Below are 70,834 nucleotides of genomic sequence, written 5' to 3'. Positions count from 1 at the left end.
ATTTCCATTCACATAAGGCCACATTATTGTGGCTAAGTTCTCTAAAATATGAGACTTGTTTCTGAGCCTAATTCACTGGCAATTTAGAGATTACCATGTGATGAAAAGATGACAGCCTGTAAGGAGGTTCTTTGAAAATATGACACCATTAACAACGAAACTGGTAGTTCTGCACAGGAACAATTGCACCAGTGGACACTTCATAGCCATGGCTATATGCATATGCGTATATTGACATACACCCATGTCATATGAAGATCACTGACATCAATCAATTACTGGTAGGTAATACTTATATCAGCAGAACTTTCAGCAGACTAAAATGTCACTGGCTGGGATCACCTTCACACATGACAAATAACTAGCAAGACCATGCTCATGCTTTGAGATCTGCTTGGACTCCACATGATTTATGCTGCAAAAACTTACCAGCAGCAGATACCAGCAGTAGATACCAGCAAATACTGAATTAGCCAAAAAGCAACATGTTTTTCAAAGAACATGAACCATGTCTGCTGGGATCATTAATATAAATCCCCTGCGATTTGTGCACTGTGAAGATGTGAGCATCAGACTTGAGTTGTTCAGTCATGGAAAACTGTTTACAACACAAAAATATACATCCTCAAAGCTTCCAGCAGTATATACAAACAAGTAAATACAAACATTTCTAGCATGGGTTAACAAGGAGTTAACCTTGAAAAATAGAGCACATGTTATGGCATCATTTGTGTACATAGACAAATAAACTTGGGCTAAGTTAGCTCTGTAAATGTCAGGCAACATAAGAACAATTACATCAGATACAATTGCACCACAATGGTACATCTGTGGCTTTGCCTCTATGTTGCACACATGCACATAGTGCTCAGCTTGCTATCAAAATCACTCATGCAGTGGTACACTGCTCACATTTCTGGATATTCATTTCCTCACAATGCTCATATCCACCTGTTATATCTCAAAATTTCCTCATGGCTCATATGTGGACCACTAGTAATCCATGGCTACTGCTGCAATCACAGATAATGAAACCATGAGTTAGATACTTTTCTGGATGTTGTGAATGAGAAAAAAGTATTGATAACATGCAACTTATCAGACATAAAAATTTCTAGCAGCCTTCCCTCAGTGAGCAATCATTTATATATGTGGAGACCTACATAAATGTGGAGACAAAAAGGTAAGCATGCTTACCAATAAAAGTGACAGCATAAGGAAAGCCCACAAATGTAAATTCATATAGTGGAGGAGTCCAAATGAAAAGGAACATGGATTTTACTCACAAATCCTGTCCTGGCTATAATTGACATTTTACATGACAAGTAATTATATACACAAAGTATATATCTTCTGTCCAATGCAATGTTAATGCTACCTCTCTAGTACAACCTATCACTTAACAAAGAATTAAGCAAGTAAATAAAAATAAAGAATATACTGTGGAAATTCACTTTCTATTATATGAATGCAGACATTTGCTTCAAGTTTTGGTGAAAATTTTACATGACTTTCTTACAGCATTGTTGATTTAGGATACATCAATCAGTAACTCAATTATTGTTAATATTCCCTTTGGTTTTTACCTAACCTTTATAATGATATATATTTGCCACCAGCCCTGTCTGCAAAAAAAAATCATCCACTGTGCGGGATGCACATGTGAGATCAGTGCACTATGCCTTGCTCCACACCTCCCATTCATGCCTAACTCGGGTCAACCTAAATAACATTGCAGTTTCAAGAGCTTTCCCATGACAATTTTGTAGACAGTTTGCATCTAAAAATAATTCAGTGGCATCACAAATCCTTCAAACATTGACACTGCTAAAATTGGAGCTGACCACCCACCTAACTCTAGCAGCTCACATGTCCTGAAATTGTGGTTTTGATGTTGCTTGAACACCACACAAGTGTAACATGAATTTTTGTGTAATCTGGCCACCAACACTGCATTATGTTATGACCTATTAGCAGGGTAGGAAGAGGACCTCATGTATAAAGCAGTATGGAGCTCTTAATCCCCAATGCACGAGTATTGTTCTCTGACCATGTTGGATTTATGTCTGCCAACAATTTGTGTGGACCCACATTGCACAATTATTCCAATATACTTCCACACAACAAATCACACAATGCAACTATTGCCATCTGGAGAATATCTAAAGCCTGACTGGAGTCCTCAAAATGCACATATTTGGGGCATCAAATATGAGGCATCGACTCCAATCACATTTCGAGCAGACTGACAGTGTCATGCTCCAGGGCTTGCAAGACTTGCAGCAACAGGCTGGGCTCCGCACAGCACCTATATGTTTGTACATAATTTATGTAAATGTTTCGTAATGTATGCCTTCGGCTATCAAGCGCGATGCAGGCGGCATTCACACACCTTGAAACGATCCGAAGAGGTGCCTATCCCGTTAAGGCGACTTTTCCCTCTCAGCTGCGATCAACGCGGCACCCACTCACTGGCCTTGCACTCAATACCCTCACCCAGCTGCGATTTGCAGTGTCGCTCTGCGCTTGCTCTCCGCAGTCTGCTCGAAGCAACGCTCAACAAAGCTCATCTTTCTAAATCTTACTATCAATTTGCGGTAACTTGCTAGACCTGCACATACTAGCAAGATAAGCAGGTACAATACTTTGCGAATACGGCGCGCTTACACGAGCATTTGCCGCCTTTTTTAACGTGTGAAATTGACACTGCATCTCGCGTTGGTAGGACCTTGGCACTGGTGGTGTTCGTCGCCGTTGGTCACCGCGATTTTTCATTCTCTTGGGTCTATTGGGAAAACAGGTGATTACTCGCGGTAGTGATTTTTCTTGTTCTAACACATCAGGTGAATTTTCGAAAGAAGACTGGGATAGGTACACAGGTGGCACCTATGCACCTATCTGGTGCAGCTGCATATACAATTTGTATTGATTACGTAGTGGTATCTTTTCGTAAAGATGGATGGTGGTATTTATGATGCTTTTGTACAGTAAATAATGATATGAAATACCTATGCATGTTTCAAGAAAAGGGCTAGTGCTGATAATGGAAGGTGGCTGAAAGACAAAAGTGCAGCTGTCTATATATATATATATATATATATATATATATATATATATGTTTATACCATATAGTCTGTCTATACTGTCTAAAGTCTGTTTTTTTCTACCCCAAAAATGCAATGATTGCAGTTTATATTGTTTGATTACACCATTTTAATGTTGGCTATGCATTTGATGTTTTTCCTTAGGTCAATTTTAGAGGTTACACAAAGGCTCTGAATTAATGCAATAGATTTACATGAAGAGGCTACCTCTTGAGTGAGTTCACTTGATCTTGATGCTGCAAACTTAGTGATGAACCCACTTTGTGTCCTGCAGGGTCTCACTTTCAATTTGGAGTGAGGCCATGTGTGCCAATCATTCTGCCTGTCATTGGTGCTTATGGCTGTGGGACAGCAAAACCTTTATGTGGAATAAAATACAGAAGTAGTTCTAAAAAAGAAGCATTTTCAACTTTCATAGCAGGTATTTAAAATAGCATTCATATCACTGATATTTGTGGTCCTTTTATTGCAGTTTACATGAAGCTCAAGAGAGGCACTCCTCAAATAGCCATGATCACCACCTGAGACCGCAAAGCTGTTGACGCATCAACTTGATTCACAGGCAGCATATAGCAAGAATGCTTCATGAGCTGCTTCTTGCCCTAGAAGGCTGCACTGGTAGCCTTTTCACACTCAAGAATGACAAGATTTCGCTTGATGCGTCGCTACCATTCTTCCACCCTTGTGAACGAAGTGTTCTGAACGAGCTTTGTTCGCTGGGCACGTGGTATCGCCGCGTGCGTACTTTCGTCGACGTTGGCCAGGCGGCTGGTGAGCTAGACGTGGGAAAGTACCGGCGCGCGCTGTGCCGGTCGCTGGACCAGGCCACGGCCGGCTACGAGGCTTGCCTGCAGCGGCTCGAGGAGGACCTGCTGGAGGACCCGGACCTGGGCGTGGCGTACGTCTTCCAGGCGGTGCAGCCGCACAGCTCGCTGCTGCGCGCCCTCTGCCGGCTGCTGGCCGACGCCGAGCGGCCGGACGCCGCAGGCTGCCGGCTGCTGGACGTGCTGCACCGTCACGTGGCCTCCGCAGTTGGCGACAACCGGTGGCAGCTGCAGCTGGTGCTGCAGCGTTGCTACCGCGTGCTGCTGGCGCAGCTGTCCGCGTGGCTGCTGCACGGCCTGCTACCAGACGCTGGACGCGAGTTCTTCGTGCGCGAGCGAGAGTACTCGGAGCCGGACGGCGCCGTGTTCGGGAAGACAGCGAGCGCGGCGGACCGCAAGCCTCCGGCGCTGATCGAGTTCGAGCTCGACCCGGACCTGCTGCCGTCGTACCTGCCGCTGCGGCTCTGCCAGAGCATCCTGTTCGTCGGCAACTCGATCCAGATGTGCCGGCAGCGCGTGGAGCAGCGCGACGGCGACGCGCCCGCCCTGGACATCGTCGGCGGACGCGAGCGCGAGTTTGCCGACGAGTTCGACGCGCTGGCCGCCGAGACGACCCTCTCTCCGTTCAAGCTCGAGCAGCTGGTGAACAAGATCAAGGCGTTGGTCGCCAAGCACTTGTGGAGGGTAATCGTGGTGGATGCGGGACTCGGCCAGCACCTGGTCGTCATGAAGACGTTCTTCTTGTTGGGGCGCGGATCGCTCTTCCAGGAGCTGTTCGCCGAGTGTGATCACATCCTGCGCGTGCCGCCCAAGGCCAAGTTGGAGGCGGACATTAACGAGGCGTTCCTGGTGGCGTGCGGCCGGGTGGGCCTGGAGGAAGAGGCCGTGCTGGACAGCGTGTACTTGAGTCTGGCGCCAGCACCCAGCGACGGCCAGCGCGCCTCCGGCTGGGATCGGCTGCGAATGAACTATCTCGTCCCCTGGCCGCTGCACTTGCTGTACACACCGGCCGTGCTGGTCAGCTACAACGAGATCTTCTCGTTTCTACTATTGGTGAAGCGTACGCAGATAATGCTGCAGCGGCTGTGGGCCGAACAGATGCGGCAGAAGACTCGCCGCTCGGGCGGCGACGTGGCCGCCCACCAGCTGCGCGCGCACATGGCGTTCCTCGTCAACAACCTGCAGTACTATCTGCACGTGGACGTGCTGGAGTCGGAGCACAGCCGGCTGCAGGCTGCCGTCGCCGCCGCGGAGGACTACGAGCAGCTGCGGCACGCGCACGACTGCTTCCTGAGTGCCGTCAGCAGCCAGTGCTTCCTGCAGTCGCGGCCGGTGATCGAGTGCCTGCGCGACCTGCTGTCCAGCTGCCAGGAGCTGTGTGGCGCTGCGCAGGCCGACGCGGACGTGACGCCGCTGCAGCAGCGGCTCCAGCGCAAGTCGCAGCTGCTCTTCAGGTGCGCAGCGCGCCGGCTAGCGTTGGCGTTCGGGTGATAGGCATGGAGCTCGGGTGCTAGGGTGATGGAAGGGTGGGTGTGGGCTGTTACGCGACAGGAAATGTGGGCCAGATGCTGCGACGAGGGGATATGAGCCGGGCGGTTTGTGACAGGGACACGGGAGTCGGTCGCTATGTGACGGGGGGGGATGGGGGCCTGTTTTTCTTTGATGGGATATGGGTCGGACGCAACCCGACAGGGGAGGGTTCGGTTATTGTTTGGCAGGAAGATGGGAGTCGGGGCCTGTGTACCAAGGGATGAGGTCGGACGCCGTGTCAAGATAAGGGAGTTATACTCTATGAGATCAGGATGTGGCGACGCTGAGAGACCCAGATTTTCGACAAGTGGTTACAAGGGGACAAGGGTGGCGGACAGACATGCAGTGTTTGCGTGAAAAGGTTTTCGCTGGGACTTTCAGGTGGCGTGGGCGGTGGGTAGGACTCTGTGTTCGGATGCTGCAACGGCGTCACCGGCAGGTTAATGGGTCGGGTCAGCCTGCGACGGGTTTGACAGTTTAGACTGTGCTTCACCAGTTCCAGCAGCGTGGCTGTGCATGCATTTCCTTAGAAGATGCTCAGGAATTAAGGAACCCAAGGGGTTGGGGCCAGGCAAAGACGTTCGAGTGCAGTCACATCGGTTTCGCAATTGTTCCTGTGTTTTTGTTGGCAGGGCGTCAGCACGACAGCCTGCGCTGAGCGGCAGGTGTTCGGCTCCCCTCGCGTAGCAACATGCACTGAAACGAATCGATAAATGGATCGAATCGATCGAGCGTACTGACATTGTCAGAAGCTTTCTGGTATTCGAGTTTGTGGCTGCAAGGAATGGAGATGGAAATATACAAAAATCAAAACGCGAGGCTTCCTCACTCTACCAAAACCTGTATTTACGCATTTCTCCGTTCCAGGATCATGAGCAGCTTGAAGGACCAGCGTGCTGGAAGTCACCTGTCCCGCCTGCTGCTGCGCATCGACTTTAACGAGTTCATCAGCCACAACCTTTAGCGGGACATCCACAGTGTGGGCTGCTTCTGCGCGCATCTCCTAAGCTCCGCTCCCGCTCGTCCTCGCTGTGATACGGTGTACTGAGACGCCGCATTGTGCGGACGGAAGGTTTGTTAAACCCGTGAGTGGTGCGTTTCGCTGCTGCGTGACTAGAGAAAGTGCACGGAAGGCAGTGGCGCGCGCTGCTTGGAAAGCGGATGCCCATTTGTGTAACAGTTGATTTCGCCGGGGTTGTTGGAACTGCCGCTGCCACCTTGCATACGCGAATATGTCGCACCATTAACATGCGAAGCATATTGCCGATGCCTTTCCAATGTATGTGTCGTGGACATTTGCGATGCCTGTTCTTGTAATGCCAAGGAAAGGCGCTGCGCGTTAAACGATTCCATTTCATAAACCACTGGTGTTATTCGTGCTCGCAGTGTTTTAGTTGACCACTCAGCTGATAGCACTCAGGAGCTGTGCCGAAGTTTTTGGGTTGCTCAGATGCGTCGTTAACGCAGAGCTGTGATCAAAATGAGGTTATCGATTTGTGTTCACATCAGCCCGTTCTGGTCTGAGACTGTTACATTTGTTCGGAATTGAGAAGTGGAAGAATTAGATAGCACAGTTTTGGCCGTGCACACTTGCAAGTCTAACAACAAAGCCCCGACACCCGGCGTTGCATTACCTGAAGGTCGCGCTGCGTCGGTCCCGCGTCTAACATTAGGCGGCGGACAACGGCCGGACGAAAACAACGTTTCTGAAGAAAGTAGCTGAATGTTTTAGAATATCAATTGATGCGCTTGAAGGTGCTCCAGGAGTATGTTTCAGCTTTGCGATTTTAATATATTGGAAACTGACAGCATTCATACGACTGCGAACCGGCACTGTAATTTGATGGTAGAACTACATAAGTTTTCGTGTTGCTGCCGCTGTTCATCTTTTCAAAGAACAGCCTCGACATTCTACCAGCAAAATATATGCCGCAGTCCACTTTCTGAACGATATGAAGTGACGTAATCTCACGACGGCTATTCTCGGGCTTCAGGCACCCACCACCCGATGCTAGCTGCAGTGGCATAGGCGGATCCTGGGGGGGGGGGGGGCACAGGGCCATGGCTCCCCCCCAAAAAAAATATCTTAGAGTATGTTTTGCCCCCCCCCCCCCAGCATTCCCAGAACTTCATAAAAGTTTCGTCTACTTACCGTCTGTTTTAACTTTAACTGTTTTAACTGTTTTGCTTTAACTTCTGTTTAAGATTCAAAAGCATTTCGGTGCTTCTTTTCGGTTTTGAATGTTGTCCCTACCAGGTACTCGCGAGAGGCACCATGCACTGGACCTCGGATCGCACACCAGCCAGCTGGCGACGAACGGTTGTCCTCCCAAAAAACTCCAGGCTAGATCCGCCCCTGTACAGTGGCCAACGCCGCTCGGTCTTATCGAAATTGCAACCCCGGCCATCGGTGTCCTTGTCCCTACGATTGTGAGCACGAAGAATCAAAACTGTCTATGAAATTTACTTCACATGTTGATCCTGAACAAGGATGAGCACCGCGTTTGAGTTGGCTTTTTCATTTCTTACCTCGCTGTGATCCGCCTTATTGAACACTGAGGAAACGCTCATCTTTCCCGGGCAAGAGACCCATTGGGTAGAACAATGGGGGCGCATTATACTCCCGGTCAGGGGCTTCAGGGACCATTCTCTTACAGCATGCGGTGTTTGCCGACCGTTATGCCTGTGATACAGGGGCGGGATCCCCTGATGGATAAGGAGACCTTTAGGCGACCAATGTATGATGCATTCCTCATACACTGGTCGCGTACCTGGCGCCGGAGGCCCCTGACCCGGTGATTTGGCCCCAGATAGGACGCAGGGGCCCTCGCCGACAAAAATATTTCTTATCGTTGCAGGTGTCCGATAATTGGCACAGTGACTACAGTTCGGGATAGCGGGTAGGGATGTTCGGTACCGGAGATCTGCCTGACAGATGGCCTTCCATCGTCGCATCGTGAACTCTCATCGCAAACTTCACATCCGCTTCATTGCCAGAGCGCCTCGACCAACGCAATAGGTCCGTGAGGTTCGTGGTCCCGTCCCTGTCCCTGTTCAGCAAATCTTGCCCTGGCCGACTCGAGGCCCCCTGTCAACACTGGGCTCTATTAGACACTATGGCCATAAAGAAGCCTTCTTTTCTTCAGGGTCCCGATCATAACGAGTTGCGGGTTCCGGCCTTGCCCCTGTGTGGGAAATGGGGCGCTCAGGGTTCAGACCGACACTAAGCCGGCTGAGCAGTGTTGATGTCTATGACCGTAAGAGACCCGCATCGTCTCACGGTATCCCCAATCGGTGCAAGAGCCCCTCGCACTGGCATTTGAGGGCTCGGCCCTGCGGGCCGTGATCCTTAAGGTGACTTACAGTACCTACTGTCCTATGCTGACCCTGGACTTCTTGTCATTTCAGAACCCCTGTTAGGCACTGTAGTCTCCTGACCGACACAGAGGCCTCTCATTGACTTAAGGGCCCCGGCCAATTTAAACCGCGGCTCCCGATGCCTGTCCATACTTAGGGAATGGGTCCTGAGTTCCAGACCTGACGCTATAGTATAACCTGGTGACGAATATTTCGCGTGGACGGTCGTATGGTGGCTTCGCCGGGACGATGTAGTTTCGCAAAATAAGATTGGTGGGGCCGAGCGGAAAAATCTAGCACCAAATACACTAAAAGCCAAATACTTACAGGATTTGGGCCGATTTTCTATCAACGCTATGGAGTTGAAGTCTTCTCCCCCCCCCCTCCAACAGAAAAGGAAACTGCAGCCGTGGTCTAATGCGATTGCTTGCTCTGCCTCGGCGAATGATTGTCGTTAGATATAATTATAATTTTGTTTGGCGTCGATCGTCGAAACCGGGTTTCGGTAATCGACGTAGAGTCGATGTTATGTGGCTCCAGACGTTGTTACGCTCTTTGTTCCCGAACCCGTACGCGTCCAAGTTGAGTTGCGCGACTTTTAACACGCGCCCGGATGACCGATTGGATGCCCTTCGCTTAGGTGTGGGGGGGGGGGGGCAATTTGACTCCCCTGAGATCTCAGGAACTGAGAAAGCTAGAGACACCAAATCCACAGGGTATGTTGACCCAAACGTGAACTCACTTAGGCCGCATTTTGAGGTTTTCAGTCATGATCTTTGGGTCAAATAAGTTCAAGCAAGGTTAAATTTCAGGTTGGTCTCCAAGGAACCACTAAAGTCTAGATACCTGTTCTAAGCAAAAAATCACGTGCTCATTTAAGGTCAGCGACTTTGTTTGAAATTTTGAAGGTTATGGTGACCAAAATCATACAAGACCGCTTTGAGTTTTGCAATTGAATAGGCGACAAAGATTACGCTAGGTAGTATGTTTCTAAAAACAAAATATTGAAAGAAGTTCATGGAAGGCGCATAATGCAGTTCCTACTATCAATAAATTCGGAATGAGCACCTGAAAATACCCCATTCAGCAATCCCTAGAGTACTAAAACGTGCTTATTTTGACTTTGGTCCAACCTTCATACCTGACCTTAGGTGGTTGTAATTTGTTCGTTCAATTGCTCCGTTTCTTAAGAAAGTATCTCAAAGGTGTATGGCCTCGTCTGACACTCCGTTGTTGGATCAGATTGAGCTATTCCTTGGAAATTGCATTTGCTGAAACCATGGCGTGACTTTAACTTGTCATAGATCAGCGACCTTACAATGCTCATCCTAAATGTTTGATGCCATACGATCCGCTATTAGATTGTCTACAGCTATGCAGAATTTGGCGCGGATATGTTGCATCGTTCTGAAACTATTCCGGGAAACCTTTGGGGTTGGGGTCAATTTGACCCCTCACCCGGCCCCGTGTTAATGTCTGCAACGAAAATCCTAGCTGGTTGTCACGAGGTGAAGTGCAGGCTGCGACGCAGCACTCGTGTTAAGCATGTCCAACACGGCTGGTGCGGGGGTCATGGTCGGACGAGTGCCGCTACCGGTTCAGTCGGCTGATGTCGATTGTTTTGTTGGTCGATCGGTGTTGATTGTTGCAGCCAGTTCATCGAATGTTCACGTCGAAGGAAAGGCTCATGCGTTTCAAGAATTCTTCGCAAGGTAGACGGCTATAGCTTGGTCACATTTTTGCTTACAAATATTCATCCGGTTTGTTTTCATTTTTCGTAAGAGGTTGCGACAAAATAAGGAAAATTGCAGCAGTCTATAATTTGAAACATTGCTGATTGGTGCCAAAACATTTCATCAAAAGCACCAAACTAGACTCAACAAGAGACATAGATCGTGTAGTGAAAAAACGCAGCATGCAGGAAAAAACAAACAGAAAACTCGAGTACCAGAATGCCGAGCTTTAAAAGTGTGAAAAGCTCAGTCAAGTGCGCTTAACTGGATATGGCATCGCAGTTTTTTGCCTCTTTCACCCGTGAAACAAATAATAAAAGCCGTTTTTAGATTTGGCATACTTTCGAGCTCTTTTTTGTGATGTTCTACATGTTCTTGAGCTCCAGAAGTTTGTTAAGGGGACAAACTCGCCGTTAGAGGGTCATATTGGACATGGGGGGGGGGGGGGGGGCAATTGGCCGACCCTAAAAAACAAACTGACATCCGTGTTTAATTGTGCGTCTTGTTCCAGAAAGCTCTTAAACAAATCGAATCATGAAAAAAGGCTCGGGGAACAGCGTCCCACCCAACGGCCGGGAAGAAGTCGAGATCCAGGTGACTGGCGACCGAAAGTGAGCCTGGATCATACTGTCCCAGTGGCTTCTTTCCCAGTTATAATCGAGCAAGTGATCCATCGAGCCATGCTGAGCGAGGACGACCAAATGAATGTAAAAACGAATGAGTGCTGAACTAAGTGTGGCACACACACAGGGTCCTAGCATCGCCACACATCAGAAGAATACCGCAATAAGAGTAAGATGGCAGCCAGGTGGAAGCCTGAGCTCGGCATTCAGCTGGAAAACACCGTGTTACCACCTCGTCCCCTCATTTGGGTGGTTCTCGGGGAGAAGGCAGCTTTCTAAACAGTATCGTGGACTGCGACGAAACCCAGGCTCGTGTGTTGGAGGCACAAAACGTCAGGGCGGGGAGTACACAGGGACCGATTAACCCCACTCAGTTGGCTTGATAAGCAAGTGGGACCTGTCGGCCGTTGCCAATTTGAGTCACTAGTCACGATGAGTCCTCTGAGAAAGCTTGAATCCGACCGTGGGTTATGTCCTAATTGTCTGAATACGTTGGACTGTCGTACTTTGGATCTACTACGGCGGCTGGTAGTAGATTTGCGGGAGCTAAGGTGTGGCTGACCGTTCTGATCTTACCCTCTCGGCACTTGACACAGCAATTTCTTTTGGACGCAGGGGAGACGATGGTGAATGTTGCGGTGTGGCAGCTGTGGCGAAGGCGACGGCGCTTCTAAACGACAGAAACTGACGAGGTTTTTGCGAATTGAAAGGGGTAATTGCAAGGTGTATAAACGATACGCCACGCGATAATCGTCGCCAGGTACATTCGGGCGGGTCAGGGCGCCCACAACAGACCGTCTGCATATGACGTTCGTCAAACCCCAGGAAACTCGCAATAGCACTCCAATGCTATGGACATAGCTGCCAAGCAAATATCTGTCTTGTAACGTTTATCCGACGGCGACGGTGGCTCATTTGAACGCTGGATCATCATAACACATGTCCGTCATCCGGTTCTCTGCAGGCTACATCGTAATGCATTACTGAAACATGGACGTGACACAACTATTAAATTACCCGACAGCTGCGCCGACCTAAGCCCTCAGAAAGGCTACAGTCTGTTTCACTCGGCGTTGACGCATAAAACGTGCCCACCATCATGGGACCCACGTGTGGATTTCCCACAAATCAGGTGCTTTTTATCAGCCATCAATCTCGTCATCAAAATGAGTTGTGAAACATCACCAGAACATAAAGCAAATGGCGAGGACACATACCGCGGATAATATCATCCAAAGCCGCAGTAAAAAACGGCAGGTAACCAAACAGGAACCCCCACGACCCCCGTGCAGCTACCGCCGAGTAATTAGCTTTCTTCAAGGACACGGGCCATAAACCAAAGTTTTTAATTCTTTCATGCATCTGCTACCAAACACGTGCTGATGTGGTGAAGTATGCGTGCGTAAGCAAACTTTGTCCATGTCCGTGTACAGCGGCTTTAGAGCAGCACTGTACCACATTGCGTCACTCTTACTCGTCCGCATAAAAGTCCGAATTCGGCTGTGGCCAGGGATGTCAATTTTTGTAAATTATTGGGGGGAGGGGGGCGGGCGAACCGAAGGCCCGACAACCTGCCCCTCCCCCTCATTTTCTCACAGGATTTAGCCCACCTTATTTCGATAAAAGGCAACAGTTGTTAATAATATTTGCATAATTTATAGAAGTCTTTAATTTAGGCAGTATAGAAGTCATGCAGGGTTGGATCCAGGGAGCATGCATTGGACGCACGCGTCTCTTCTGATTGTCGCGTGAAGGCGGGGCGGCACCTTTAGAGGCCGGGGCCGGTGGCGCTCTTCTATGGCGGTCAGGGGAGGCGGCACGCATTTTGGTCGTGGGGGACAGGGACGGGTTATCCATGAAGGACTTAGGTCATCCCCATATTCCAGAGCATTTCACTTTAGCCTCACAGATCATTGTGCGTCTTATGGTGCTCGGTATGTGAAGTTCATTGCATCGTTTATCCGCTCAGCTGCTACAATTTGTATCTTGTGGTGGGAGCAATCATGACTTCTTGTTATGTGAGTGGTACGGGACGTCACTACGCTGAAATATCAAAGAAGAAAGTCTTTGTGTTATGATAATCTTTTACCCAAGTTCTTGCAGCATTCCAGCCAAAAACATTGGGAAGGGGAAAAGCGCAAGCCAACAATGGGGGGGGGGGGGGTGCCAACTCAACATTGGGGGGCCAGGCCCTCACAAAAAAAATGCAAATCGACACCCATGGCTGCGGTATCCTCTATCGGGTAATATGGAAACCAATAGATGCAATATGTATCAGCGTATGGTAAATCTGTTAAAATACTTGCAAGGCTCCCCAGCCTTTGGACGTCATGAACGCTGGATGTTATAAACTTCGGATGTTACGGTTTCGCATGATGCGAGCTTGGGTGTCTGATATCAGTCATCTGGCCATCAGGCAGACAGGGTAAAATATATGACAGTCTTTAAAAGCGCAAATGTTACAAATACGACGCGGCTGTTTCATACTGTGATGTTTTGACTGACAGGATGTGTGGGGCAGATTACTTCTGGGGATGGCTTTAAACGGCTCGAGTTGTTTACGATTTCATATCATCTAAAGACTAGTGCCACCATCATCTCAGAAATAGCCTTTGTTCTTTTGCATAAATGAAATAAAAGCCATGGCACTAAAGCAGGATACACTTTTGAAGACTTTGGACGTTCAGAAAGAACAGCTGTCTCGATATGAATCGAAAATGAAAGGTAAACATTGCTTTGTAGTGGCTGCACTTGAATGAAAGCAAACATTTGCGTATTATGTATATACGGTTTGTTGTATGTTTTGATACCCTGCTATATGATTCCAATAGTTTTTGCTTCAGCTATATTTTTAAGGCTTGGGTATATTCTAACATGTTTTCCTTATGTTTGCAAACATGAGGCAAGTGCTTACATTCTTAGAAATGTAAAGGGTGATAAGTGAAGGAGCTGTATGGTGTTTTGCTATTCAGTGTGAAATTTAAATGCCACAATGACTTCATGATGTGATTTGGCCCACCCACTTTACACACATTCCTTTTCTTTACAAAAGATAACATGAAGGACAACCATTGATGTCATATGATACTTTGTCTGTACTGATGCTGGTTAGCAAATGCTTTATGGTATGTTTAACTCAGCTGGTCTTCCTGTTTTTTTTTAATAATTGCCCTCTGAATCCTTCAAATGTCCCCACATTTCAGATTTGGTGAGAGCATACAAAAGTCTCAATAAGGAAAAAGAGGCCCTGGAGGCAAGTCTAAAAGCATTGACATCAAACAAGCCTAAGAAAGGTCATCAACCTCCAAATAAACCAAAAGGTGGAAATGATGGAGAAGCTGAATCTGATATGGTAAGTCAAGTCAGGTTATGCCTGGGCAGATGAAGGGCATGTGCATATCACAATGCACAAGATTACAGAAACAAGGGGGCAGTGGGGCAGCTTGCCCCCCCCCCCCCCAACTTGAAAGCCTTTAGGGACAATGTCCTTCAACTTGAAAGGCCTGTGGAGGACCCATTCTGATATGTTAAGGGCATACTCTGAACTCATACAGGACTATGTGAGCCTGATAAAACTTCTGACCAATCAAGAACTCATTCTGGCCCATACAGGGCCAGAAAAGACCTTTCATCTAAAAGAGAGCAATTTTGTCTGTAAAGGGCCCATTGTGACATTAAAAAGCTGATGCCATCCTGCAGGGGCCATTCCAATTTATAGACATCCTATAATTCACTGATGAGTGTGTACAGAGAACAATTTTGCACTCAAGATATCTATAAAGATTCTATTTTTGCTTGTGGGGGCCTGTCATCTGGTCTTGAATGGCCCATTTTTCCATTATTGATTATGCTTCTCTCCCAGCAGGAACATAGTTCCATCACTCTTGACAATGCATCTTGGTAATATTGGTTAATTAACTATCATGATTAAGTTTATATTCCTGTAGCTTAGATGAACACAGAGAATCAAGCGATTGGGTCCTGTCAATATATTTAGGCTAAGCTGGTGAGTGTATGGTATTAACATGATGGTAAGGTGTGTTTTCAGGACAAAGAGGATAGTGTGCAGAGACAGCTGGCCACAGTCACAGCCTCCATGCAGACACTGCTGGAAGAAAAGTCAAGGATGGAAACTAACTTCATGGCTGACAGAAAAACAATGAAGGCTGACCTGGATAAGGTGAGCCAAAATAATATGCATTAGCCACTACCTTATCAACTACATTTGATTTTTTCTTAAATTTTTGATAGCTGTGATCATGCAATAGCATCCTGCTGGATTTTGCCATCCATCTTGAGTGCTACAGCTGTCTGCTGATTCACAGACACAGACAGAACTTCGGGAGGCCAACAGGACGCTGGCAGACCTCCAAGAGCGGCTGTCAAGGTCACAACAAGAGAGGGAGGAAGAAATCAAGAACTACACTGAGATGATCCGGTATTTATCCACCATGGGTGGCTTTCGATGTGGGCATTGACAGCAGCCTGGCTGTGTCATCAGTAAGCGTCACTGGATGTGGGGGCACAATAGCCAAGTCAAAGGGTGCCTTGTCAGTTTAGGTCAGTGACCTATCCTGGGCTGTCAGAAGTCCATGGAAGATGTGTGATAAAGTTCCTGTTATCAATTAACTATCTAAAACTGTTATCTAAAGAAACTATCTCAGAGATGTGTGGCTCTCTCTGATGTTGCATCAGATTGAATGATTTGCTAGAAATGGTCTTTGCTGGTTCCTCGGCCTGACTTTGACTTGCCATCCATTGGTCAAAGTTTTCGATACCAAATGATCCGCCATTCACTTGTCTACAGGTACAGAAAATTTGGCGCGACTACGTCGCGTCGTTTGGAAACCACTCCGGAAAAAACCTGGGGGGGGGGGGGTGGGGTCAGACTGATGCCGCATCGGAGTGCATGTGAGGTGATGACAATTACATTCACTTCTGCTGTTTCTCCTAGACGCCCACACAGCTCACGTCCGCCATCAGAGCCCCAGTGTCTCTCGACAGATGCCCACCCCAGCGGTGCTCTCCGTCTATGGACTTTCCCCGGCCTGGCCGGTGCCTGCCTGACCCCTCGAGCCCAGCTCTGCCCTCTGTCTGTGGACTGCTCCCAGCCTGACCGGTGCCTGCCTGACCCATTGAGCCCAGCTCTGCCCTCTGTCTATGGACTGTCTCGGTCTGGCCGGTGCCTGCCTGACCCCTCGGCCCACCCCAGCTCTGCTCTCTGTCTATGGACTTGCTCGGCCTGGCCGGTGCCTGCCTGACCCCTCGGCCCACCCCAGCTGTGCTCTCTGTCTGTGGACTGTCCCTGACCTGGCCGGCGCCTGCCTGACACCTCGGCCCACCGGCAGCGAGGCGCAGGACCTGCTCTGTCGGGAGCGGGACACGGTCAGCCAGCTGCAGGGCCGCGGCGCCGAGCTGGAGGCAGAGCTCAACCACCGCCTGGCCGGTGACGGCGCCGCCCGCGACCTGCGCGAAAACGCCGACAGGTGGCAGGCGCTCGTCGCCGAATTACAGGAGGTCGGTGGGCTCGCCGCTCGTCTGCGTGACCTTGTCCCAGCTTCCCGTGTGTGAGGCTGTGAGCGTATGCACTTCGTGTCGAGGCATCCCAAGTGCATGTTTGTTATGGATACACACTGTATCTTTTGGGCCCCTTCCGACATGATGTCTCCTTCCAGAGCGCGCTGATTCTCTACGTCCGTCATTCGTCCCCGCGCCACTACACAGCGCGAATCATGTACTCGGCCCCTGCTGTCGACTGAGCATGTCCTCAGTGATGTAATGCATAGGCGTTTCTAGCACTCTGTAGTTAACCATTCAGGAGCATGATGTGGAGCGCCAAAGGTCAGCCCAGGTAATGGGAGATGACATTCATTGAGAAAACGTAAACGTGAGCAGAATACCACCACTTTTATACGAAATTTGCATCTTTGATGGCCTGTCCAGATTGTTCGCATTCTGTACTATCAGCTCGCGAAGGGTTGTCCACAAAGTGGGGCTAGCGCGAGAGCAGAGTCCCACTTAGCGTGAGCCCGACCTCTGCTACATCCTGGCTGGCGCTGCACTAAAGCCGCCCACACGAGCGCTCTGCAGCGCCGCGATTCGGCGTGGCCTGACGCGCGCCGTCGCCGCCGGCCGCCGGCAGACGCTGGCGGAGCGCGAGGCGCGCACGTGCAGCCTGGAGAGCCACATCGCCGAACTGTCAGCGTCGCTGGGGCAGCGCCAGCAGCGCGCGGTCGCCGACCTGGCCACCATCGGCCGGCTCAAGGTACGGCTCAGCACTCTGGGACGCGGTGGAACCGAACGAATGCTTTCTTCTCTAACGCTTGTGTTTTGGTTCTTCGCGGGGGTCCTGCCAGTGTCGTCGCCCGTCTTGTTCCATGCGCTTAGGTGTTGTAGCACCAAGGCTTTACTTGTGCCAGTCTTTAAGGACGCCTTTGTCATGGTGATGGTTTGTGTAAACATCCTCGTCGTGTTGTGATGCTTGTGTTGTGTCAGAACGGTTCCGCTGTGCCCTATCACGGCCATGCGTTGGTCTGTCTGTCGGTGTGGCCGGTCTGCCCGTCTATCAGAACAGTCATGCCATTAGTTATACGGGCATGCAATTCATATGTCAGGACTGTCACGTTGTCTGGTCCGACTGTAAAGATAGTCTTTATGGTGTTCACTCCAGCTGTTCAGTGCATTGGCGAGGAACGTTATGCACATAGATAAGATAATAGTAATAGCCTTACTCCTCGGGGAAAACCAAGAGAATGGAGATATAAACAGGTCTATGTGTCCGGTGTGGGCCATCTATATCTCCATTCTCCTGGTCTTCCTCTAACGAATAAGGCTATTACTACTGTCTAACACATGTTCACTCCAGCCCTTTGCCGGCACACCTCCCGCACGGCCTGTGTGTCTGTCTGTCTGTCAGGTCAGTCCGCCCACGTCAGAGTCCTACGTGTGCCCGTCCAACAGGACCAGGTGGCCCGGCTGGAGGAGGAGGCGCGCCAGGGGGCCGTCCGGCCGCCCGCGGACCCGCACCACGCACTCATCTCCAACGACCCGACCGTCGACTCAGACCTCTCCAAGACCGTGCGCCAGCTGGCGGCGCGACTCAAGGACCAGCAGACGGACCCGGACCTGCTGGCGCCTCTGCTAGGTCAGTGTGGTTCGCCGATGAGGATCCGTGGTGTCGTGATTGTCCCCTGCAGGGTTAGCAGGCTCCGTTGTTGGAAGGAATGATCCGTTAGACGGTGCGCGAATGTGTTAAGTTGCTGTGAAGGGTGATCATTATGGGATGGGTAGAATATCTGTGCGAACAAGGAAAATACGCACCATCTACGGAGATCGGGGTATGTGTTGCAGATTCCTTATGAGATCGATAGCGCTTGCATGATACGTGTGGGGTCGCTGGAGCCGGTTGATAGCGGGAACGATCCGGGGAAGATCACAACACTCTCTGGGGTCGCTGGAGCCTGCTGATACGTGAAACGATCCTGGGACGTATCCGTGTGGTCGACACTGCACACGACGCTGGCTGGCTCCAGTTGAAGTCTGTGCTCATGTTTTGGGACACTGTCATGTGTGTTATTTATAAAAGCGTTTGGTGGTGGCTTGATTTGACCCACGTGTAGCTCATCATCGCATTTGTTGCCGAATTTCATAACATGGGCTACCACTGAAGCTTCTTCCTTTTTTTGTTCCCCCTCCAGTAAGTTTGTTTTCTCAGCGACCGAACTCTCTTACCAGCCCACCGTTTTCACGTACTGTCTGCCGCACACGCGTGGCCAAGGCTTCGATGGACGCTGGAGTCCAATGTAAAATAGACGGCTCTGCTGTCGAGGTCTGGCAAGCGGTGCGACTGACCATGTTGCAGAAATACTGCAGGACGGCGACGACATCGACTGGAAGCAGGAGTACCGGCAGCTGAAGGAGGAGTTTGAGAAGTACAAGGTCCGGGTCATGGCCGCCAGGAAGAAGGACCCGTACGTACCGCCCCGCTGCTGTCCGCCGTCCTTCCGAGCACCTTCGGAGTCTTGGCCACCGCCCTCAATCACTGACCGTGGCTCCTCTGCTCATGGTGTTACGTAAATGTTTGTAGTGCGAATCTGTTTGTGTTTTTTTTCTGTGCGTTGGTTTTACTTCAACCGCGGTCAAACAGCTGTCCCGACTGCAGAACTGACCAAATATTTTGCTTAGCTTGCCATGTCCTGTCTAGGCTCGCCCTGAACATGTTAAGTCTTCAAACAAGAATCAGCGTGAGCACCGCAGATATTTCTGGAATGATGGCTCGGAACGCAGGCTTCCCGCACGTTTGCAATGTTTTCAGCGCGTGTTGCGTGTGCGCTGTGGCTGCTCGCCCTCCTGCAGCTCCGCCTGCCGTTACCCCCGGCCTGCCTTCTACCCTCCTGCAGCTCCGCCTGCCGTTACCCCCGGCCTGCGTCCCGCCCTCCTGCAGCTCCGCCTGCCTTTACCTTTGGCCTGCCTCCCGTCCTCTTGCAGCTCCGCCTGCCGTTACCCCTGGCCCGCCTCCCGCCCTCCTGCCGCTCCGCCTGCCGTTACCTTTGGTCTGCCTCCCGTCCTCTTGCAGCTCCGCCTGCCGTTACCTCCGGCCTACCTCCCGCCCTCCTGCAGCTCCGCCTGCCGTTACCTTTGGCCTGCCTCCCGTCCTCCTGCAGCTCCGCCTGCCGTTGCCCCTGGCCCGCCTCCCGCCCTCCTGCAGCTCCGCCTGCCGTTACCCCGGCCCGCCCCCTCCCCCCGCCCTCCTGCAGCTCCGGCTGCCATTACCCCCGACCTGCCTTCCGTCCTCCTGCAGTTCCGCCTGCTGTTACCCCTGGCCCGCCCCCCGCCCTCCTGCAGCTCCGGCCGCCGTTTCCCCCAGTCTGCCTCCCGCCGTCCTGCAGCTCCGCCTGACGTTACCCCCGGCTCGCCTCCCGCCCTCCTTTAGCTTCGCCTGCCGTTACCTCTGGCCCGCCTCCCGTCCTCTTGCAGCTCCGCCTGCCGTTACCCCCGGCCTGCCTCCCGCCCTCCTGTAGCTCCGCCTGCCGTTACCCCCGGCCCGCCTCCCGTCCTCTTGCAGCTCCGCCTGTCGTTACCCCCGGCCTGCCTCCCGCCCTCCTGTAGCTCCGCCTGCCGTTACCCCCCCGTTTCGCCTCCCGCCCTCCTGCAGCTCCGCCTGCCGTTACCCCCGGCCCGCCTCCCGTCCTCTTGCAGCTCCGCCTGCCGTTACCCCGGCCCGCCCCCCCCCCCCCCCCGCCCTCCTGCAGCTCCGGCTGCCATTGCCCCCGACCTGCCTTCCGCCCTCCTGCAGTTCCGCCTGCCGTTACCCCCGGCCTGCCTCCCGCCCTCCTCCAGTTCCGCCTGCCGTTAACCCCGGCCTGCCTCCCGCCCTCCTCCAGTTCCGCCTGCCGTTACCCCCGGCCTGCCTCCCGCCGTCCTGCAGCTCCGCCGTTACCTCGAGCCTGCCTCCCGCTGTGGCGCGCTTCCTCTGACGCGGCCCGCGCTCCGCCAGAAATCAGACGTGCCCGTCCGTCACCACGGAGCTGGACGCGCTGAGGAAGCAGACGGAGGAGCTGCGCCTGCGTCTGCGCAGGACCTGTGAGGAGCGGGACGACCTGGAGCGCACCCTCCGCTCTCAAGTCAGCCGGCTGGAGCAGGTGAGTGGTCGGCTGACCGGGCGCGCGAGCCCGGTACACAGCTGCGCGCAGCCGGCTTGTCGGCTTGTCCAGAGCGGGGTCTCGTTAGCACGGCAGAGGCAGTCACGGGGTGGTGTTCCATGTAGTTCCGTGGAGATTGGTGTTCCATGTAGTTACGTGTAGGCGTGCCGGGTTCGGTCGCTCTGAACTGGGCTCTTGGATGCCCTGGACCGGATCGTAGACTCTTCCGTGTTTTATTTTTACTGGTGTTTGGTCAACCAGGATGATGATTAGATTAGGATGACTAGGTTGAATTAGGTTGATTAGGATGAAAGAAGCATATTTCGCGGTAGTGGGTCTGCTCATTGGTAGGAGCTTGTTGGGCCGCCTTTACTTGAATTCGAGAGAAGTTCAGAATTTAGCTGCTTGCTCACTTGAAGCCCTCATGTTATTGGTGTGCAGCTTGCCTGTCACTCTGAGCCAACCGTGGTAGCACCAGGTGGTTGCCAGTCGGTCATGATCTGTGTTCTGACGCCCCGTTTTTTCACCGCCGCTCGGCTGATCTGTGCCACTGGTTTGCCAGAGCGCGGCCGACCTGCGGATGACACACCGTTCGGAGCTGGCGGCGCTGGAGTCGGCGCAGCGGCTGCGGCTCGCCGAGCTGGACCAGCAGCTGGCTGGCCAGCGGCTGCGCACCACGGCGCTGCTGGAGGAGCGCGAGGCCGAGCTGAGCGCGCTGCGCGAGGCGCAGGCCGGCGCGCCGCCCGACCCCGGCGCCGTGTCCGCCTCGCTCTCCCAGCTGGGCTTCAGCAGACACGAGGGCCAGATGCTGCACTACATGCAGGTGGGCGCGTCTGGGAAACCAGAGGTACGGGGCTCGATTCCCCGCGGTACCCGCCCTTCTTGCCAGGGTGAGAGGCAGGCGGCGCCATATAGCCTCAGCAGCTGAGTGCGTCGTAAAGCCGCAATGGCACACACACACACACACATGCAGGTGGGCGTGGTGCGGCCTGATGCGGCGGCGTGGTGCGCGGCCGCGCTGGTTGCGCTGGTGGCGGTCATGTTTGAACCGCGGCGGGCCCGAGTCCGGGGCTTGATGTCGACCCTGCTGACGTCTATGGATATGGAAGACGTCTCCGCCGTACGTTAGGGTGACCATGTGGCAGTTTATTGCCATAACGCATTGGCTGCGGCGGGAAACGGTTTCGAACATTGGCTTGTATGAGCCGTGTTCCGGGAACATGGCCGTGGTCGTGGGCGGGTAAGGTGAACTGTTATTACAGACAGGGTGGATAGGTTAACCAATGGCTGGCTCATCTCCTGTCATGCTGGCGCCACTCAGTGGGTTGGCGCCAGAGCCTGGGCTAGGGGCTCACAACATGGTCTGAGCCGGATCCTTTGCGACTCGCGTGGACCGCGGGCATCGCGTGGTGCCGCATATACCCCTTGACCACTAGATCATGCGGTCAGCTGTGATATGCCTCAATGTAACTGTCGGTAACGCTAGCGATTCAGCAGTATTTTGCTTACTGTTGCCTCAGGAGGTGGCGCGGAAGGACAAGGAGATCAGTAACCTGCGGCGGTCCAAGCATCAACTGGAGTCAACCATGCGGCAGCTGCAGAACAAGATGCTGGAACGGGAGGAGCATCTGCAGGACGAGGCCGAAGTGTTGCGTGACAAGATCCGCCGGTGAGATGGAAATCCGTGACCAGATCTGGTGACGAGATGGAGATCTGGGACTTCATACCGCGATAAGATGTTGATCCTTGATGATCCGATGAGGATGTGGAGATCCATAATCGGCCCTACAGGTGACATGGGTGTGCGGGGCCAGATCTGATGATGAGATGGAGATCCTTTGTCGGTCCCGCTAATGGGATGGGGATGCGGGACCAGATCCGATGGTATAGGCGCTGCATGACCTACAGCAGTCGATGCGCCCTAAAACCCCAAATCATCATCATCATCATCATCATCCGATGGTGAGATGGAGATCTGTAGTCGGTTCCGCTGGTGAGATGGGTTACGGAACCAGATCCGGTGGTGAGATGGAGGTCCGTGGCTGGAACAGCTGGTGAGAAAGAGATCCTTGGTGGGTCCCGCTAGTGATATGGGGATGCTGGACTAGGTCAGATGATGACGTATAGATCCACTGGAAAGTAAGGCAATGATGCGAATGGAATGTTACACGAGTTGGCTTACACATCTGTGAGCAAGCTGAACACGTGCGTCGCAAGTCTATCATCACCAGTTTTGGAAGACATCAGGCCGTGTCCGACTTAAAGGTGTGGCCAGAATTCTGTTTTGATCGCCGCTGGGAGGGGGGGGGGGGGGACCGCGAAATACGTGAAAGGTGTTGATTGTTTTCATGTGTCACGTGGCATGGGTCTGGTGAAGGCATTTTTGTGTTGGCTGATGTCTGGTAATTATTGTACATGCGAATGTAAACAAGAACGTGGGTTCACAGTATTGTTTACATTTACATTTATGGTGCAGTCGACAATGAAATGAATGAAGGGTCGGTCGTTTGCTCATATCACATAATTCCTTTTCTTCTCGTTTTGAATGTTTTGTCGCGGATTTTATCAAAATATCAAAAGATTTGTGTGCGGACTTGCACCACGTATGGGTCTGATTCGTTTTGGGTGAGGCTTAAAGCCTGATTACGAGTGAGACAGGCATAGAGATGTGTAAAGCATGCATGCCTGACAATACTTTGTCAATAACAACGCTGATGTCAGCTTAATTTTTTACATATTATCATATGTCACCTTACATTTGAACTTGATTTGTGTGATCCAAGCGTGTTTCGAATCGATGTCGAGGATTTATATAAATAATCCTTCACAACAAAAACAAAAAGCATATAGGCATAGTGTATCAGTGTGCTGTTTGCGTACGGGCGAGAAACGTGTATTATACACTGTGCGCTGATATGTATAGCGATGAAGACCAGTGGTGGCGAGTAATCTACTGTCGGCTCCTTCGAACCAGGCCGACATCAGGTGTGTCCACTTACACCATCTGCGGGCGCACGTGTCAGACCGGTAACGAGGGACGATTGCGGCCGACCCGCCGACCGCATGCCTCGCAAGTGTGACCAGCCCATTACCCGGGGGTATAAAGTCGGCCCGCGGCGGTGCGGGGTGGCATTCTGACCGCTCCCGGTGGGCCAGCGACAGCCGACCGCGCCTGAGCCATGAAGCTGTTTGTGGCCGCTTGTCTGGTGGCGCTGGCCGCGGCCGTGCCGCTCGACTCCCGCGTCGAGGACCAGGACGAGCTGGAGATGCACGAGATGTGGGCGCCCACCTACCAGGAGGTGCAGGAGAAGGCCGGTCTGGGCGCCGACCGCGCCACCACGCTCTCCCGCTCCGGACAGGTGCTGGACCAGACCTTCTGGAAGGACATCGCCCAGGACATCCTGCGCACCAAGCTGGCCGACCCCGTGTACGATTACCAGGCTAAGAATGCCGTGCTCTTCATCGGCGACGGCATGTCGATCCCGACGCTGGCCGCCGCCAGGAAGCGCAAGGGTCTGCAGCACGGCGCCGACGTGCCCGAGCACACCATGCTCTCCTGGGAGACCTTCCCCTACCTGGGCCTGTCCAAGACCTACAACTGCGACCGCTGGACGGCCGACTCGGCTTCCACCGCCACTGCCTACCTGACCGGCGCCAAGGGTAACTTCCTCACGGTCGGCGTGGACTGTTCCGTGCTCATCTGGAACTGCGACGCCGTCAACGAGGCGTCCTCGCCCAAGTCGATCCTCCGCTACGGAGTTGAGGCCGGTAAGTGGGTCGGCCTGGTGTCCACCGCCCGTATCACGCACGCCTCTCCCGCCGCCACCTTCGGCCACACCGCCTACCGTACCTGGGAGTCGGACGCCGACTTCGCCGCCATGGAGTGGATGACCGGTCCCGTCAAGGACTCGTGCAAGAACGTCATGAAGGACCTGTCCACCCAGTTCGTTGAGCGTGAGGGCATCGACATCAACGTTGCCTTCGGCGGCGGCTGGGGCAAGTTCACGCCCAAGGAGGTCGAGGGCGGCTCCCGCCTGGACGGCCGCGACCTGATCCAGGAGTGGAAGGACAAGCAGGAGTCCCTGGGGCGCAGCCACGCCTACATCAGCACCAAGGCCGAGCTGAACAGCTTCGACGCCTCCTCTGCCGACTACGTTCTGGGTCTGTTCAGCCGCAGCCACATGCAGTACCGCGCCTTCCAAACCGCTGACGATGTCAACCTGACCGAGATGGTGAAGAAGGCTCTGGAGATCCTGAAGCGCGGACCCAACGGCTTCGTCATGTTCGTGGAGGGCGCTAAGATCGATCACGGCCACCACTACGGCAACGCCTACACGGCCATCGACGAGACTGTGGAGCTGGAGGAGGTCGTCCAGTACGTCATGGACAACACCGACGAGACGGACACCCTGATCGTCGTCTCTTCCGACCACTCCCACACCTTCTCCATCAACGGCTACCCGGAGCGCGGCCTGGACATGTTCGGCCCGGCCTCCTTCCTGGCCGGCGGCATGCAGAAGGGCGGCCCGCCGCCCAAGCTGCCCTACCCGATCATGCAGTACGCCAACGGTCCGGGTGGCTCCGAGGACTGGTCCGAGTTCGAGGCCAAGCGGGCTCGCCTCGCTGACATGTCGCCGGAGGCCGAGTGGCGCGACCCGCACTACAAGCAGGTGGCCGGCATCTATCTGCCGAAGGAGACGCACGGCGGTGAGGACGTGGGCATCTTCGCGCGCGGCCCCGGCGCCCACCTGCTGCGTGGCAGCCTGGAGGAGAACGTGATCCATCACGTTATCAACTACGCCCTCTGCCAGGGTGATTACGCCACCATCTGCGACAAGAAGTAGGCACACTTCTCGCCGCCATCACCAAGACTTGTCCAGCGTGTTCGGCAATACTCCTGTGTTTCACCCTATATTGGATCGTGTGATGTGCATGTCCACGTGCAATTTAAATAAACCTGCTAGTCAACTCGCTTTCGTGTGAGTTTTTTTTTGCGCATTTCGTAGCTAAACTGGACACCAATTTCCAAAATGTTTTCGTCAGATGAAATACTTGTCCGGGATTGGGAATCTGTATTTGGAGAGTGAAATGGCTTGGAAAGATCACGCGCCAACACTTTTCATCGACCGCGGACCGCATTAACCTGTATATTATGGCTTCATTTGTATTTCATCATTACATATATGATCATCACATAAGACCGGATGAGAAATCCAAACAACGTTGCTGTGATTGCTTTGGGTGTAAAGCATAACCACGTTTAGAGATTGTCGGATCGGGTTTAAGATTTTATTAACAGAAACTGATTGCGGTGAGTCGATCAGCCGGGTGTTGATTGTCGACAAAAATGTAATGATTTTCCCTCATGTTTCATTTGTATGTTCTCTGTTAACTTGGGAAGAAAGTTTGGTGCATTGATGCTTGATTTCATGACTTCCTTTGCTTGCTGAATTGGACCAATTGTCTTCGATTTGGGAACAAAATTAAATGTGGGCGGATGTCGTGGGAAGACGGTAGATATGATTTGACTGGATCCCCAAAATAGCGACTTTTACGATGCCCAATTCCAAGTTGTGTTTGTAATCCTTTGCTAATGACATTGTAGTACGTTATCGTTACTTTTTCACAGGACAATGCAAATCGTTCACCTGCTCACCCAATGCATCATTGTGTAAAGCCGAAGAATACGTGTTGGGACTTACTGACAGGACGCAAAACATGCGACGCTTCTTTCTTCCGGGCTCGTGGTGCCCTTCCCTTCGGTGCTGCCGGCGTTCAGTTCAGAAAAGCTACGCTGCTCGTGCGCATTGGACGCAAAGAAAGCATTCCGGGTGGAATACGAAGCGCTAACTATCCGCGCCTGACGTCACCGCCAGCCTCGGCTGTTTGATCACCTGCCGCAGTGACTTCTGCCGATGCCACGCCTGGGGTGCCGGGACACGTTCACAAATTACGTGTGCAGCGGCGCGCACCTGCCGGCCTTTGCATCGTTGACCTTGGCATTCCAGCGGAGCATCCTTGCATCCCTGCCGGCCCCGCCGTCATCGGGTGTTCCTGCCAACAGGCTGGAGCTGAACTCGTCGCGGGAAGGCGCCAACCTCGAGTACATCAAGAACGTGGTGGTGCGGTACCTGCTGTCGACGGACGCCGCGCAAAAGGCGCACATCCTCAACGCCATCTCGACGGCGCTGCAGTTCTCCTCGGACGAGCTGCGCCGTGTCAGGCACTGCCAAACCGCCACCTGGTGGCCGGCCTCGTCACAGCGATGACGTCGCCGTCTGGCTAGCCGGCGTCGTGCGCACGCCCAGTGGCCGGCGTTGTCAGAGTGGTGACGTCATGGTGACGTCAGACGGATCCGCGTGCACCCGCTGCGATATGATGTGAAGGTAATAACGATTTGTTCCAGTTTTGTTTTGCTCGGTCTGTAATGCGTAGCCCAAGCTGGTCTTCATCCCATGCCGTACCGAACATGGGATGAAATATACAACGGTTCTTCATTAACAACTGATTAGAGACTTCCTTTACCATCAAACATTTAATTCATTTCATTCCAAAAAAAGCTCACCGCCGGGCTGAACAAGCAGCTGTCAAGCCGCCACTGTGACCAAGTAGTTCACAGTCGCGGCAGGCGAAGCGAGACACATTTATTTTTATGCAGGTGTGATATTCAGCTGTTTGTTTCCTGTAATACCTGGCCTACCGTGCGTTTGAGGTGTGCACATTAGGGGTACTGCCAAGAGCTGCGCGCGGAGTGCGGGGTTTTCCGTCGCACTGTTTGCTTCCACCCATATCAAGCGGACGTTTTGCAAGTCTGTGAGTGCAGTGCATGTTGGGCACTTGATCGCACTGGTCACCATTCTTCCAGTCATTGTTTAGAGCGCGGTACCGTTGCTCTGACGTTGGGCGGGAACGATGCTTCAGGTAGTGTGGCGGCCTTGTGCGAAGTGGTTTTCGTGAGTATGTTGATAAAGTGCATGTAACGAGTTGTTTGGCTATAAGCTGTGATATGCTGGTGTGTGTGTGTGTGTGTGTGTGTGCGCGCGTACGAGCGTGCGTGCGTGTGTGTTGTAGCACGTTACTGAAGTGAAGGAACAAATATATCTGATGATGGGACCGCTTTGTCCTGCGTGGCAGCCCTTCAGCCTGCTCTGCCAACCGTCTTACGTCGGCCACGCCAGCTCACTTCAACCAACTTGTAAACTAGCAATTGCTTAAGGTCGTGAAGTACAATCCGGTAGTGTACAACATTCTGTCCGGTAAGCATAGTGATCATTTGACAATAGAAAGCATATCCTTTCTAAAAACCTTTTTGTGAGACAGTAGAATTAACACATTTAGACACGGGGTGCCATAAACAACTGCAATACGGTTTTTATATCGCAACTGTACGAAATCATTGCGTCGTCAAACAGTAAAAAACAGCTTGACGAAACCAATATGGTTTTGTATCCCTGCTGATCACCTGCATCTACAGTACTGGGCCAGTCCGAGCTGAGGATTCGGATTCGCAAGATATAAATACATTCAAACCTCGGGAATCATCGGATCCTGAAAACGAGGACTCCAATCCTTTAAATCGGGATTCAGATTATAAAATCACTAATCGAAGTCTTGACAGTTGCCGGTTGAATATCCTAGTACATTCACTGCACTATCTCAGTCCGCACCCTGCCGGCGGTCTGGGACAACCGTGGCCGGGGGCGAGGGGGGAGGGGGTTGATCTCCCGTGGGATCTCTAACTTCCAGATGCCGTGTAAGAAAAGGAAAGATGCGACTTCGAAGTTCTCGTCAGTTAATGACGAAAACACCAGTTCGTTTACCCCAGGCCAGATGTGAGATTATCAAAGGCCACAAAATGTCGAAAATGGTATTTCCGGTGGATGTAGTTAAACCTATCTTAAAACATCAAAACAGACATTGAGGACACGGGGAAAACGTTTAGACTGTGGGGAGTCCATTCCGACCAGTTCTACTCCCCCATACGGACCAGGTCAGATCAGGTCACAGCCCAAAATTAGTCTACCAGTAACCTACAAGAACGATACTTTTCTTCACGATGTGCTTCGGACAAAGTTTATTCTATTAAATGTGGCTGCGGAACAAAACTATTCCAAACATAAAACTACCATTTTAGGGTGGCACAGCTTATCTTAGGTCAAGCTGGGTCGAATTCATAAGCCATTCAAGCGAAAAAAAATAAGGCGCTGACCGGGTCCATGTGACCAGTACAATGTTTTTCTGGGGGTCAGAAACAGTGTATTGTACATCTACGGATTCTCAAGGTCGCCTAGTTGTCGTCTTCATGTCTACATGTTGTTATACATAGCTCCTTCAATGTTTGGCGATGCATTTGTAACAGCCTGATAACAGGTACGTCGGTACGCGAAATTAGACGCCATCAGCTCCACAAACACAACAAGAAGGTAGTTTCACGCGTCGCACTGGTTTATCTTGCCCCTCCACTACTGACAACATAGGTCATTGTCATTGGAAAACGTAAGATGACATTGCATGTCCTCACATAACCTGCTGTGACCTCATTATGCCTCAGAATGACACCACATGTTTTCAGTTGAGCATTCGATTTCGGCATCCAAAATTACCCAAAAAATCAGCCTGCTTTGAGCTCAGCATGCGTTTTGCAAAAGCTACAAATAGAGATAAATCATGACCTGGGCCAAAGTCATCTCCTCCGTGGTCATACGATAGTTGTGCATGTACGTTATTACCCTGTTCATCGCATTTAAACACCAAAACTACACAAGAGACTGCAAATTTGCATAATTTACAAAAATGCCAAAAAATTACCTTGCTTCAGGTCACGGACCTTACCTTTTCTAAAATGTTAGAAATATACAAATTTTAGGTACCATTGCTTTCTATCGGTATAAAAAATTCGAACAATGGGAAATAACTCGCAAACAAGTTGTGTTCAAAGTCTTTTATAAGTTGGCTTCTTTTGACCTGACCCAGATAACTGATCTTCGCAGATACAAACTTCAAATCCCGACAAAGGATGCTAATTTAACAGATGAACAGATAAGAGAGTTTCGCTGCGCTGCGTACGCCCGTTTTTTTTTTACCTGTGCTCGAAAAACTATTGGGGAGATGTCAACTGGGTGCGGGTTATAGGGAGTGTTCCACATTTCCTGTGGGGTTTCTAACCGAAATAGCCTCTTGAAGACGTTTTGGTGCTGCTCATAATCCTGCTCCTCTTAATACCTAAGCCCCTATAGTTCCTGAGCTATACGCCCGCGGAAATGGGGAAAGATATATCGGGGTGAGTATTTAAAAGTCACCTTGGCATTCACAACGATATTGTGACGTCATTCAAATCTTGCCATTCCATAAGCCATGCGGCGATCAAGGCGAACAGAGATAACTGTCGAGGCGTTCATATCTAGCGTACGTGAGCGTGATTCCCAGATAACGGCCGTCAGGCTGCAAGGAAGTTTCCCGCAGCGGCCTCTCGCTGGGCACCGCGTCATGGTACATACAAGTAAACACTGAAACACGCTGCTTATGAAAAACGACGTAAAATACTATGGAATTCGTGTAAAGTATAATGCACACGAGAAGCGAACAGATCAAAGCAAAAAGCGTTGCCGAAAAGTCGATGAAGACGCCCTTGTTTCCTGGTAACAATTAGGATTTGTTGGAAATTTGTGGTGCCTCTAGAATTTGACGTCACATTAAAAGAACGTTTTGGGACTGTCACGTGATGCTTCATGTTAAGTGTACATCACCCACAATTTGGTAGCCAGTTCCCCACGTCGCTTTTGTTCCTTGGCGCAATTCCGTTGGACTCCGTTGCGCAGCTCAAAATACAGACGCCACGTATGAAATGTTGTGTGTGTGATCCAGAACTGAGAAGGTTTGAATCAACTAATAACAAGACGGGGACCTCTTGTGGTACCACCCCACAATTGACTGCTTCTTAAAAGTGCAGGTTGTGGTGCATGAAATGATGGTTTTGGGCGTTTCTTTGCCAAATGGGCCAAGCTAACATTTCGGCAGAGAAGAAGGCACAAAAGTTGTGTTGCTTCTGACTTCGGTGGCTCTTTAAAACAAAGATGTTGTCATCCTTCAAATGACCCGTTTGAACTCGGTACTTCTCTAAAGTAAATGTTATGGTGCCCAGAATGAGACTTTTGGTAACCCATCGCCGCGTGGGTTGATTCATGATTTCGTCAATGGGATGGGGAAGCACGTACATTGTGGTGTCCCCTGGACTTTGCTGTCATTGAAAATTAACGTTTTGGGGCCGTTTGCGATACCCCTGGAATCGGACGCCGATTAAAATAAGGTCACGATGCTGCGCGAGAAGATGATTTGGTACTTCTTCACCGCTGAATGAGCCAGTATTTCTCCAGTGAGGTGGCACAGGCAGTGCAAATTCCCTTGCGATTTGTTGTCTCTTAAAGATCCAGCAAGGACCAAGATTCAGCCTGTAGTTATGTCGAAAGATCCAACGAGAACCGATATCCAGTGTAACATGATGTCAATAGAACCAGCAAGAACTAAGACATAGCTCAGGATTAAGCTGAGATCCAGCGAGAACCAAGCTCTAGTCTGAAGTGCTGCCAATGTAAGCAGCAATAGCCAGAGTCATACCCGAGGATCCTATCAACCCTGATTTTCCAGGTTTATTTAAGTGTTACTCAGAAAAGTTTAGTTTAGTTAAGTGTTACTCAGTACAATCTTTTAAAACAGTTCGAGAGGCTGACCTGACGTGGGGTCATTTGGCTGCAGCCTTAAGTTAGCCATGGGACGGGCACCACGCAGCCTACCGGGGCTGCAACACCGGACGTCAATGTTTTTTTTTTCTCTATGACGTGGGAGCGTGCATCTTAAATGCTGTGTTGCACAATTGTTTCATATGTTGGAAAATATCAATAAGCTAGGGCATCGTAACTGCTAAAAAGATAATATTCAAACCAGCACCCTCTGGACACAGGTCATTGCATCCCGTGGGAGGAGGGGAAATTTTAGATTATGAGACAAACTGGAGAAAAAGAAAGTTTAAGGAGGATATTCCCATCGCTAGAACGCACAGCGACGCACTTCTGGATACAAAACTAGGGGTACCAATAGCGAGTGTAAGTCGAATTTCGAAATGGGAAGGCTGCCCTCACGGAGACGTCTGTAATATGGGATACGATAGCGGGCTTCGGGTTAAGACATTTGAACGCGTCTGCGTTATTTTGTTTTATAATTGAGATATGCCGTATGCGTCACCATTAAATTGATTCTGAAATGCGGAGAAACTATGTACATGTTTAAGAAATATGCGCGATGTCAGTTGTCATGGGAAATGGTCACATTCAGAAGAAATGCACTGTAATCGTATCAGAGCCTTAAGTGTATTGGATGTGTTCTTTGTCAACGGTTTGCATTATTTATCTGCGGCGAAGATAAAAACAGTCTACTTTCGTTGCCTTAGAGGGATAAGCATGCTAGATTACATGTGGCTTTTTAGTTTGTTCTTAATACGTGCCTAATTCTGTTTTCATGCATATACTCTGACCAAGCCTGAAGAGGGGGCAGGGATTATCCAGAAAGCTCCCGTCGAATGCAAGCAAGCTGGTTGGAATATTATCTTTTTTGCATTTACGCTATTTGTTTTTGCCAATCGAATCTGCACGAAAACTAAACCTTCCTAAACAAGCATACGCTGGCCATGCTAATACAAATCCATGACTCAGTTCGAGCTACACTTCACGTTCATGGAGTCCTCAACATCTCTGTAGAACCCATACAAATTCTGGTTGGGCCTCTGAGCCCTGTCGGTTTAGAAAACAGTTTGGTGAACTATTGTAAAACGAACAGCGGCGGTGGCTTATCCCACGCAGCAATTTAACACCGCTTTCTTCAGCTTATTTGTTTGGAAGTACAAGGATAAATGAATCTTGCGATAGCTCTTGGGACATACTCCAGTTACAGGCCGTAAAAACAAATATGAAACGAAGAAACTCTTGCCCCTTGAAATCAAATAGGCCTTGTCCGGTGCCTTCGTGTTGTTACAACTGGGAATCTGCTTCGAGGACATATTTCAAGCATTATAGGGGCGCAAAATACGTCCCAGTCTGATCCGTGAACGCTGCAAATTGGTTTAGCAAGCGTTCCGGAAGCATCTTCCATGACCGTCCTTATTTCGTGCGCCCGACGCCCGCCTGGTCTAATCTGCTGCTGCTCACGTCCTTCGGTCTTATTTAAATTTCAACGCGGGCCAAGGCTGCTCTTGCTCCAAAGACTGCAAGCGTGCATGTTAAAAGCTTACCATGTTATTGGTTTTGCGGGCTGCTATGTCGTGTGCCGCCCGCCTCCGCGCCTGATAGGGCGGCTCGTGGTGGGTTACGCCAATTGGCCAGGCGGAGGTCACGTGGGCATAACCTGCGGCGCCAGGCCAACGATGACGCCGGGCGGGCGCGGTGCGAGCGACAAAGGGTCCGGACTTTTTTCTTTGGATTCTGGATTTGAAGATAAAAGAGCAAGTGTGGGACATGATGAAACAGGATCACTTCTTACTATTGGCACACTTAAGTAGAAAAGAATGTTCTAGACAGCACAATTATCTGTTTAGCAAATATGTTCCCCAGTGTGCCATGGTTTGATTACGTCATCGTACCTTGCACAACATTGATTGGGAGCCATTTGGCGCCCGCTATATCTGGAAATCGCGCTCACGAAAGCCAGATATGAAACACCTCGACATTTATATATTTTTATATTGATCGCCGCATGGCTTATGGAATGGCAAGACTTGAATGAGGTTATTTTGGCGTTATGGATGTCAAGGTGACCCTGAAATAGTCTCCCCGAAAAAGTCTGCACATTTTCGCGGACGTGTGGCGCAGGATCTAGAAGAGTTTGTATCTCAAGAAGGGCAGAAATGCGAACTGAACTACTTGATCTTCAAAATAGCTATTTCTATTCAAAACCACACATGGGCCTGTGTAATTGAAGCCTCCTGTCGATCCACTCTGTTGAGCACTAATGACACCCCTTACCTTTCTCAGGAAGTGTTCGCTACTCACGCGCATGCTCGTGCCAAGTCATGAGCCTCAAACAAGTTTATTTTTCACGCATAACATTGTGATCACCCTGCACACCGCGCGTATGAAAGCGAAGCGCTTAGACAGGATCATGTTGCCTGCTGCTAAAGCACGCATGTAGAGCTACGGTTGCTATCTGTTACATGCGCACGACGTGGGTACATGCTGCCAGGGGTACTACATGACACTACTGCCTCTGCACATTTTCAAACAGCTCTTCGCTCACGACACACCGGCCGGCGACATTAAAGACGCGCCTTCGTCACATCACATGACTAACGCTCCGCCAGCTGCGGCTATTCCTGCCTGGGTCCGGCCGCCCCGCTGCTGAAACCTGCGCTGGTCAGAGCGGGCTCGCCGGCACGCCAACTCAGTCCTGATGCTTCAGCTCCGTCTGGAAGCTGAGGTCAGTGCCCTGCAGGCGTTCCTGGATCCAGACGTCCATCCGCGCGTTCATCTCCGGCGTGAAGTAGTTCTTCCAGTCGCCCGTCTTACCTGGAAGAAAGACAGTGGTCGTTTTGTGATCAGGAAGCCCATGGGCTCTGCGTAACTGGGTGTCAGCATGAGACGTGAAGGAGGGGGATCTGTATGAGCACGCCAGGTACTGGTTCAATCTAGCCGCGGGTGTAATCCACGCGGCAACACACATACGTAAAGCCTATAAAAACAACAGAACAAAACATAGAGGAGAAAAAAAATTACCTGAAACTTACGTGGGTTCGGTTATTTGGCCATTTAGATTAGAGCCCTTTCGAGCAGGAATGATCATTTCAGGGCCATTGGATGAAGGAGAATGCATAATAGTGCGCAGGACTGCATGCGCCAGGTGGCCAACCGCCGAGCCTTAGCCAGCGCAAGGACCTGTCTGCGGAGTGGGTGCTGGGCGCCCAGTCGGGGCCGCCCTCCCGGGGGCCTCTGGGCCCGCTCGTGGCTGACGCATGCAGCCTGCCCCGTACAAGCCGGGCGTCACAAAAGTGGATGATGAAGCAGGAAAGAGGATGAGAGGGTCGGATGGAAACTTCGGTGGAGTTATCACCGGTGTAGTTAGCTGCATACCCGTGAGGTGCGTGACGCACATTTTGTGCACGATCATTTTATATTCCGTCATTTTGGAAACCGACTTACATGAAGAAGCATACGGTTGCGCATCGTTACAAAGGAACCAATGCGCACGACAGCTCCATTCTTCATCGATTTTTGCGGTCACCTACCTTTCCGGACGAAGCTCTCCTGTTCTGACAGCATTCCAACTTCCTTGAACATATCGAAGTTAACGTAAGGATTTTTCTTGAAATTGTCAAACTTCAAGTGCTCGCACAGCATCTCCATCTGGTCCGCCGACAGTTTTTTCCCCAGGAAGTCACTCACTCGCCTAATGACACCTTTCAGGTCGACCTTCATCTCCTCAAAGAAGATGAAGAGAAGGTTGGGATGCCCCCTCTTCTTCCAGGCCTCTCTTACGTGCGGCATGAAGGGCGCCTGTATGACCTTGTCTTCCAAGAATAGGTCAAAGAACTCCGCAAACGACCCTTCGAAGTCTAGCATCTTAATGAGTTTGTGATGATGATAGTACGACACAAGCGCATCCTTGGGGTTCCGCGCCACGTACACCACCTTACACGTGTCTAGGAGCTTCGGGGGCAGCATCGAGAACGGCATGTGGCTCTTGATGAACCGGGGAGGCGCATACGAGCGTGGCCACGCCATCATCATTCCTAGCCACAGAAGACGAAAGGCCTTCAAAGGATTGGCTTTCAGTCCCTCCCAGAGCATACTCTTCGCCCGGTTGTCCGATCCCAGAACGCGGTACGACATCTCCAAGAAATTCCAACGGTCCGGCATCAGGTTGCACTGGGCGCCCTTGAAGTCGCAGTCGTTGGCGATGAGCCAGACCATCTCCTGCGTCCACGTAGTGCCGCACTTGGGCATGGTCACCACCCAGATGTCTCGCGGGTCCACGGGGTAGTTGTACATGCTATGGAACGGCTTCTCCGGCAGCTTGGGGTAGAAGTAGCGATCCTCTCCGACCGTCATCGCGCCATCCTGCAGTCCGGGCACCAGCCGCTTCACGCGGGCGTTGGTTTCGTCGTCGACGTCTTCGAACCGGTGCGGGTACGGTAGTGAAGTCATGGTGTTCCGTCTGCAGGACAGCAATCAAGTTAGTGTGCTCGCGGCCGGGTAGTGGGACACTAATGACATTTGAATGGTGGCAGGCGTTGAATCGAGTGAAATCATGACATGAACGCTATGGGGTCAACCAGGAGCTCACGGTGGATGGTATGCGTTGGTGACCAAGCACCCGGACCGACACGTTCCTGGTTTCTAATGCTAGGTTTTGGTTCCCATCGGCTTATTTGTGAAATAGAGGAGTTTTTTTAGAGAGGAGAGGAGAGGACATTCCATGATTTCTAGCTTACATTCTTTATTTTACACACAACAAATCCTGTTCCTGGCTCCCGTCTTCTATTTCGCAAAACATCCGGATTCTTGTTTCCCATTGATTCGTCGCAACTGTTGAATCCTGGTGCCTGGTCAAGGCTGGTTCACTCACAGAACATGACATTCGCGTTTTTGGTCCGCGTTGACTTGTTCACAGGGATATGAGTGAATTTCTATGCATTAGTTTAGCATGCATCTCACCTCATTCCGAAAAAGATAAATCTTAAGTTAATTTCGCAAAGGATCCTGCACTAGTTTTGTTACGGACGTTTTGCTATTTCTTTTCTCGCTCTTCACGCGCTCCACGCTGCCTACGCTGCGCAAAAAGCTTCTCATGCCTGGCTATGCCGTGTTAAACGTAGCGCCCCCCAAAAAGTCGAGTTTATTTGACCCATAACTAAGCTACAGGTGCGAAACAAAGATGGGCAGGTTGTTCGTCATGGGCAGAGATCTAGGGTATCCGGCTTTCGTAAATTAACAAAATTAATACATAATAAATTATTACAAAATTAACATAATTTAACATCATTAACATTAAAACGTTAAGGGTGATTTGCACCCACATCCCAGGGTGGCGTAGCGCTGTACATTTACTTCATCTCTCGCTTTCTCTGGTTATATTTTACTATAAAATCCAGCTCTATCAAAAACCATCTGTCTCCATGCATGACAAAATGTGTGGACGAACCCAAATGCATGTTTGTGCTTTTGCACATTCAGGCAAGGTTTGTGGTATTCAGTTTTTCATTACAGTCAAAATCTTTTCAGGACAAGGGAAAACGTTTGGAGCAGCCCATGATGACAATGGAAGAAATTTAAACCTGCTGGCCTGATAGTGATAAACATTGGTCAAATGTTGATACAATGCACACGTGCACATGAATACTGTTTTGCATTTGGTTTTGAATTGGTTCCATCTATCATAAGAAGTGACGGCCAAGTACTGGGTTGAAAGAGAAATATCCCTGGTTGTATGCGCATCTCGCTTCGTAATGCCACACAGGCTTGATTTTATCTTTGTTCCGTTCGAGGGCAGGTGGACTGGAATTTAAGTTGTTGCGTCCAACATGGACTTGGCACTATGGTGCTGCTCACCACGGAGCAAAATGCAACATATATCAATGTATTGCGGTCAACGAAACCCGGTATGACCAAGCCATGGCAGTTCGAGCTTGCTTTGAAATCCGCTGCTCTCCTTAAAAAAAAAACAATATTGCGCCCGCGGGAGAAACTTCTGACGGATGGATTTAAACTAAACGAAAAAAAATACTGGACAAGGCTGGTGGCTGTGGTAAAGAACACATGTGCATCCCGAACGTAAGGTCTGTCACCATTAAGGTCCCGTCAAAATCCATCGAAAAGACTATTCAGGAGGTTGATGTTAGTCACATAACCTTCTGGCTGGTCCTAAGAAATTATCTCAAGCTGTGTCCCTGCGACATGACTGTTCTCCAGTAGCTGCCAGCGGCAGACAGACGAGAGAAGATGACATTTGCCAGCCGGCTGGAGACGAAGGCTGGGGCCGATCCTGGACTTAAACCGTATCTAGTTTATCGGCAAGACCCACGTCCACCTGCACTGGGTAGCAAACGTCCAATCTGCCGGCTTTGTGCCTCTCAGCCGCCAGAGCCCGTGCTTGAGAGGTCGCGCATAGTCCAAAGGTGACGGCGTGGTGCACCATGAGGTCCAGCGACTTATTGGGTCCTTCTCCTCCAAGGTGCAGATCGCCGAGCGGCCGCGGCCACCAGGGAACGGCACGCTAGCATGCTGGAGGGTCTCTGGATGCGGCTGGAGCAAGGCCCCGAGGTCAAATAGAGAGCGTCTTGGCAGGGTTTGGCAACAAGGGGGGGGGGGCAGGGTCGACAAAGGGCTCGTTAATGGTGAGAGAGACCCACAAAAAGCACTAGATTTGGCCCCCTTGATTTCGAGGTGGCACAAAATTCCTCGTTTTACTTTTGCTCTCAACTTCTTCAATTCGAACAAAAGCTAGAACAGCTACCGAAAGGTCCAATTCTCTTTGTATTTTGAAGTCAATAAACTGAAGGAATGGCCACTAAGTGACTGCATGGAATCAAGAGCCAGTGCTTTTCATTTTGCAATGGTTAAGTGAATCCTTTCTCAACAGATAAAACATGGAGGCTTTGTCAAAATTTGCTGGGTTCTACGGATAATTTGAAGCCCATAAACGTTGACTGTAGATTGACATAGAATAAAACATTCATATAAACATGTGCAAAGCCAACCTATGCCCGCTTGGGAATGTTCAACGTTCAGTCGGAGCCTACTGATGACAAAATTATGTCACGTAGTCTTGAGTGTCCGCGCTCGCAAGTCTTAGAAATAAAAATCCCGGCGTCGCAGTTTCCTTAGGCCGCACGGTGTCGGCCCCGCGGCTAACACCAGTCGGCGGCCAATGGGCGGACGGAAATATTGAATAACTGAATGAAGTGCCTTTGTACGCCTTAGTAGATCAATTAGTCGCTTGTAATGCAGTCCTAGGAGATCTTTACCTAATGCCATTTGTACATTGATGATAGCAGCGGATTTGCACTTACATGCAATGCGAACTGGTGCTGGAGGTGTATGGTTGGACTGGAAGAGTAAAGGTTGAATCCATATTTTTCCGACTGTTGTGTTAAGTCACCCTCGAAATTTCACCATTCCCAATCGAACCACCCGTCAATCGAAAGGTCTAAAACGCACCGAGTCCAATCTCTGAAGGCACGAATTTGTTTTGAAAGACTTTGGTAAGCGTTATGTCACACCAGTCGTCTTGTGCGCTCGGCGCCCGCCGCCTGATGTTGTCTGCAGCGGCCAGCATCGCTACGCTTTACGGAAACTATAGCCCTGGCCATGGCTGTTCTTGCTCTTAAGGCTGCTAGCGCGTGGGATCAACACTTTTTGCATACTTCGTTTCACTAGCCGCTTCTAAAAAAATGACGATGTTCTCAGGCAAGCATCGGATGGCCTTCTTGACTTTGACCTCATTTGATCCGCTCTATTGTACACTAATAAGACCCCGTACCCTTTTCAGACCCATGGTCTCGTGGGTAGAATAGCAGGAGGCAAATTGTCGTTCCCGACCAAGGATTCAGGGGCCATTCCATCCTAGCGCAGCGTGCCTGCCGGCTGTCATTCTGGCAGCACGGGAGCGAGGTCCCCCGGTCGATCCGGAGACCCTTAGAGGGAAACATCATACGTTGACTTCTTCCCCGGTGCGAAAAGTCCTTTGACCCGGGCAGCTGCCCCCGGATCGATGCAGGAGCCCTCGTTGACGCAACACGATCCCTTATTGTTGCAGGTGGTTCTATAGTGATCTTTGGCCACAATATGGGCGCTCGTTGTCCCAGGGGTCTCCTACGGGTGTAAGAGGCCCACTGACCGACACTTGAGGTCCTATTGTATTTGATATTTGAGGACAGTTTGGTGTTGGTGGTCCCTGTTAGCTGACTGACATAGAGGCCCTCGATGTCCCATTGGGCTTTGGATCGGCGCTAGAGGCCATCTGCCCGATATTTTAAGGCCCGGCCTTCAGACTGGGCTGGGAGCCTCCAGCGAAGCTCCTGACCATCGGCCTCGAGGAACTCAAAGGACCCCTTAGAACATTTGCAGGCCCCAGCCTTGTCTTTGCTTGGGAAAGGAGAACCCACGGTCCAGGCCAGCATCTCGAAGTAGGCGTGTTTTCAAAATAAAGGCCATGATGCCCTGGAATGAATGTTTTTCCTATGACTTCCAGGGAAGGTAAGGAAGTTTGGGCGTTGCTGGAGTTCGGTGCCTCGTGAAAATGGGGGTTTTGAGATCCTTTAAAAGGACCGCTTTCGATAAAGACTCTCCTGAAAATACAGATTTTGGTGTTCCTACATGTAAGATGTGGTGCCACTTGCCGAATGGGCCGATTCAAGATCTCGTCAATGGAAGGCACGACCATTGCTGTGCTCCTGGAATATGCTATATTAAAAGTTTTGGCGGCGCTTTGCTTTGCTTTGCCAAGTACTTTTCGGTGCCCCCTGCGCTTGGGTGTCAAATAGAAATAAAATATAGTGTGCCCAAAAGAGAGTTTTTTAGCACTCCTGTGCCGAAGTGGCTGATCACAGACTTTTTTCATAATGGAAGGCAAATAATTTAAGGTGCCCATGGATCTTGATGCTCCTTGAAAACGAAGGCATTAGGACACTTCGAATAGATTTTACTTAGATTTGGTTGCTCTACAAAATAATGGTCATAGAGCACCGAAATGAAGATGTTGGTACTGGCTGGCCCAATGGGCCGATCCAGGATTTCGCCAGTGGTAAGGCATGGAAATTACAGGACAACCTGGAATACATTGCCTCTCAAAGGGAACGGTTGCTGGGCCCTTTGAAGCGCCCCCTGAAATTGACTGGCCCTTGATAACAAAGGTTACGCACACTTGTGTGCGGCTCAATTTTTTGGAGCCGGCTCAGACGTGGCTCACAAATTTTGGGATCCAACTCAGCTCATAACCCGTAGCCGTGCAAAAATTTTTGGATTAACCTGAGTCCAGACTCCTTGCTTACGTTGAATCATTTGGCTTATGACTCACGCGGCTTGCAAAATCTAAGATCCGACTCATCCATGGCCCACCACCCTATGACTCATTCATATATATACATGCATATCATACTATAAAAAATTGGTACACAAAGACTAGCAGCAAGCTTGCAGTTTGAACCCAGCAAATGCATTGCAGCAAACAATGCCTTTTCTGTAAACCGTCACCAACCAGCTCTCTCAAGTCTTGGCTCTTTGGCTAGCACATTACACCTGGCACCTGCGACCCAGACCCATTAGTTTTATAGCATGCAGTGCGGACTAGGCTGTACTTAATTAAATAGTTCGCAGTCTGCGGCTGCCAGATGCCAGGTGAGAACATTCACATGTACGTCACCATTTTTCCACCAGCCAGTGCAGGCCGTGCTTTGCAATGGCATGTCAGCAATTATCGTAGGATTTCAGGTGTTGCAATAGGGATTAGTTAGCTAGGATTTTATAGATAGCAGACAATCTTTCACTGGTTTTGGTAAATGATATATGAATGCAGGATGTCTGTACCACGCAGGATGTCTGTACCTCTTGTTCCTAGCTTGGATTTGACATGCTTAAATCAGGGTCAACAAAATTGTATTTTCTGTTGGTTCATTGCAATAATAAACTTGGTGCCAATTGCGTCAAAATATTTGTTACTAATGCTATATGCTATTCATTTTAACACTCTGAGATGGCCTGTTGATTTGCATGGAGTGTGCTGTGCTTCCTCATATTATTATTATAGTTTGAACCATATGGCGCACTACCACGACGCTGTTAGAAATGATCGGTATACGATTCAGCTCATACAATTTGTGAAGAATGTGATCCAGCTCATGCCTCAAAGCAGCACTTTTTCCAAACAAGCCGGCTTAGCTCTCGGCTCACCCCAAAACTATACTCGTGAGCCGATTTACGATTCACCTCGAGCCGAACACAAGTCTGGCTGTGATGTGAAGTGAAGTTTTCGGTGTTCCTCGCCCAGGGGTCCGATCCAGGATTTCGTCAGTATGCCTCGAAATGAAGGTTCTGGTGGCGCCCCCCCCCCCCCATCACCATGAAAGGTTGCTGCTGAGAAAGGGCACCAAAACCCCATGGAGGCCCATGGGGAAGCATGGCCATAGGCTGTACCACTGGGTCCCGTGCTGCGGGCCCCTAACCAATACAAGGGTCCCGTATTGACTCAGGGACCCGACCAAAGTAAATGGTAGGCCCCACCCTTGTCTCTTCTTGGGAAATGGGCCCTCAGGTCCAGCCAGGCACGAAACCGATTATTCGGTACTCGTGGTGCCTTGCCGACATAGGCTCTCATCGATTCAGCAGGCCCTAATCGATGCCAAGCGCCCTAGTGCCGGTATTTGAGTCCCCCCCCCCCCCCCCATCGGATCGGAGCTCCTAATGCGGTCTCCCGCCAGACTTTTGGTACCTTTAGGCCATTTGGTACCTTTAGGCCCCCCCAATCGGGCGCTTCTCATCGGTACCGAGTCATCCGAACGGTCCCCGGGACCTAAGGGGGAAGGTGCCCCGTTCCCCCGCCCTTGCCTGCGCCACTGCATCTTGGACCCATACGTGTCTGCGTTTAGATGGCACATATCCCGTCTACGTTATGAGCGTCATAAGCTAATCACCGATTCCATAATGTTGTTTATGCTGCCCATACCTCATTATCTTACTTAACTGTTTTGCATTTGTGTTCGGGGCGATTATTATACTGACATTGTGTATTCACCAAACGCTAATTTGGGTCGCCCAAAATTGTTTGTAGATCCAGTTTCTGTTAACTGCAGCCCGCAGGAAACATTGCATTCCCAGATCTGCTTAAGCACAGCACGCGAATGGGCACTGCCTCCTCACATGAATTTCATGTAAAACCCTGATTCTTGCTACCTCTCTTGACATCACATCTTCTGAATAATGGTTCTTGCTGGTTCCTGAGCATTAGTAAAGCCTGGATGTTGAATCTTGCTGGGGCCCAGGCCATCTTCTAGGCTAATCATGCGCCTTCCTGAATTTCTGCGGGGTTCCAAGCTAGTTTCCTAGTTTTTCTGGATATCTCTAATTTCTGCCGCATTTCTGGAGTGATTCTAAAATAGTTGCTGCGTTCTCCTTGGTCCCGGAACTAAGAATCGGTTCTCCGGAGGAAACCTTGGCAACAGACACATGTCTGCTCTCACGAGCCATTCCATATGCGCCGCGGCAGTAATACGCATTTGTCTTTGAGCTGCAGTCTCAGCCTGCTCATGGATTCAGAAAAATTGCCGCTCTTGGTGCAAACACCGGGATAATCGCGTGAATTCGTGTTATGTTCTCTGCACTAACTCCAACAATCCGGCTGGCCGGTGCCTTCTCCCGCCCGCCCCCCCCCCCCCCCCCCCAATGAATACGCTCTATTTGCGGGTTAAAGCCACTTCCATGCTTCTAGCTGTGGCCAATAACCGCCGTCTGTAAGCCAAATACCATAAGGAGTGGAAAGCGACACGCACCCATACACGTGAGGAAAACTCTAAGAGACATGCACGTTAGATCACATGTTTGATCATGTGATCATGATCACATGTTCACACGTCACCACATGTTCACAGGAATGAGTTTTCGTTTCTTTGCATACGTTCTAGTGTGGGGGGATACGGCATTCAGGATTGACTGCGAATCACATGCTAATGCCGTGCTGGCCGCTAACCGCCGTCACCCGCGGAGATGCGCATGGCAACACATGAACGTGCCGCGCATGAGCGCACCTCGAGCTGCGCACCTCATTGTGGAGTGGGGTGATCATGTCTGGATAGGGCTCCTCAGCGAACGGCGAGCGCTATGCTGACCTCTCACCTGCGTGCGGGCCTGACGCCGTCTCCGTGCGTACCACCTAGAGGCGCAACTGTCGCACACTGGTCACATGCAGAGCCTGTCGAGTGATGCAACACGGCCGCGGGCCCACTAGCCACACAGGCACGCCATGGCCTTGGCGCTGATAGGCCTCGCCGAGCGCGGCAGATAGCGACCGGTGTACCGCCGCCGCCGCCGCCGCCGCCGCTTGCGGCCCCGGCCCTGACCGTGAGTCGGAGACGCCGTCCTGCGGCCCGGCACCAGCGCGGTTACCGCTCGTGTCCCGTTGTGCAACGCCCACAGTGTACGTACGCGGGTGCACGGACCGGACCCAGCCCGCCAACGGTCAGATGGATGGGAGGGTGTACCCAGAACGTGGGCCATTACGTACGCCGTTGACACCTTAAAGGTTGGATCCAGGAGTTCCGATCTCGGAGAACACATTCCCCCGAGACGCATCATACGTATCAGCGCGTTTCTGTGTTATGAGCGTAAGAAAGGTCCTTCGCGATTGGTGCTCTTTCACAAAGATACGATCTTTTAAACGTATACGCAATAGATATCATTTGGATCAATCATAATGAGCGGTTAGCTCCCAGAGCTCTCATTCCTTGCATTGCATTCTACGGGCACTGGAACATAACATGCTGAGCTTCGGCCCGTCAGAATGCCAGGAATTAGGTCTGAAGGTTTTTTTTACTTGCTGGCTGATATATATATATATATATATATATATATATATATATGTATATATATGTATATATATATATGTATATATATTATATATCCCTCTCCCTCTTTCCCTCTCTCTCTCTTCTCCCCCCTCCTCTCTCTCTCTCTCTCGTGTGTGTATGCGTGTGTCGGCTGCGAAGAAGGACCCGGACGGGCCCACCGAAACCGATGATCAAAAGCCCGGCAAGAGGCCTCGAGACGGAGTATTGTTTGAGGGGGTCCGAAGAAGGGTCGAAGGGTCTCTCGAGACCAAAGATCAAGGGCCTGACGGGATGGCTGAAAGGTCCCGAAGGGCTGGCTGTAGGTCACATTAAGGACCCCTGCTCATAGGGCCGTGATCTTAAATGTGAGTAAGATGATCTCTTGCACCGATAGGGACCTCTGAAACAGAGCGTTCCTCTATTTCAGCTAGAGATCACGAACGCAACGAACAGTCGGCTTCGTGTTGGTCTGACCTCTGGGAGCCCATTTCCCAAGCAGAAACAAGGCCGGGTCCGCGATTTACATTGATCGGGCTCCTGTATCGTTCAGGGGCCTACAGCGCCTAGCAGTGAATAACATTCTGTGTCATCAACGGGCTTCGATTCGGTCCGGGGAAGGTTTGCTCAGCAGGGATGGGGACGGGGGTCCGAATGGCAGAGGGTTTCTTGCGTTGGTCGAGGCCCTCTGACAATTAAAGGAAACATTAGAATTTAGGATGAGTGCTCACATTGAGGTAATAGGAAGAGTCCTGTGCCAGTCAGGGCTCCCAGTTCCGAATGTTGGACCTTCCAACCGTGCTCCGGCATGGTCTCGTTAAGCCCACTTGCCCACGGGGGACTGCGCCAATTATTTGACCACTTGCAGTGAGCAGGGATGTTGTTGCGTTAAAGACGGTCCGTGGCGCGATCTGGGTCAGCTGCAGGGGTGAGAAGGTCTCTCTCTTCAGGAAACGGACCAATGAAATGAGATGTATCTGTCTAAGAGCCTCCGGATCGGCCAGGAGATGCCGCCCGGTGCTGCCAGAATGACGGCCGAAAAACATACCGCGGTGGGACAGATGGCCCTCCAGGCCTTGACCGGGAACGACAATATGCCCCGTAGTGTTATACTCAGGGCGCCCCTTTGGATGTAGTTGGTCAAAATGAATTCAAAATGCACAAGGCCATCTCATGTTTTCCTGAGAATGTTCTTTATTTTGCAGAATCGACTAGTGAAGCAATTATTATCAAAAGGTTTGAGCATGAACGCTGGGTGCCTCTAGTGCAGTGTTAAAGCGCCTAGGTTAACCGCTGCACGTCTGGGAAACTACAGGTACGGGGCTCGATGTCCCCACGGTCCCCGCGCTTCCCATTAGGATGAGAGGCTGGCGGCGCCACATAGCCCCAACAGTTGAGTGCGCCATAAGGCCCAAATGATGCGCCTATAATCTCGGGGAGCGAGGAAAGCGATGGCCTGGGTTTTTACAAAACCGAACGGCTTTAGCCAGATCAAGTAGCGGCAGGGGGCGAGCGCAGTGCGCGCAGCAATGACATCGTAAAAAAGTGTTCGTAAATGTCTTTCAAATTAATTCGCTCAGTCCAAAAAATACACCGGTCAATTTTGTACAGCCTTGAGGTTGTCTTCTGGACAGACTAACAGCTACAGCAGTACGGAAAATGGAGATTTTATCCTACTTTTCCAGTTCATCCACCAGATTCCAGCACTACTTCGCGGTGCTGTTAAGACCAATACGTTACGGTCATCAGTCTAAAACTGCACAGTGGAAATATGCGCCCGGAATGTCTCTAGAAGTACGATTTAGTGTCGAAAGTCGTTCAAAGTTACTTCTTTCAGATGCGTCACCCTTTTTGTTCACCTGCTGGCCACGGGCTAGTGCTAGCTGCGGGGCCGACGCCGCTCGGCCTAAGGAGACTGCAACGTCTGGCGTTGGGTTTTCCGTTACAAATACATGCGAGCATATATGGATTATATGCATACGTATGTGAGCAAACTCAAAGCAGCCTTGCATGATTTTGGTCACTGCGATATTAAAAGCGCGTTAACAAGGTCATTGGCCTTAAATGAACATGTGACTGTAGTGCTCGTCACAAGCAGTTCACTCGTGACAGCGGTGTCCAAAACAGGGCAGACAAAGATTCCGGAAGACTATATTTCTCATAGTGCTGAGGACGGTGGTGTACCATAGTGGTGAACTAATACTATGGAAAGGTCAGTGTTACGAAATCACCGCTGGTGCATTCGCGTACACTACAGTGACCTTTTGCTGAGAACAATTATCTAGCTTTGCGGGCACTTTAAAGACCAACCTGGTATTTGACCTTGTTTGACCCTATTTGAGCCCAAGGTCATGACCTGAAAATCTCAAACTTTGACCTACATGCCCTCAACAACAAATAAGTAATATCCGGTGACTTTTTTCTTGGTGGGGCCCTTATACTATCAGGGGGCCCTTTGTCAGCTCTGTGCCCCCTCCCCTGGCAAGGTTGCCATTTACATTCTAAATTGGGAATACTTCAAAACCCGATACATGTTGGAATGCAGCTATCGGGGTGCTGGCATGCTGCAAATTGAACGGAGAGTGGTGGACTTACTGTTATATTTTGACATCCCTACGCATTTTCCTGCGTCAAATTGTAAAATTCACCTAATAGAGACAGACGCTGTTCACATACTAGAAAACAGAACAAGTCATCAACTTAAAGAAGACGCCGTGCCTATCCCAATCACAAAGCAAACTATTAGGTTATTGATGCTATTCAAAATATACCTGTGCGAAGAATCAAACGTTTCAGCGGAAAGGCCAGTTTGTGTGGGCTTGATTATAGGATGTGAAATTTGTATAAAAGTGACATCGTTTGTCATAAATCCCAGATAAATGTATAGATATGCTAAATGTTTCATAGGTTAATGCACCAATGTTTACTTTGGCGTTTAGATGGGAGCATTGACTTCCAATTTCGACATGAAATTGCGCAGCTTTGCGCGTAAAAAAACGTTATCGAGTTACGTCAACCATGTTTTGGTGGCTTACCATTAAGCTAAGAGTGCAGTAATTACGCTGGCAGCTAAGCATGCCCCTGGAAGCTTGAAAGGCACAGAAAGCTTGCTTTTGTGAGCTTAAAAAAACAGCCTGTGATAGAACTGATGGCTTCCCAAGTATATAAATGACTAAATCCCGATTGGTATTGAAGTATATGCTGCCTATGAAAGCCAACATTTAAACGAACGACACTGATGAGACACCCGGCCACTGTCCTTCCCCGAGGTCGACGTGGTGGCGGGTATTGCTCGCCGGGTGTGGGCGATATAGTTGCCAGGCCGGGCTGCCGTCCCGCGCCGACGGCCGGCTCCGGTGCCCGTGGTCGTGAGGCGCACGCCTGACCCGTCCCCACGCACGGATAGAGCTGCCAGTCGCAGACCTTGAGCGTCAGCTCCGGGACGGGAGGTTGGCGGCACCTCCGACCTCCGACGGCGGCCGGCGCAAACCTTGGGCGTCAGCTGGCGCCCGGGCGGAGTGACGCCGCGGCCGTTCAGTTGAGTAAAAAAACTGCCATGATAAGTCTGCTGGAAGCTCATATTCTTCACAACAGCGCGGATTTCAGCGTCTGACTGATTCGAAAAAGGCGCCTCCATATCATCGTGGCAAACGCGGCAACGCTCCCTGATCTGAGTGCACGCGCGAAATCGCTGCCAATCGTGCGCCTTGCTGTAAGGCAACCGGAAGGTAACATGACCGCGCAATTCGCGGGCAGGGAAATGAGCCGCAGATGTTGAATGATCCCCGGCCGACTACGACTCCGGCAACACAGGAAGGGATCGTCACCCACACGGCACAACAAGAAAGAGAAAGTGTGTGTGTGGGGGGGGGGGGGTGGAGGGGGAGGGGTGTCGGTGTGGTTGCGAGTGTGTGTGTGTGTGTGTGTGTGTGTGTGTGTGTGTGTGTGTGTGTGTGTGTGTGTGTGTGTGTGTGTGTGTGGGTGGGTGGGTGGGTGTCGGTGTGGGTGTCGGTGTCGGTGTCGGTGTCGGTTTGGTTGCGGGTGTGGGTGTGGGTGTGGGTGTATGGGTGGGTGTGGGTATGTGTGCTACTGTTTAGGCGTTGGTTTATCCTTGAGTGTTGTGAGTGCTTCGTTTTGCTTTTTCTGGCCGGCGCGGCACGTTTCCACTTATTTTAGCATCCTTCTTTGATCTGAAAATACATGCTATGTCGTATGCCAACGTTTTAACCAGAAAACCAGCTGGGTGTCGAACCACCCAGAGCGTATGACTTAGGGACTAAGCAGAAGGCTTGGCGGACAACGGGATGGTACAGGGAACAATTCCAACATTGCAACGGTAGGAAAGGTGAAAACCTACTTCGAAGGCCTTGGTGTAAGTGTTACAAAGTTGGAGCAATGCACACAGTTGCCTAAAACGTCTACAACAAAGTTGAAGTAAAGATGGGTGGAATCGAACAGGCGCACTGCGAGGTTTCTATCGGAAAACCAAGAGTGGCTGGAGGCAGAAGTATTGTCGGAGGAGCCCTCAGTTTCATCCACCCGTGGTCGGCGCGCTCCAAGTCTCGGTGAAAAGGGCGCTAGCGCTCAAAGGCAGGCGATAAGTCGCTTACCAGGCACACAGCAGATGAACTCCTTTATGCGGCCAGACAACGAGCTGTACGTGATGGAGGAAACGACCTGGCTTGCGTTATTCAACGGTCAGTCGAGGTGCCAACCAGGTCAACAAAATTCCAACGTCTGTTCTTAAACCAAGCCAGTCTCGCCAGCCGAGGAAGTACAGTGATTGTGAATCTCTGGCTGTTTTCATCAAGGGACATTTCACCAAATGAACGTGACAGTTAACACGGCTCTCAGGAAAACAGCAAGGTGCGGGAAATTATCCCACGTACAATGTCATTCCGTCGGCAAAAGCAAAGTGTCACCCAGCTGACGTCATCCAGCTGACGTCACCCAGCTGACGTCATTGTGAGACCCGCCCGTGCTGAGATGCTGAGGTGCCGCTGCATGGCATCACCGACGAACCGAGCACCCACTGGTCACCAGTGACCCTGTGATCAGCCCGTCGGCGGTCAGTGTGCGTAGACCGGCCGGTGAGCTCAACTTGACCTTGAAAAGGGTCATTTATGTGACATTTACGATAAAAATGGAGTGCAGACTCAGACCTTCCATCGGAAACTGGTCAGGGACGTATATCTTTAGCAATCCATCTTCACTTACTGAACTAATCCAACTGTTGAAGCCGATCTCGCCCACCGTGGGCTGATAAGATTAGTCGGACTTGCCGCGTCTGTCACCGCCGCCGGGAACATCAACCACGACCGCGACCGACAAGGAGAACCACGTGACACTGACTCCTCATACTTTACACGATGCTATTGCTACGCAACATTTATGCTTCAACAACATGTGCCCTTCATTTCTTCCACTGCAAAAACTGTGCATTACTTTTATACGGCACTGCTCCTACTGAAAATGCTTATATGAAACAAGTGCTACGGGAAAAGATCATGCTTCAAAAATGCATACGCTTCATTACCTCTATTTTGAAAATTTAATCAACCCAGGCATGCGCCTGCTTCTCGAGATTTCTTCCCGGGAACCGGTTCCTGGTTGCTGGTTCCGGAACCAGGAAGAACCCAGGAACCAGTCTGGCATTAGCACGAGGCCGGGTTGCCGATCGGATGACCTTCACTCGGGTGGGAATCAATTTGACCCCCTGAGGTCTGAAAACCTAGGGAAGCTAGAGACACCAAACTGACTGGGTGTGTCGGCCTGTACGTGAACTCACTTTTGTCGAAATTTGAGGCTACGTTGAGATTGTTAGGTCATAACCTTCGGGCCAAATAAGACAAAACAAAGTCGTACTCCAGGTTGGTGTCAAAAGTGCGCCCAGAAACTAGATACCTGCTCTGAGCAAAAGGTCACTGATACTGTTTTCAGGTTAGTGACCCTTTTTGGCCTATCAAAGGTCATGTTAACAAAGATCAACAACACTTCTTTGCGTTTTGCATTTGAATAAGCGTAAAGAATACGCCAGCCCATATTTTCCCAAAAACAAATTGTTGACCCCGGTCATTTTAAATCAGTGGCCAATGCTGATGTTTAGGAATTCCATGGAATATGTATAATGCGGTTCCTGTTATCAATAAATTCGAAATGAACACCAGAAGCTACACCATGCAGCAAGATCTGGAATAAGGCAACCGGTTGGTTTTGACCTAGGTCTGACTTTCATACCTGACATTAGGTCAATGGAATTTTTGCATTTAATCGTTGTGCTGTCGCCTAACAAATCGCCTAAGAAATTATCTCTGAGATGCATGGCTTCACCTAACACTACAAAAAGTTGTATTGATCTAGAGTCAGATATGGTCAGACCAAAGTAATATTAGCCTATTTTTTACTCAAGGATTTCCCAAGGGGTCTTTAAGGAACTTTTTGGTGTTCATTTTTGTTTCCGTCAGGTTTTGCGATTCCTTAGGCATGGCCTTCGCGGAATGCATGGCCTGACTTTGACCTGCCGTAGGTCGGCGACCTTACAAAGCACATCTAAATTGTTGGTACGAGCCGATCTGCTATTCAATTGTCTACAGCTATGTGAGATTTGGTGCAGCTACACTGTGCTGTTCAGAAACCACTTCAGAAGAACCTTCGGGTGGGTCAAATTGACTCCCAACCAAGCGCGTGCTAATACGTGCGTGGGTGAGGGTCAATTTGATCCTTTCCGGAGCCTTTCCAGGATGATTATCGAAGGCGTAACTTAGCACGGCGTAAGGTAGCCGCGTTTGTCGCGGCTATGCCATTGGCGCCACGGGGAAGCCATTTCTAAGGAATCACTCAATCTGATACGACATTTCTAAGGAATCGCTCGATCTGATGCGACGACAGAGTGTTGGACGAGGCCATACATCTCTGAGATCGTGATGTGGACAATAAAACAATTAAATTTAGAGTTACAAGTTGCATTGACCTAGGGCCAGGTATGAAGGTCAGACCAAAGCAACAATTAACCAAGTTTTCAAGCAAGGTTTTCCTTTATGAGATAGCTTTTGGTGTTCACTTCGAGTGTCTTAACAACAGAGACTGCAAAAGACACACTCCAAAAACCCCATGAAGGCCACCCCACCCCCTGTCGCTCATAAACAACCAGCCATTCGCAACCGATTACACAGAAGCGCCTGCTTTCATTTCGTACGTGCATACACTACCGATCCAATTGCAATACAATTCAGTAGACACAACTCAGCAAAATATATGTTTGTCTGTCACCTTCTCTCAGGACATTCGCATTCCGCGACGAAGTCCGCTATTCTGAGTACCAACGAACCCAACTTTGTAAGAAGGTCATTACGTCTCAGCTTGTCAGCTGTGATCAGATGTGCCCACTCGCCATGACTCGTCAACAGCCGGCCGCACGCGGGCTGTGGCAGAGTGGGTTGGGAGGTCCAGTCTCGTGCTGGCCCGGCTGCTCTGCAGCGAAACGTCGCGTCACGTCCGGCCGCTATCGTCAGGGGACTATCGTGCCGAGGACGCGCCACCGCAGGTGCGGAGGGCGTCTCCCTGGCTGGGGTCGGGTCGGCAGGTCACGTCCGGCCGCTATCGTCGGGGGTACTACCGTGCCGAGGACGCGCCACCGCAGGTGCGGAGGGCGTCTCCCTGGAGGGGGTCGGACCGGCAGGTCACGTCCGGCCGCTATCGTCGAGGGACTATCGTGCTGAGGACGCGCCACCGCAGGTGTGAAGGGCGTCTCCTGGCTGGGGTCGGGCGGCAGATCACGTCCGGCCACTATCGTCGGGGGACTACCGTGCCGAGGACGCGCCACCGCAGGTGTGGAGGACGTCTCCCTGGCTGGGGTCGGGTCGGCAGGTCACGTCCGGCCGCTATCGTCGGGGGACTACCGTGCCGAGGACGCGCCACCGTAGGTGTGAGGGGCGTCTCCCTGGAGGGGGTCGGACCGGCAGGTCACGTCCGGCAGCGTACCCGGCCGTCATGGTCGGGGGACTATCGTGCCGAGGACGCGCCACCGCAGGTGCGGAGGGCGTCTCCCTGGCTGGGGTCGGGTCGGCAGGTCACGTCCGGCCGCTATCGTCGGGGGACTACCGTGCCGAGGACGCGCCACTGCAGGTGCGGAGGGCGCCTCCCTGACTGGAGCCGGCGGAGGCAGTGACCGGGGCTGGCCGGTGCTCCATCACGCGATAGCAATCTCGGGTAGACGTTGGCAACTCAGTTTAGTTCTGTCGCAGCCTGCGCTGATAGTCACACCTACTTTCATGACGAGAAATATCTGTAGCAGCTTCGAATGAATTTCTATAGGATTTCAGCGTACTCAGGTAACTGAATGTGTTTTTTTTGCGCTGAGGAAAACAGTTTCCAATTTTGGGGGGCTTGCAGTCTTCGGCGGTTTTCGCCGTGGGTCACTGAGCCTCGTTCGATCTGTTGTCAGCACGATTGTCAGCTGGAATGCGTGACGTCATGTCTGCTGACGGAGCGTTTGCTGTGGGCTGACAAGAAAATTTCGAACCTAACCTTGCTTTTTCCTCAACCTCCTAACTACTTCAGACCACGCACCAATTCTGGCTTACCGTCGACCATGACACACTATCTATAAAGTGGTGTTTGGGATTGTGACTGCTTAGTCCGGTATTGTCACCATCTACCCCATCCGTACGTTGAATGCTTCTTTCCATTGTCATCTCAGTTTGAATTTCGTCACCTCTCATTTTAAGTGTTCACTGAATTTTTCTGTAAAAGGTCTATCACAACTTCGCTGCTACTTGCGCTGGCATAAAGCCCATTCGTTCATTAAACTCCCACTTGTTTTGACAATGCCCATATTCGAGACGCGAGGCGTTTCGTTCCTGTTCTCCATCTTTTACGATCACTCTAACGTTATTAATTCAGTGGGGAACGCAATCACAAACCACACTATCACGCTGTCACGTTTTCACGACTCCTCCTGCTAGTTCAATTCCCTTCTTATCTATTACGTTGCATTCCACCCAAAATAGAGACAACCGCCTAACTTTTAACCTAACCCAACCCTACCCAACTTACTCGCGAACGCAAGAGCCACCAAACCAAACTCCCGCTTCTTTATCAGAGTGATTTTCATCTGGTAGCGCTCTCTCTCTCTCTCTCTCTCTCTCTCTCTCTCTCTCTCTCTCTCTCTCTCTCTCTCTCTCTCTCTCTCTCTCTCTTTATATTGACAGGCTGAAAAATATCGTGGAAGTAAGATAAGATAAGATATCACGATAACTGGAAATTTCGCAAATGTGAGAGAGTACGTTCTGCGTATGTGTGTCTGCGTGTGTACGTGTTTGCGCGAGCCTCCCTGACCTACAGTGTTTTATTTCCATGACACGGGCTCTGTAATAGCCACATTCTGAGTGGTGGAGTGGGCTTATGACGTGTAATAAATAAATAAATGAATAAAGTAAAAAATTGTCTTTTGCGGACCCTTCACGAATCTGTGGCACGGTATCCTAAAGCGGTAGTGACCCGCCAAACAACGGGCTTACCCACCTGACGCATATTTCATAAACGCATCGTAATCGCACAGGCACCCTTCCGCTCAACACAGCATTGCAAGTTTCAAGGCTCAAAAATACCACGTCTGCCTGCATTCCATGACTGCTCGTCCACGGCAACCAATGAGCGTTTAATGACAGCCACGCTACATCCGTCAAGAAATCAGTTTCGAGTTAAGATACCTCTACTTCGTAGAAATGCTCATTATGGTAGCGAGGCCGCTGTTCCGAATGCGCCCACACTGTCAAAATGCAATAGCCTGGCAAGAAATTGCACTAAGTGACCACGTTTTTACGTCTTCAGATATAGTGCTGGTTGTATGATATCGCACAACAGCGATTACGCCCAGTGTACCGCTGCTCATCAGACCATTGTGCCTGTTAGGGCGCCGACAGAGAAGAAGAAGCGCCGGCAGGGCCCTGAGCCCACGGCACCGACGCATCGGCCGCCTCCTCTTTGACCGTCGCCGCCCACCTAGCCGGAGACGACAGCGTCGTGGCCGGGCAACCCAACATCGCCGGTCCCGCCGTCCCCGACGTCCACACCCCTGCCGACAGCGGAGGCGGCAGGATCTCCGGCGCCATCGTACGACGTTGAATGGGCGTCAGGCACCGCAAGGGTTCGCAGTCCCACGGCTGTGACCGATTTCTTGGTTGCAATCGGCGTGTTGTTTGTGATCCTGACGATGTACTGACGACGGGTGTAAACATGCTTACGAGGAGCTCGGAAGACATACAGAAATATCTGAGTGGTGGATCATTTCCAGAATATCGTGGTCTGTGTAGCTTTGAGTCTGAGAGTTGCTTGTATGAGTTTGAGTCGTGATCTCAGGTGTGTGGAGTACGAGTGTCTGCTCTGGATCTCAGTGCAAGCCGACTGAGCTTTGCGCTGCTGTGCTGTAGTGTGTGTTACAGTTGTGTTCCCGTCATGGGCCGTCAAAATACCCGGCGTCTCCCTGTGCATTGACGCTCTCAGTCTTCCGCCATGTGGTTCGGATGCTTACCGTATTTGAAAAAAGATGGTGTTGTTAGTCTTGTAAGGCAAGGAATCTTTCATTTCAGAATGTCCATTTAGTAAAATACAAAGTGATGTCTTGTATGAACTTTTCATGTTCGGCTAAATATGTGCTGGAATACATAATTTAGTACATGACCAATCCGCAAGCATAACCACGAGGTGTAATTCAGTAAATGCCGTTCAAGGACAATTCATAAGATAATTGATGTCGGTGCAAAAAAAAACAACATATTCCTAGGCACTGCATGATCCTGTTTGCTTAATGGCGAAATCTCTAGGGCTTTGTCGATACCTACCACGGTTCTCCAGCTGGTGTTCCAATTCGCACTGTTTGACCAGCATAGTTGACATACCCCGAATTTGGCAGCTTCCTCATCGGGCCAGCATCCATCTGGAGCGGAATATTTTTCCTTTTTTACCTCTTAAGGTACGGGGCTTGTGGCCCCACCCAAAATTTGGCGAAGACATTCGCAATCCGCGTTGTGTTGACAGTGGATTTGTGAGCAAAAAGCTGTCCAAAAGTTAACAAGCACTCAACTTTGTGTGTCATTTTGCCCCCCCCCCCTTACCAAATAGTTTTTCTAAAACAGTTTCCGAATGGCGCTGCGCAGCAGCGCCAATTTTATAGCAGCTGTAGAAAATTCAGTAGCCAATATGCTGGCACACAGAACATTAATAACTTCTAAGATCGCTGAGCTATGAAGAGTTTAAGTCACGCCATGGATGTCAGCAAAGGCAATTCCTAGGGAATCGTTCAATATCATGCCATGACATAGTGTTTGACAAAGTCGTACAACTCTGAGATGGCTTCTTAGACAGTTTGACTATTGAAGTAAATCTATAAATGCACTGACGTCGGGTAAGGTATGAAGGTTAGATAAGGGCCAAAACTATACCTCTTTAATGCCGGAAAATGTGCGTAATTGAGTGGTCTTGATATGACTTCATGAACGTCAGGGGGGAGGTTCTGACTTAAAATGGCTTCGCTCAAGCTTTTGCTTTCAAGAGCATGCCACCTGGTGTAGAGTAGTACAGTACACCGATTGTAACTCATATGTATGCAAGATTTTGAAGGTTTTGCTCATTTAACTTTGCAAGGTCAAATAATGTACCTGAACTGATAGGAAAGCCTGTAACACTTTGTTCAGCGGACGCGGCATCTACACTGGGGCTGACCGGCTGTTTACGGAGCCCTGAGTGCACTTTTTGCATGCCAATCTGGAGTTTAACGTTTTCTCACCTTGATTGACATGAAGCTTACAGGCTTTGTACCGTGAAATTTCACACAAGTGAGGCTGGATGGATCCTTACCTATGCTTCTAATTCGGCGTCTCTAAATCCCTTCAGTGGGTCCAAATTATCGTCTACTCTGAGCGCGGTGCATTCAACGAGCCAGCAGAGTGCATGGTAAAGTTCGCTTTTTCGGGACTCTCCTTTGTCATTGCAGTTGACTTAACACATAGCTGTGGTCATGACTATCGTAATTTCATGCATATTAAAATGACGAATAGCAACCCAGCGTTCTGATTTTGAAGTCACTTCAGCGGCTCTGTAGCCCCATTCGGTTACTATGACCGAACCATTTTTCCAAATGCGCCTTGCCATCAATGGGAAGATCGGTCCGGTCTCTTTAAAAACAAAAAAGTAACCAGCGGACCATGAAATATTCCGTAAAGACAGCAAAGTTATCAGAAGACCGTGAACTATTCAGTGACCAACAGTGAAAAATTAGAACGAAGGGTTTTACAAATGCGGCTGACAGCTGCCTGCTGTGTTCCGGTTTCATATGGTATTTTGGTTTTAAGAGGCGCGTCGACCGCAGCGGCCATTTTGCGGCCGCTGCTTGGTCAGACGGTCTTCATTTCATCGACGCGTACGTATAGTGCGCTATGCGGTCTATGTCGCCAAGCCTGAGTCAGGCATCCCAAAGTTAGCGTCACGCAGTCAGGGCCATTAAAGGGGAGAGTAGATGATCTTAAAACCAGTATGCTTCATGAAATTTAAAACGATCCTGGTGTAAAAGATCGGTTCCTCTCCAGTGAAGGAGCGCAGAGACAGTCTCCGTCGCGTGCAGGGGTCGAAGTAATGCTGACGCTCAGATTCCAGGTGGCGGCACTGCACGAGCACATGAGCAACGAACAGTGGATGGTCGCACCTGGGGCACAATGGCGCTTGACATCCGGACAGAAGAAAACCGTGCGTTCTGTGGGTGTGGCTGATGCGGAGGTGACAGAGAATGACTTAATTCTGCCTGCTATTGCAGAGTTAGGCCACTTAGCCACAGCCAGCCACTCGCTCTTCCTTTCACCGCCCTAAACCTATTTCTCGCGTAGCCATGGGTATCTGTACTCACCTGCTCCCAAGATGTCGCCATTTTTCTTTCAGGCGGGTGGAGAGCAACTGCTCAGTCAGTGTATGGTGCACGAGCGGAACTAGGTCCCGGGTCAGCTGCAGCCTCCCTGGCAGAATCGTCGGCCCTCTCTTTACCAGCAAGCCCGACGTGCGTCCACAGAAAGACCTCGTGCTTTTCGACACGATTGAGCACCATAACCTGTCCTGTACGATTTTACTCTCTAGGGCATGCTCAGTTTTCAGGTGTCGAATACCTAAAATATTCGTGATACTTTTAAAGGAATGGTGGACTAGAAACACTTTTTAAAAAGTAATACTCATAAAGAAAGGGTAGGCTTACTGGTCTGGACCGACCGGATTGTATCCACACTCACTGCTGGCAAGCTCTAATTCGTAAGCTGTGAATAGTGCGTTGAATGCGGTGTTATAAAATAAAATATCCCAGTGTTAACAGACGTGGAGTTGAGTTTGAGCAGGTGAGTTTGAGCACATTCAATGTGTAGGTGATGTGTTGTCAATGTTGTTCGGACGATGATACATGGGCGAGGTATGCGGCAAATCTTGTAGCGACTTCGAATGGATGTTGTAGTGTTGGTTGCTGACTACCAGTAGCCAGTTTCTCAAAGCGAAGGTACAATCTTACGCCAAGTATTAATGTGTACTTTCGATGTTACAAACTACACATTAAGTCAGTTTCTAAAAGCCGTCACGTGTCCTTTGTCGTACTTTGTACATTTGGCAGTGGCGTAGATTTGTGCGTCCCGTTGCCAGGACAACGACCACCGAACTTGACGTAATTCTAGCAGCCATAAACAGACGTCTTATGTTTTGAGTATGTGTTACTTTCACCCGAACCGCCATCGATTAAGACAGAATAATATAAAAGTTTTCAGTTGCCTAGCTCGACATCAAACCAGCCACGTGAGCTTACCATTTCGGGGATATTATCTCCAGCTACAATTATGACGCTTTGGTTGAAAAGCAACACGTATCAGAATATGAAAGCAAAGGGACAGGTGCCGGTGGTGCAGCGGTCAGCGGTGGTGGTAGGCGAAGCAGCTGAGTGCGTCCTAAATCCCCAATGACGACCATGAACAAAGGAAGAGTACAGTTGGCGGTGTTCAAGGACAGAGAGAAGAGAGTGGAGACAGCTCCCCGTCCGCAAGGAATTTGTGCGAGACCACTGCTCGTCGACTCGCTTACGGTGGTGCCCACCCACTTTTCAGCAACACCACCTAGTTGTGTCGTCCGCTGCGCGTTTTGTTTTGCCATCGACGCGCTGTGTTTGTAAGTCGCCGAGCCTACGTAATAAACAGAGCAATACGTGTTGTAGATGTGTGTGGCGTTGTGGAGATGCGTGCGGAACTAGGGCTGGCTTTGGTGGCAACGTTGTCCATAATTGACAAATTCGGTGAAGGAAGCTTTCTTCCATTCATCAGCTCCTTCAGTGTTCAGTTTCACCCCAAAATGTTCCACTCGTGCGGGCTTTATTTTGCATAGCGATTGTGGACGAGATCATGTGAATAGTAAGTACATAATGCCTGTGCCTTACTAAGCATATCCTGGGCATTAGAGGCGGGACTGTCAGACCTTAGCCTTCAGAGCTTAAGGGAACATGTGAAGTAAACACGAGCTGTCAATGAGCACTGAAAAAGGGCCATTCATGGATCCAATCATAACCGGCCTGCTGCACTGGGAACAGGCTTTCTCTATATGACCGATCATTGAAAGTATGTTTCTATTATATGATTTTATGCAGGCTAGCTGCTGCCATATGTCATAGCGATGCACGAGATGTATGCAGCTGTGTTACCCAAATAAAATTACTTTTAGGGTATAATTCTTCTGTCATGCTAAGCTATTTTATTAGTAGTTGTTGCGCATCATCATATTTTCAACCAGGGTAGGCACTACAGGCAATGATGCCGCTCATATCTCACTTTGACAGTGTCTGGAATGCAACTTGCATCAACATAGAATGTATGGTATCCAAAACAAATATTGTGGCAGCCACACAAATTTCTCTCAACTGTGACGAATTTTGATGTTCTTGTAAAGGAATATCCTTGACCAGGCAGTTTTGCCTCATCTTTCGGTCTTGGCATGCCCTAGCCAAGGCTTCTTCCCTGAAATGCTGGAACACTCACTATTACTTGCACACCCAAGCTTTATGCTCTGTTATGCCTTTAGTGGCTTTTGCATGTTGTTTAGGCTTGCCACTGCAGCAATTTGTATTTCAATAAGTAATAGTCCTAAGGTGAGTGTTATAATCTACGACACAAATGCTTGCGTTGGTTGCATTGCCAAATTCATCGAGGACCTTTTAACATTAAGCTCTGTCGTACATTTGTTCTTTGCTTTCAGAAACTCATGCAGGATTGTTTGTGCGTATTTGTGTCGTAGACTGTACATTTTCTGTATATTCTTTTAGTGACGTAGATTGTAGTTGTAAGTTGTATATTTTTGCTTTGAGAAACTGGATTACACGATTATACGCCAAAAATGTTCAATTTACGCCAAAAATATGTGAACTTCTGTTTTGGGGGACTGGTTACAGGTTGATGGAGTTCCACCCGAGGCGGGGTCATTGACGTCTCGGATAGCTTTTAACGTGGCTCCGCGCCCCTTCTGCCACGAATTACATACCACATTGACTCGGTACCTAAACGTGCAGTGATTTGGTGCGGGTGATGAGATAATGAAGTTATCGTTAAGTTCAGTTGGGTTTGTCGCGTCGCAGACACGTGATATGACCGTGATATGATCGCAGACCGTGCAAAGACCTTGTCTGGTAGCAGCCCAAACAGAAACCAGTCGGCCCTGCCATGTTTATAAGACAATTATTCATTATTCCTAGAAAACGATCACTGGAAATCGTGCACACAGATCCATTACGTGATCCATCCAGGCTGCAAGGAACCAAGTATGACTACATGCTTTTGTTGCAACATTTTATTTGAAACAAATGCACCAGAGATGTCCCCTGTCTTTTTCACTTTAGAAAAATATTAATCACAGCAATAAATGCTAAATGGTTCGCTAGCATTCTTGCTAGTTGATATCACATCTAAGCAAATATTCCATGCTCACCGGTGAACGACAGAATTGCCAACCTATATATCGTCAACTCCCTGAAAGAGAGTGCAAAGCACGGCACAGTCAATTCTTTCGTTCTAGAAGCAAACATCGCATAAGCGAAGTTGAAGTCTAGGGATGGGCAGATGTCATTTGCTGTTACGATGCGTTTTGTGATCGATACAGAGCAATGTTTCGCTGGTGTCTGATGAACGGGCCAGCAGAGTGCTGCATGATAAGATCAAGGATATTAAAGTGTCATTAGCCTTAGCTAGGCAAAAAATGGTGGCGAAAGTCTGACACATGTTTTACCGAGTGGCTCCTTCGTGACCCACGGTTTCAGAAATAGTGCACGGTCTCTGTTACCTGATGCGCAATACAATGTGAACTGATGTTATTTACTTTACATTTGGAGTTAACTATCATTTGATAATATATGTCATTACCGACACACCGACCGACTTGTTACCGGCTTTTCCCAAATAGTGTTTAATTTACCGACAAAGAGCTGTTAACTTACAGGTCATGTAATATTTGATCCCGTTATGGGACTGATAAAGAAAAGGGGAACTTCAGTTACGATAGGTCTATCTGCGTAGACCAATATATGGTTGCCAGGTGGGAACGGAAATGTTCTAACAATGAAAATCAGTGGGATCCTGGGAGAAAATCGCATTCAGACCGCTTTGCCAAAAAGCTTAGATTACATAATTGAATGTGCGCTCAAATGGCGCCTTTCACCTCAGACAGCTTTAAAAGCTTAAGCGCGGGTTAACATTGTTACAAGAGCGGATGTTACGGGATCAGAAATAGTCTGGCGACGTTGAAAGCGTGTTAGGTTTTGTTGATGATGCAACCTGCCTCACGATGCATGGGGATTTAAGATTATCTACATGAGGACGGCCACAGCTGTCATTTGAAGTGTGTCTGACGCGACGAATTCACCGCAAGACAAGTGGAAACGGGATGCAAACTCAGTTCGGCGCAGTCTCACCAGGACATGCTGACATAATCCAGCTGGTTGCGAGCTGTTCATCGGCGCTACTCTGTGGCGTCACTGACCCTCGGCAGCCTGCTTGGCGACTGAGCAGGTCACAGGTGCCGTTGGTATGGTACGTGAGACCTCCACAGACCCTCGGTCCCATCCCCGCGCACTTGATGGCGCAAATGGTCCTGGAGGTGAAGCGACTCGCCACAATAGTAACATTCCGAAGCGAGCCATTCACCGCGCGGAACAGGGCTTCTTCCGCTCCCGACACACCCATCATTCCAGACGTCATCAAAAACGCTTCCATAAAAAGCACGAACTTCATGGCTTCTTTGGCTTGATGTGTGTTGAAACCGGTGTCCGTTGGTGTTGCGACACCGTATGTGAGCAGCCTGCTATCGAGCGAGGAACTTTATACCTCACTCGGCCGGAATGGTTGCGATAACGCTGTTTCCATGGTGAATCGAGGTAAACCGTGAATGCATGGTGGCCTGTGTACACCAGCTTGTGGCTCGAAGCTAGATGATCGTGCTACGCACTCTGCGTTGTGTTATGATAGTATGCTATCGTTTGATCACTATACTTGTGGAGCATGTATACACCACAAGACATTGATTATGGAAATGAGGAAGCTCTACACACGATTCTTGTCAGATGAATGACATGGTCGCAAGGCGACGTACTAAAATTGTTAGGATTTAAGCATTATTGTTTGTTGCATTGCTCTTCTAAGTTACAACCCCAATCTCCTTTTTGAGTCCTGATCAATTGTAATGAATTCATTTTGCAGAGCCCAAGATTTGCGTCTATGACACACGGCGTTGTGGTTTAGCGCATGAACGAGTCCAGCCGTCGCAAAAGAAGTAATTGCAATGCACTCACAGCATAATATAAAACTGTGGCATTGATATGCTGCCCACCCACACCACACGGACAGCTTCCGATTTACTGGACATGGTCGGTGACGAAAATGGTGACTTCTGCGAGTCAATTGGTGACAAAATTGGGAAAATGGCAACAAATTACAACAGACCAGACCATGTAACAACAGACCATCTCATTTAGACGAAACTCAAAGCTCATTATGGGTCTGTACTCGCTAAGGCTTGTGGCGTCAGCCTGTGTGTGTGTGTGTGTGTCATGGGGGCTTTAGGACGCTCTCAGCTGCTGAGGCTGTATGAGGTCGCCCACCTCTCACCCTAGCAGGAAAAGCGGGCGTGCGCTTGTGTAGAACACGTGTCGTAACTTTGACGTTTCGCTGTGGGAGCAAGTTGAGCTACAGGATGCTGCCTGACATAGTAGCTTTAATTATGATGGTTTTTTAGCATGTGAGTGCAATGGTAGCGCACTGCTTTTGCAATGCCCCTCATAGGCCCGGGAAGGATCTCCTTCAGGGGTCTGGGAGGTAAAAGAGGCTTTTTCAGGATCTGAGATGCGGACTTTCTCATTGAAGGACGTGCCCTCCCCTGATTTGAGACAGTCCCTCTTTTTGTCGGCGATGGACCCTTCCAGACCCAGATGCCCAGAAACGGGGCCCACCAACTTCAAGACGTATGGTGGGTCATTGCTGGACTTGAAATGGCGATACGTACCATGGAATGTTGTTTACGTGCAGTTATGAGCGTCAGCGTTTCTAATTCGTTTGGGCTAAAAGCCCCCAGCAAAAACCGGCGTCCAGTGGTTTCTTACTTAAGCCCGCGCCATCTTTTATGCGGCTTCTATTTTTACGAGGCGCTTGGGTGTCTGCTCAGCTCATGGATTGCTCCGTCAGTCATTGGCATGCTTTTACGCCGCGCCTGTCAAACCTGGAATGACATCTACGTTGGCGTTTTGCATTTTCACAATTCATTGGCTCAAAGATAACCGTAAATTTTCAGCGAGCCACGGCAGACATCAAGACTGGCTGGTAAGAGTAGTTCTGGGACGCGCAAGACGCCGTGCCGACGTTGGACATACTGTTGTCATCGATTCATGTCTGAGCCAATCAACATCGTTGTAATGCGTCGTCACTGGGCCCTCACAGCCAACTTCTACGCGGAAGTTCACCGGAAAGGTTAAGACACTTTTTCGGGGAGATAATCCTGGATGTGCGCACACTGGCTACGGGGGGCGTTTCGATGCGGACCACTGACCCGGGGAACAGTCTGTCCTCTTTTGTTGCACTGAAGAGGCGGAGTGGCGGCGATAACATCCCTGGTAATAGCCGACATTGAGACATGTTCGTTTGAGAGCTCACGTCTGTTCCTCCCGCGGACCACCAAATGAGCAACCTGTTAGTCATTCTGGCGTGTTTAACCTCACTGAGCGAGGGAGGGGGCTGGGGCTGTGCACGGGCTCTCTAGGGGCTTTTCCTTAATAACGTGGTAACCATTATGGCTGTCATACTCATGTTTCGGTAGTTGACTTCATGACATCTTTATTCGTCAAAAGGTCATGACCATGGGCACATGTGTGAAAGTCATGTCAATCAAGTTTCTCGCGCTCATCGACAACAATGCTCACTCGCTGGCCATAAGGATCTATTATTTTTATTTATTGTAAAGATAACTTACATTGACGTCGGTGATGCTAGACCGCATTGTGACGTGGACATTCGTAGTATATTTTACCGTACATAAAAGTGTACGTGGTACGTTATTTTTCAGGAGCAATTGCAGAGATGATCTTGCCGCAAAACGCATGGGAGTAAACAAGCGATACGTCCGCAATAATTCAGTGATCACTATCTTCCCATTTTCGCTTCGTCGCTTTTTCCATCCATCATGGAGCAATGGAGCGATGGCTCGATGTTGATGACGCCAGTTGGCCACGAAACATTGGCCGTACAGCTGGGCCATATGGGTCGCATAACTTAATGGCGTTTGGGAACGCCATTAAGTTAACCGGCGGCACTATTGCAGCGCAATTGCGCGTATGGCGCCAATAGCATGCAATGGCGCAAATGCAGTTGATGCGACCCTAAGATAGCAAAAAGAAAAATTTCGAAAGGCAGGGCGCCGCCGCCGTGGGCAAGCGTACTCCATGAGCTCAAGACGAGAAACACAAAAATTCTGCACTTGCGAAAAATTGCTGAAACTCCTGGCAGAACCCTGTTTATAGTTGGGCGAGTGGTGGTCACCTTCATGGAAATGCTCCACATTTGTAGGGTGTTTTGAACCAAGATAGCCATATTAAACAACATTAATTGAGAACAAATGGCAGACGTTATATCTTGAAATCGCGCTCACGAACACTAGATAATAAGGCCTCGACAGTAAAATATGTGACCTTGGTCACCGCGTGAGACATGAAATGACAAGATTTCAACACGTTATCATGTCATGAATGTCAAGGTGGCCTTTTGAAATACTTTTCCCGAAATACTCCCCGCCATTTTTGCGAGCGTGAAGCTCAGAGACCAGAGGGGTTTAGGTCTTAAGGAGGGTTGGGCTGTGAACAGCACCGGAAGGTCTTCAAGATGGCTATTTCAGTTCAAAGGCCTCACATAATAGCGGAGCACTCCCTCTCAGTATTTCGGGACGCATGACAGCAGATGCGCTCTCAAACTTCAAGGCCACACCACGCATCAGCCTGTTTCTTATAATAGCAATGTTAATTCCATACATGAACGCCCGGCGGTCGCGCATGACAGCTGACTGAGGGGCTTATGTCTTAGAACACTTTTTTCAAAGGGAGTGCTCCACCTTTGAGGCATATTTCAAAAACATACTCTAGTGAACCTCAACACCAGTCACACCTACTATTATCACTGGGTATGGCCGCCGCAGCACCGTCAAAGCGGTATAAGGATATCAGTTGCATTTTTTTCGGGTCCAAAATACGCTGTCAGCATCCTGTAACAGCGCTACGGTGCCCACCTAGAGCCGCGACCGCCGTCGTCATGACAACCATCGTGGGGCCTCTACTGGTGAGGATAAAAGTTGTCATTGGCCCAGCCGCGCGACAACGGCTTGTTAGCGAGAAGCGCATCGGTTAAGTTTCAACTAGTGAGTCACTATAAACCATGTAATAATCCCATTCCCAAAGCTTAAGCGCGTCGCGGAAAGACGTGGTGCGGCAAACGCCATAGAAGAGATATCAAGGCCATTGCATAATGCTTCGTAGGATTCAGGGAAAACAGGTCCATCTTCGCACATCCTTCTGTCTAAGCACTTTTTCATCCATAACATTCATAACATTTATTAGGTAAATGGTTTGAAAATTAGTGTGTTGTAAATATTGCAGAACACAAACGTTGGAAAAAGCAAGGTAAGTGGAATGTATTGCGTCCATAGTTGGATGTTACTTATTAGAGCCTTTTCGACCAGAAGTGATCATTTCAGGGCTATGGGATGAGGGAGAATGGTCAACGGCAATGTAGACTCGCATGCGACTGCGTGCTGTACAGTTTTGAAGGGTTTTGTTTTCGCTGTCGGTGTCGATCGCTTTTTTCCGGTTTCGTCTCGCCGCTTCCCTCTAATGCGTAAGATACACACGCGGCCTTAAGCAACACTGCCAGGCCTTTAAACCATACTCTTATAAAGCATTAAGCACTCAGTTGTAGCAAAAACACAAGCACAACCACGGGCCGCCATTCGGCTCGCCAGTGCGACGCCCAGGAGCCGGGCTGTGCTTTGCTTTCTGTTCTGGCTCCCACCCGGCATGGAATCGTCACGCCTGCCCAGTGCGACGCCCAGGAGCCGGGCTGTGCTTTGCTTTCTGTTCTGGCTCCCACCCGGCATGGGACCGTCACGCCTGCCCGGCGTGGCTTTAGATCCGGTCCAACCTCAGGCTTAAACAAAAAAACAACGCTCATTCCCCGTTCCTCCCTCCTCGCGTTCCTTCCCTCGAGACTGGGGCCTGGCCCACGCCGGCGGAGGCGCACGCCCGACCCCCCCCCCCCCCCCCCCCCCCAGTCTTCCGGGGTGTAGCGGAGAGCGGCAGTGTGGTCCCGCCCAACGGGCAGACCTTGAGGGGCGCCCCCATGGTCGGCACCCTGGCCCGCCAGGCCTGGTCCCCGCCCCCCCCCCCCCCCGTTCTGCCCTCTGAGGCTCGTCCTGCGGCCTCTCAGGCCAGACCCGTCAACACCGATACCCCGTTGACGTCCCTCAGACCTCACGGCCGTTTAGCGGCTCACGCTGTGCGCGCCCGAGAAGCCGTGTCGGAAACGGGGTCATCAGCGACTGGTTCGGTGCTGGGCGACTACGGCGCTTAAGAAACCTAAAAGCGGGAAACGTCCCCGTCGGACCAATTACGAATGCCGTAGGAACATTTTCATCCACCCTCCAAACGTCACGCGCTTGACAACAGACAGGCTGGCGCGAGCGAAAATGCCGCGAACGATCAGCTGATCTGCCAAGGCAACCGACGGCAGCAGCCGCGTTAGTCAGGAGTCAGTGAACCATGCTTCGCACGAGTCCAAAGGAAATATAACCACGATACAGGTATATATATATATATATATATATATATATATATATATATATATATATATATATATGTGTGTGTGTGTGTGTGTGTGTGTGTGTGTGTATTATGGATGTGACAACAAAAGTTTTGAATATGCACAGTTCGATTCACTGTTTTGCTATGTCCTTGGTAATGGGGTAGGTACACCGTGTGCTCGGGGCAAAGGCCGCAGAGAGCACTTTCAACGATACTTATTGCAAATGCTCTTGAAACGGGATGAGCGATGGAGTAGGCAATAGGCGTCTAGCAGCGGGCCGTCTGTAGCAACACAGGGTGCTTGCCTGTTTGCGTGCGTACCTGAGCCGCTAGTGGGTACCTGTTGACTTGAATGAAGCATGCGCTCAGAGCCTGAGCGGGGAGAGTTTAGAGGTAGCCTGCCTCAGAACACATATCTCGTGCAAAGGAGGCAGCAGCTACATCGCATGTACAAACAACACTTTTCGGAACATAGAACTGGGTTTTGCAGTCATAAACACAACACCGATCCACATAATCTTTATTTTCAAAAGACCTCCAAAATTTCACGGGTACCAAAAATGACCACAAATATTTATTTGCGATAGGCACTGAAATCCGAGTACATCATAACCGGCCCCAAATCCGTATTCTCTAAAGGCACCAAATGTCAGGGATTTGTCATTGGCACAACATGTCATTGTTGTGCCTCCCACGCTGACGAAATCCTGGATTGGCCCCTTTGGCTAGGGGCACCGAAATAGTCAGTTTGGAGCACTATAACTTATATTTCGCGGCACCATAACCTTCATTTTAAAGAGCTCCTCTATCTAAGTGGGCCGTGCAAATTTCTCAAACAAACTTTGGTTGTAAACAGGGTTCAAAATCCACGGACATCACAATATCTATGCCTTTCACCCTTGCAAAATTCTCGATCTGCCTGTTCCACGAGGGAGCACCAAAAAAACTTCATTACCGGGCATCTTAGCTTTTATTTTCCAGAGGCACACACTCCCTGGGGCACCACAAAGCAGGGGCGGATCCAGAGGCGGTGGGTAGGGAGGTGGGGCATGGGGTCATTACTCTCCCCCTTGGGCCCAAGGAGGTTTGAATACCCTGAAGAGGCACAAAATCCATCGCAAAGGGGCAACAATACCTTCTTGTCGGAACCGCGTAACCTATATTCTTATGAGACACCAAACTGCAGGGCACCACGGCGTTTGGGCCGTGGCCTCGACGAAACCCTGCGTCTACCAATGCGGTGAGGGAGCACCAAATCCTCCTTTTCGGGGAAACATAACCTTTATTTTCAAGAAGCATCCCATTCCAGGGGGTACCAGAAAGGACCCTAGCTTTTTATTCTGAAAGAGCCATTAATTCCAGGGGCATAACTATGTTGAGATTTCCGCCCTGATAGAATTCTGGGTCGGACCCTCGGGCGGGGATGCACAAAAACCGTCGTTGCTGGGCGACATTATCTTGATTGCCAAGCGGTAATAAATCAGAGCGGGCGATTTACAAAGCCCAAAAACACAATTCTAAAAAGGCACCAAAGTCCAGCGGCAGTTGCAATCGGTGGGCCTTTCACTTTCGAAAAATTATGAATCGAACCGTTCAGGGAAGGGGCACCTTGTTACGCGAAACAGGCAAAAACAGCCTTTGCTGTCATGGGGGCTTCACGATGAGTCATCACAATGCCGTGCCTCTCCATTAACGAAATCCTGCATCGGCCCATTCGGCCAAGCGACAGCTTTCCTTCGGACCACCACTGCATTTTTTCTTGAGACACCAAATGCAAGTGGGCGATTGAAACAAGAATTGAAGGTGGTCCAAAACTTCACTTTCAAGGGGCACCGAACCACGATTGCCCTGCCTTACACTGCTGAAATCCTGGTTCGTCCCCTAGGGCGAGTAGGCAGCGAGAACCTTGATTGAGGGCATCATAACGTCTATTTTTATCATCCCCCAAATGAAATTGGAACACCACAATCAGCCCAAACATTTGTTTCAAAGCGATGCAAGATTCCAGGGCACTTAAAATGGCCCCTAAAGCTTTATTTTCACGCGGAGCCAAATTAAGCAGGACTCTTTCCTACACTTCCCTCTTAGGCTCCAACAGTCCCATGGGTTCCAAATGTCCTTTTTTGCTCCCTTGGGGCCGAAGATCAAGAGCCCGATTAAAGGTTCGAAGGGCAGGCGAGAGATCGTACGGAGGGATCACAGCCCGAAGACCGGACCCCGAAATGAAAGAGTAGCTCTGGTACTGATCGGAGGCCGGTGCGACTGTGTCTCTATTTGAAATAGCTCATTGAGAACACCCATATCAAACAGTAAGTTCCGTGCTATTCTGGAGCCTAGGGGTTATTTCCCGGGCAGAGACAAGGCCAATGTATCTAAATGCCAATTAGAGGGCATCCTACATTCGTCGGGACACCTGAAACCATGAAGGACCCACATTGCTTGTCAGTGACAACAGTCCCTAGCAGGAGGCCATCCGTCGGCAATAGCCCCTGGTCGGCCATGAGCACGTGTGCTGAATAGGGCTGATGATGGGCCTCCGTACGTCAAAGGGTATATTGCGCTGGTCTGGACCCTCCCGACAATAAAAGGATCCATGAGAAATGACAAAAAATGGTTTTCCTGTTCAATGAGACAGTGGGGAGGCCTGTGCCATCGAGGGACACCAGAACCGGACGAGGGATCCTCCGCGCCATTGCAACCAGGGACCGTTAAAGTGTATTAGTGTCTCGACACCAGTTATTGGACTTCCTGTGCCAGTAAAGAGCCTGCTTGCATTAGCGAGGGTCCCTGCACCGATCCCTTGCTGGATGCCTCAGTTAGAGGGCCAGCCGCATCGAGGAGGGGACCGGTCGCGATGCATCCTTCTGAGAGTCTCCGTACGGTCCTGGGGCCATCACTAGACTAAAAGCCTCTGGCGACCTCAGATGGGACGTAATGCCTTTCAGCTGCTGACCAGAACGTTTTACCAATGCAATTTAGTTGGCTGATCAGTTGATTCTCTGAACGGGTTCAGCAGTTGCAGCATTACGAGCAAGAGAGATTGCGCCATTGTGCCTTCCCATTGCGCCTTCCCGTAATCCGGGCCGACCACCAATCTAAAGATTGCACTAGTGAAACATCCGGCAGGGGACACCCTTTACACGCATACCTATTGACTTCATAAAGCTTTGGAAAGTGTCGACTTTGATATGTGGCCATTTTCACCTGTCTGTTGACCGCTGCCAGGTGTTGCTGCAAGGTTCAGTGAGCTACAATGGTGTAACTACAACATTTTGTTCCGGTGTCCCACTGAGCACCTTACAGAGGGGGCACCAAAGAATCACGTAGAGTCCGGACACAGTACTCTTCTTGCGAGGCGAACGCTTACATCAAACACTGTATGTCTATCATCTACACACAAAAGAATTAAACTCAAGATTCTGGATGCATTACTCTTCCATGACCATTAACGACTTCTGAGCAAAGAAATTAATCAGACTGCTGAACTATCTCTTTGGAGCGGCATCACAAAACACATCAACTAGGCAAGGAAAAACACACGGATGAATGGCGCGGGTGCTGGATGTTTGTCATGCAGTGTTGTGATTTGCTGTGCTGATTGTGTTGTTCACGGTGTGTGGTGCTGATGATGTCTTCCGCACGGCTAAAAAATTGTTTGTTGTTGCCAAGTCGAAATGACGGTGAGGACTGTCCAGTGAAAAGTTTTGTTGTTGGTTGGCATGCTCGTGCTTTATGCTCTGATTTGAAGTGCTTAAAGTGCCAAAATGAAATGAAGAGCCAGATATATAGAAGAGCCGGTCAGCAGCCATATACCGTGCAAGTTCTGCAAGCTTTATGTGTCTGTCGTCATAAAAGTATATATATATATATATATATATATATATATATATATATATATATACACAAATATATAAATATATATTGTGTGTATATATCATTGTTAAACGCTTTGTGCGAGTCGGGAAAAAACACCGACTTAAATTAAAACGACACTACATCGGACAGGGAGCTAGAATTGCATTTTAACTAGGGTGGAAGTGAAAAGTTTCATCGCAAAAAAGGCCGT

The 70,834-nt window shown here is 50.1% G+C and overlaps 4 protein-coding genes across 8 annotated transcripts in view; 2 read left to right on the top strand and 2 right to left on the bottom strand.

The window, feature by feature from the left end:
• Nucleotides 1-2,498, bottom strand: part of atl (atlastin GTPase) — a 17,771-nt gene extending 15,273 nt beyond the window's left edge. The window contains exon 1 of the mRNA XM_037216234.1: nt 2,393-2,498. The gene's annotated coding sequence lies outside the window, so the exon portion shown is untranslated. The remainder of the gene's footprint in view (nt 1-2,392) is intronic.
• Nucleotides 2,499-2,712: 214 nt separating this feature from the next.
• On the top strand, nt 2,713-6,835 carry Grip75 (gamma-tubulin complex component 4). 4 transcript variants are annotated; one of them, XM_037217131.1, is made up of 3 exons: nt 2,713-2,800; nt 3,577-5,382; nt 6,326-6,835. In XM_037217131.1, exons 2-3 carry the CDS (start codon nt 3,683-3,685, stop codon nt 6,420-6,422), a joined length of 1,797 nt encoding a protein of 598 aa, XP_037073026.1. In that variant the 5' UTR covers nt 2,713-2,800; nt 3,577-3,682; the 3' UTR covers nt 6,423-6,835. The 4 variants fall into 4 exon arrangements, with proteins under 4 accessions (XP_037073026.1, XP_037073028.1, XP_037073029.1 ...); XM_037217133.1 differs by having other exon boundaries at nt 2,742-2,843; nt 3,667-5,382; XM_037217134.1 differs by having other exon boundaries at nt 2,749-2,800; nt 3,667-5,382.
• A 14,703-nt stretch (nt 6,836-21,538) lies between these two features.
• LOC119093732 (GRIP and coiled-coil domain-containing protein 1) lies at nt 21,539-28,081 on the top strand. The gene is made up of 3 exons (XM_037216737.1): nt 21,539-21,635; nt 22,333-22,481; nt 26,877-28,081. Exons 1-3 carry the CDS (start codon nt 21,618-21,620, stop codon nt 27,079-27,081), a joined length of 372 nt encoding a protein of 123 aa, XP_037072632.1. The 5' UTR covers nt 21,539-21,617; the 3' UTR covers nt 27,082-28,081.
• A 5,798-nt stretch (nt 28,082-33,879) lies between these two features.
• LOC119093702 (sulfotransferase 1C4) lies at nt 33,880-43,774 on the bottom strand. Of its 2 annotated transcripts, none has more exons than XM_037216703.1 (3): nt 43,671-43,774; nt 35,079-36,007; nt 33,880-34,362 (listed from the first exon to the last, which is right to left on the bottom strand). In XM_037216703.1, exons 2-3 carry the CDS (start codon nt 35,995-35,997, stop codon nt 34,238-34,240), a joined length of 1,044 nt encoding a protein of 347 aa, XP_037072598.1. In that variant the 5' UTR covers nt 35,998-36,007; nt 43,671-43,774; the 3' UTR covers nt 33,880-34,237. The 2 variants fall into 2 exon arrangements, with proteins under 2 accessions (XP_037072598.1, XP_037072597.1); XM_037216702.1 differs by having other exon boundaries at nt 43,678-43,774.
• Between the last annotated feature and the right edge of the window lie 27,060 nt (nt 43,775-70,834).

The sequence above is a fragment of the Pollicipes pollicipes genome, unplaced genomic scaffold (assembly GCF_011947565.3).
Source record: "Pollicipes pollicipes isolate AB1234 unplaced genomic scaffold, Ppol_2.1 Scaffold_4002;HRSCAF=4701_pilon_pilon_pilon, whole genome shotgun sequence".
Taxonomy (NCBI): Eukaryota; Metazoa; Arthropoda; class Thecostraca; order Pollicipedomorpha; family Pollicipedidae; genus Pollicipes; species Pollicipes pollicipes.
This window is presented reverse-complemented; position numbering and strand designations above follow the sequence as displayed.

Bases quoted from the DNA above. Each gene is read 5' to 3' on its own strand.
- LOC119093702 (XM_037216703.1), bottom strand. From the start codon at position 35,997: ATGACTTCACTACCGTACCCGCACCGGTTCGAAGACGTCGACGACGAA. The intron at 34,363-35,078 runs GTAGGTGACCGC...TCTTTCTTCCAG, and splicing joins GGAGAGCTTCGTCCGGAAAG to GTAAGACGGGCGACTGGAAG.
- LOC119093732 (XM_037216737.1), top strand. The intron at 22,482-26,876 runs GTGAGATGGAAA...TCCTGCCAACAG, and splicing joins TTGCGTGACAAGATCCGCCG to GCTGGAGCTGAACTCGTCGC.
- Grip75 (XM_037217131.1), top strand. From the start codon at position 3,683: ATGCTTCATGAGCTGCTTCTTGCCCTAGAAGGCTGCACTGGTAGCCTT. The intron at 5,383-6,325 runs GTGCGCAGCGCG...TCTCCGTTCCAG, and splicing joins AAGTCGCAGCTGCTCTTCAG to GATCATGAGCAGCTTGAAGG.